We start from the raw sequence: 72,089 nt of genomic DNA, 5'->3' as shown, positions 1-72,089 counted from the left end.
TCCATGAGCAAACACAGGTAAGATTGTGATTGGTCAATGTCTATTGCCAGTGACCACTCTGGTGGTAGGTCTCCCTTATCCGTGTCTACCCCAGTGGTCAGCCTCTATCGCCATGACCACCTGAAGACTAGGGACTTTTCAAGCCCCATCTGATTGATCGGCTCTGTCTAGGTTGTGTGGCAACCCACTTCGGGGAAGCAGATGCCTCAATTCTAGGAGCTGAAATTTAGGCTTAGTCTTTCCAAGACCTGTCCTAGGCCTGTCATGGCTTTACCTTGGTTCCCTTTGCAACAAGCAAAGCTCTCATTACAGAAGCCAAATTTAGTGATCAGCTTAACAATTGATCAGTCAGCATCATTCTAACATCATTTATCCTATATCCTAATGACCATTACTCATCCAACCCTCTACTAACTGCTGTCTCTTAACATTTATATATGTATTTTAATTACCTTATTAGTAGTTACTCATTTAATGCCATCCCTTAATCTTAATCTCTATAATCCCTTAATATTATCTTTTAACACATATTTTGCCACTTTTATTCTCTTTATTGCTAAACATTCATTTATTATTTTTTTATTTTTTATAGTTTTGAATATGATTTCAAATACTTTTTTAATTTATTTATTTTTATTATTAATTATTTTGCATTATGTGACAGTTTCATAGGCTCTGGGAATCCCCCCACCCCTCCCCCTCCCCTCACCCCTGGTGGATTCCTCCACCTTGATGCAGTATTACAGTTCAAATTCAATCAAGATTCTTTCCTTGCAAACGTATACCAAGCATAGAGTCCAGCTACTTGTTGTCCAGATGGGTTGAACAGTTTCTTGGGGAGACCATTTCTGGTCCGAAGTTAGAGCTGGTAGAATATCATCCCAGTCAATTAAGAGTCCCAATATAACATCAACAGCAGTTTGCAACATTATGGAATTGATATGGTTGTGAGTAACCAGTATGTTTAAAAAAAAAAAAAAAAGCAAGTTCTTAACCACAACCTATGATTAGCTCATTGACATTTCAGTTTTAGTTTATATACAGCACCGGCTGCTATATACCTTAAAATGGCTATAAGGTACCATTCAGCTGTCTCGTGTCTATTTCATTTTAGTATTTAGCCATTTGTTGTGTTGAAGTATAATTTTGCTGATCTTGGCAGATTTTAGGGTAATCTAGACTGGCTTGTAACTCTAACAAGACATTTGTCGACAATTAAGGAGCAGAACATTTTTTTGGGGGGGGGGTGGTTGTGCAGGGAAATCCCCAACACCATGGTGAGGAGTGGCTAATCTTTGTGTCCCACCCAGCGAGGCATGAGCCAATCCACGCCAGCTCTTTCCTGTCAGATTCCAAGCTCTACTTTTTGTTGTTTGTCTATTTTAGGTTTTTTTAGTTTGTATGGATGTTTGTTTGCTATGAGGGGTTTTCGGAGCGATCCTGATGGTCATTGCGAGGGAAGGTGGGGGGTGAAGATTTGGAGCCAGGCTTGGACCAGAGAAAGCTCTCCTCCCTGGTCCCGAAGGACATTTATCGTTTTTCTGTTCCTGTGAACCGCTCAGGGCTTCTGGTTGTCTTTCCAATGATGTTGGTTTCTGCATGGTAGTGTCTGGACTTCTTCCATCCCCTGCGGAAGCTCCGGGTGGGGGTGGGTAACCTCAGAGTACTCGGCCTCCGAGGGCATCCAATTCCCTGAACATTCATTTATTATTGAACTATTTTTTAAAACATTTATTTTTTTTTTATTGCAAAGTCAGATATACAGAGAGGAGGAGAGACAGAGAGGAAGATCTTCCATCCGAAGATTCACTCCCCAAGTGACCGCAACGGCTGGTGCTGAACCATCCAAAGCCAGGAACCAGGAACCTCCTTCAGGTCTCCCATGTGGGTGCAAGAACCGAAGGCTTTGGGCCATCCTCGACTGCTTTTCCCAGGACTTTGGCCACTAGGCCACTGTGCCAGTCCCTATTAAACTATTTTTAATACTACTTCCTAATACTATTCCTCATTACTACCATCCTAGTACTATTTATTGATTAATACACTATTTTCTTAATTCATCTACCACTCAGCACATTTAGTACTGCTTAGTTCTTGTTTTAGTTCCACAGTCTCACAGACCAAGGAAAAGAAGCTGGTCCAACAGACCATCCACTGTTGCTGAATGATGCCTTCTTCCGGTTTTGTCCAAACCTCTCAGTGCACACAGGGCTCTTGCCCACTTGTTGGCTCCATCACTCTGCTGACTTCTGTTGAAATCTACCTCATCAGCCTGGATAGAAAAACCCATGCATCCCAGATGCCTTTAGAGGCATGGCTTCTCCATGGAATCTTCCAATGAGAAGCTTTCATGGAAGACACGGAGGAGGTTAGAGGCAGACACAGTACTGTTTGAGCAGCAGGCTAGAGGCTTCTGAAGCACCTCCTGTGCGTGGTGGACAGCTGGCACGATGGGCATTTGTCTCCTTGGAGTCTGCCTGGTTCTACCCATTGACACAACTGCACAGAGGCTGAGGACCCCTGCATCTCCTGATGAGCCCATGGCCTGGGTGAGGACATCTTGTCTCCATGTCAGCAGGCTGACCTTTGCTCAGGTGGGAGGACAGAACTCTCCCACAGCTGAAAAAGAACGCACCGCACACAGTGCAGGTCTACAGCGTGAGCCTCACCAGAAGTCACCACCGTGTCCTTGAGCTGACTCCTTCTCCATCCGTGCTCCAAGATTTACGTTAGAAATGGGGCTAAGCGATGAAGTCAGCTTCACTTCAACAGTCACAACCTAAAGGATCTGACTTTGCCAGGGGAAGGAGTGGTCAGAGGTAGAGGTCTTCTCTGATGCCTGAGAGAACTGTCTAGACACACGGGCTCGAGAAGGCTCAGAAAGGAGTTGGGTCAGAGCCCTGGTACTGTGGGTTTCTGAGGAAGGGGGAAGGACCTGTCAGAAGGGGCACAGTGCGTGTACGTGGCTGTATGCCACACAGCTCTCTGTCAGAGGGAGTCTCGTCAATCAAGTAGGCAATTGCTTCTCATGGGTCCAGTTCCTCACTTATAAATAATACCTGCTCTTTCTTCCCTATGCTCTGCCTCTCTATTAGGGCAAGAACCTGGAATAAAGATTAAGCTACTTGGGTCTACATTAAACCCTGGAGAAGCATGTTGGGCCTCTGCAGAAGGCACTTCTGGTTAGGTGGCCTCTGTTTCCCAGAAGTGTTCATGTGGCCACCAGATAGCCTTGATGGAATGCCAATAGGCAGGCAGCTAGGCAGTTAGGTCTTGAACAGCTGGAATCCTTGTGGCCTTGCAAAGTTTTATATCCTTACTTGTCAATAGAAAACACCTGCCTTCTCAAATTGCAGCTGTGCTCCATCCAGGGCCAAGAAGGGGGAGAGGCCATGTTCATATGATGTTAAATTCCACATGGAGGAGTTATAAAATTCCCAGAGGGCTTCACACTTGCTAAGGAGCCTCCCCTTCCCCAGAAATGAGGCTGAGGGTGAGACAGAGTTCTCTATTTGCCCCAGACCATGGTTGGAGGTGCACTTAAGCAACAGGCCAGCCCACTCGTGATGCATGTCTCTGTGCGGGGACGGCCCACAATCACAGGTGTGTGTGTTTTATCTTCCGTTGCTTTGTGTGCACCAGGGTGTCCCCACTTCGAGAGCATGTCTCTGTGGGAGGCCAGAGCCTGCGCCACAGGGGTTGACTCTTGGCCCACATCAGCAGGACCTGAAGAAGGGCACGAAGCTCCAAGGATGAGCTGAGAACTTGAGCAAGAGGAGTGCTGAGGTCTTTGCAAATGCAGTGTCCAGACTTGCTCTCTATCCCACAGAGCCAGACATGGGACTCACCTGCAAACAGTAGCTGATGGAAGAGCTATTTTGGACAAGATGGCACATTCTAGTCCATGATTTGCAACTCTAAGCAACTGCCTACTTTACATATGCAAGAGGGAGTAAGAACAGCATGGTAAATAAAGCAGATTAGCTGATAAACCAGCTGACAACTGCCTGAGATCTGATTTTATCTGTTGCATTCTCACACCTGACTCCATAGGCAGCCATCTCCCCAGAGTCAAGCCCTTACTAAATGACCTCTAAAGAGGAAGATGAATCCATAAACTGTAAAGAAATGAGGAGGTGCTGAGGACTGGAACAGAGCTTGCACCTTTGAGTTCTGCATTTTCAACATCCCCTCAGCTCAATCAAGTCCACTGGGGCAGGGGAGTTATCTGCCCCCTGCTGGGGCAGCTCCTGAGCCAGGGACCCTCAGGGCCAGAGTGTAAGCATCCCATAGCATTCTCACTTTCTTCCAGGGACCTGGGTCTGGGCCTCCAGTCACAAATCCTAAGAACCAAGGAGAAGGAGAGGTCTCTGGGAATGGGATTTTGCAGAAGTTATACAAAAATTAACTCAGATCAAATGTGTAAAAGTTGATTACACACAGGTCTTACATTGCTGCTGTATACACACACACACACACACACACACACAAAAAAAAAAAAACAAACTTTACCCACTGAAAAGAACCTCAAAAGAACCAATTCTTTGGAAAATCAGCAGTGTTTTATCTTTGCAAAGTGCTGGCCTTCCTTGATCTTTCAATGAGGTTTTGCACGTTTCATATACAGTTCTAGGAATTACAAGTTCATTTGTTCATTCAACACTGACTGAGCACCACAGATGAGCCAAGCTTTGTGGCAAATAATGTGACTCTAGAAGAGATAAAGAGGACATATGCCATACCCACAGGAGCCCCAAGTCCTTTCTTCATCTAGAACAAACAGAAACATCAAATCCCTTTGCTACAGTCAGAAGAACCTCTTGGGGTTCTGCCATTCCTGAACTTGTGACTACTGGTGTTGTCTGGGAGCTGTGGCATCTGACTTCTGAGACTGGGTCAAACTCAAGGATTCACAGCCCATCACCATCAGCCTAGCAGACTGACATCATTTCTAAGCAAATGGACAACTACATGGAAAAGGCCTCAGACCTCACCTGGTCCATGTCCAAGGCAGCCAAGCAACATCACAGGTGGATGAAGGTCTCTGCCTGTGGAGACCTGAGTGTTTGCTTTAACACGGTTCGGCAGCCATCCCTCCATTCACTCATTTCTCCCCGACTCTGCGAGTGTCTCTCAAGCTACGCTATGTCCCAGACGCGATGGAGAAGATGAGTCCACGGCTGCCATGTGTGAGGCATTCACAGCCAGTGGGACTGGCAGGGGTGAGATGCAGACACAGGTGGGTGGTATCATTGATGTTGAGATGGAGGATGGGGTGGAAACACAGAGGAGGATTCTCCACACCCGATGAAGGCCATCAGGACGGGAGTCCTGGAGACAGGGAGACAAGCAGAGTTCAGTTGTCTTGGCTTTGGCCACCATGCTAAGTTATCACAGGCTGGTGGCTGACACAGCAAGCGCTGATACCTCATGGACTTGTCAGAGCAAATCACTAGTGTGGCTGGGTTCTGGTGGGGGCTCTTCAAGATGTAGTTGGATAACAAATAAGGACTAGTCATTAGTTTTCTGGTCTCTTCGTATGGAGGCACAAAGCCCTCATTACTGAGGGCTCCACCTTCATGACCTAAACACCTGCTAGTTCTATCACACTGGGATTTGGAAGGAATACAAACTTGAATCCATGGCATTTTTCCATAAGGCAGACAAAAGGTTTGCTCCCTCCACATTTTCTTTCATCCATGCCCACAGCCCAACTGTGGGGCAGACAGCCTATTTTAACAGGCCTTATGTTTGGAAATGTGAATCAGTCAGAATGCATCATAGACACATCCAGAATAGCGTCCAGTCACATTGGTGCATTAAACTGGCCATCTGTGATTCAGAGCATAGGAAAAAGCAAATGAAGCATTGTCCAGGGCAAGACCTAGGATGGCTCTCTGTGGCTTCTCAGAAGGGATGCAAAGTTTGAACAAAGGTAATGCAGACAAGTGGGCAGAAATTGGCCCACATTCCTTCCATGCAGCCCAAATGTACACTACAATTTAAACATAATTATAAAAAGTGCTACCCCTGTCATCTGATGACCAATGAATATGAGCCATGGATGACTTCTAATGGGTGCGCCTTACCACTTTGGTTGGACCCTCACCAAAATGCTAAGAGCTTGTTCTGTGAGATCTGGGTTCCTGCCTATTCATATGCACTCAGTTTCTGTCCAACAAATGTCTAATGCCTGTGTCACCTGCATCCCCATCAAGGGCAGTCCAACTGCACCTCCTCCTTCCAGTATCACATTGTCAGCACTCTTTCAATCTACACTACGGGGTTAATCTGTGTCCCCATCAAGGACAGTCCCACTGCCCTTTCTCTATCAAGGACGTTGTCACCGCTCCTCCAATCTACACTACATGGTTATTCTTTGCTCCTGTCACCCTGGCTCAGTGACACCCTGCCACTCTAGTTGTTGGTTTTGTTGTCCCTCAGATTGTCATCAGCAGCTTTGTGACTCAGTATAAGCCCAGCCATGTTGGGAGAGGGACAGCATATAAGGAACAAGCAGTGGCTTTGGGGATGGACCCTGGATGGATACTGTCCCAGTGACATCAGCGGAGGCCAGGCAGCATCTGTTCAAATCCAACCGTCGTGTGGCAGCACATGTGTTTTCCTGGGGGACTTGTCAGGAGACGCATCCCCCTAGAAGATCCTTGGGAAAGCACCTTTGTCTTCCTCCCCACTCTTGTGCTAACTAAGGATGAGAATGTGGAGGAAACAAGTGACATGTCTACGAGTGTGTGTGAAGTTCCGGACCCATAGTTAAGCACTGAACTGGCATTTGGGCCTTGCGCTGAAGGAGTCACTGGTGCCTTAAATTAGTCAGCTTTCGTTACTACAGCAAATGCCTGCCGCAGCTATCTACCAAGAGGAAAGCCAGTTTGAGAGATTCAGACTCCCAGACTGGGTTTCCGCAGTGGCTTGGACTCAGTCTGGTGCCAGGAACTTTCGTTTTCTAACAACCAGGACCTCTCACCAGACAATTCCCTCTCCCTAGTGCCATCCTGGGGACCAGTATCTAACATAAAGACCTCTAGGGTACCCACATGTGTGCTCACTGCAACACAGCATCCCTCTAGCCATGACTCCGTACACTTGAGTACAGGTGAGAAAGGAGCAACGAAGATGCTCTCACTCGAAATCTCCTCCTAGGGCCGCTTAATTCTCATCCAAGCCAGGGGACAGTAAGACATTCCTTCCGGCAGGCCAGTGGCCACTCTGAGATAAAATTATTGACCAAAGTGGGGCATGCAAATTAGGCACACGCATCACACATAGGATCTTCACATGGACTAGCATGAGTTTACCACCTGCTTATGTATGACAGCGTGGCTTAGACACAGTTTTATTTCTCCCTTAAAGAATCACGTTCAAATCCATTACAAGAGTGTGGAAATGGGGGCTGGTGGGGGTGGTATAGCAGACAAACACCACACTTGTGGTGTTGGGATCCCACATTTGAGTACTGGCCACTCCACTTTCAATCCAACTGCCTGCTTATGGCCTGGGAAAGCAACAGAGAATAGCCAAAGGTCTTGGGTCTTTGCACCCATGTGGGACACTCAAAAGAAGTCTCTGGCTCCCAGCTTTCGGCTGACTTATTTCTGGCTGTTGCAGCCATTTGAGGAGTGAACCAGCAGATGGAATATCTCTCTTTATCTTTCTCTCAATTGTTCTACCTCCCTCTCTATATTTCTGTCTCCCTCCCACTCTGTTTTTCTATCAAGTAAAAAATAAAGTGTTTTTTAAAAAAATAGAGTGGGGTTGGATTTAGCCAAGCAAACATTAGACAGTTGATTTCACATCTGTGGGACAAAAGCCCATATATTACATTTGTTCCAAACTTTTGCATACATGGTGTGTATGGGAGCACCTTGCAATGCCACACTTGACTAACAAGGAAACCAAGGTATAAGAAAGTTGCACAGCTGTAGGGAGCAGAACCTGGCACAGAGCAAGCTTTGCAAACCTAAAAAGACACCTGCGGTTTGCATGCACTGAGACACCTCTGGGAGGAGCACGGGAGCCTGCAGGTATTGATGAATTTTTACTTTATTGAAAAACAAAAAACGTCAGTGTGGACAACATTTCTCACTTGTTGGATGGATGCTACTTTTCCTTTTCAAGAACAACTTCAAGGTGTTTTCCCACCAGATGGAGGCACTAGCTTCCTTTTTAATAGGTAAATTGGCAGTCAGGATCAAATCTTCAAGATAGGACCTTCTTCCTGTCAGAGCAGAGCTCAACAGAGGATAAAGATACATCCCTCACATGCTTGCAAGGACAAGGGTTTGAATCCTCACTCTAACACACATGGAGGAGTCAGAGAACAGGCATTTCTAAACCAGAGGCTCAGATTTCAACCCCAAACCTGAAAAGGGATGCCAGTGAAGCGATATCAAACTTGGCACCAAACACTGTGAGTTCAATTGCAACTGGGCAACATTGTTCATCTGGAGTGACAGGTAAGTGACCCCCATGCCCCTGTGACAGAGGAAAGACAGAATATGCCCTGAAGTTAGAAAAGCAACTCAGGGCCCGGCGCTGTGGCCTAGCAGCTAGAGTACTCTCCTTGAACAAGCCGAGATCCCATATGGGCACCAGTTCTAATCCTGGCAGTTCTACTTCCCATCCAGCTCCCTGCTTGTGGCCTGGGACCTGGAAGAAGTTCCTGGCTTCAGATCGGTGCAGCACCGGCCATCGTGGCCTCTTGGGGGAGTGAATCATTGGACGGAAGATCTTCCCCTCTGTCTCTCCTCCTCTCTGTATATCTGACTTTGTAATAAAAATAAAATAAATCTTTTTTTAAAAAAAGAAAGAAATGTTCATTAAAAAAAAAAAAAAGAAAAGGAACTCAGACATAAAACACCAGTACAATCATTTGGAGCCAAGACCAAAGTGAAGCCTGGAAGATTATCATTGACAATGTGTATAAAAAATAGCAATATGGCGCATGGCGGTGTGGCATAGTGGCTAAAGTCCTCGCCTTGAACGCGTCAGGATCCCAAATGGGCGCCGGTTCTAATCCCAGCAGCTCCACTTCCCATCCAGCTCCCTGCTTGTGGCCTGGCAAAGCAGTCGAGGATGGCCCAAAGCTTTGGGACCCTGCACCTGCGTGGGAGACCCGGAAGAGGTTCCTGGTTCCGGCATCGGATCGGCGCAGCACCGGCCGTTGCAGCTCACTCGGGGAGTGAAACATCAGATATAAGATCTTCCTCTCTGTTTCTCCTCCTCTCTGTATATCCTCCTCTCTGTATATCCGCCTTTCCAATAATAATAAATCTTTAAAAAAATAGCAATATGCATTATAACTAGATAAAATGGTTGTTAGCTTTTGCAATGCCGATATATGTGTGTGTGTATGCATGCAATTTAAGTGCTAATACATCAGCAATCTTTACATTAGTTTTTATATTGGCATTCTGAGAGAAACACCACATTGTCGTGGTGATCATCACCATGCATCACCTGTGAAGGTGTGTCTCTGGGAATGTGGGCTGTGTACACAGATACACTAATGAAAGCAGAAGTAATCCAGTGGGGATGCAATGGGGCTAGCTTGACCTTTAGCAAAGAAGGCATACAGATAATTATTGTTGCATCCAGTAGCTTCAACCCTTCAGCTCCAGCTTGGGAATGTGGAAGAGGAGAGGAGAAATTGGTACCCAGACCATTTAGTTAGGATGGGATGACCCGGGGAGTACATGACCCAGGAGCAGGAGTGCTAAGTCCATATCCATATCCCAACCTTGGTAACTTTAATCAGCTCAGATCTTGGTCTTATGTCTCTAGGTCTGTACCATAAAAGAAAGATTCAAACCTGAGGAAAAGGTGAAACTGAAAACCACCTGAAAAGCTTTTCTGAAAGACTTACTTAGTATATTTGAATGGCAGAGTTACAGAGAGTGGAAGAAGAGACAGAGGAGAAAGAGAGAATTCAGCCACTGGATGCCCTTCCAAATGGCCTCAAAGGCCAGGGCTGGGTCAGGTCAAGGTCACGAGCACAGAGCTCCAAATGATTCTCCTACAAGGGCATTGCAATACTTGGACCATCCTTGACCGCCTTCCCAGGTGCATTCAACAGGGAGCTAGATCAGAAGCAGAGCAGCTGGTAGGAGATGCTGATGTCACAGGCTGGAGCTTAACCTGCCATGTCATGCCACTTGCCATATCTGATGTTTTGAGATACCTAACCATAAGCCAGATATCAAAATGAGGGCTACTCCACTCACACAGATCACCTGAGAAGGTAGCACCTGCATCCCAAGGGGGAAATTAACACAGCCACCTGTGGACCACTCCCCAAGGCATTACTCTGAGGGTGAAGCACTGTGGGTTCAGCTCCGCAGGGCAGGTGGAATTGCTGTCCCTGTTCCTGGACAGCCATGTTACTAGTGGGAATCAGCTTGCCTTTTCTGAGATGCCACTGCACACAGTTCTGTGAAGACAGGAAGTGTCTTGTCTATCCCACACCCCACTTGGGGTCTGTGAACAGAAGGTGCTGTCCGACGTGCAGTCGGGTGAGTCACCTGGGTGCTGTAATCAGTGGCATGCCATCACTGCCTGCCCCTCCCACTTGGAAAAATATTTTCCTCATTCTGATCGGATCTTCTCCATTGGAAGAGTGGGAATAAAAACACGGGCCTTTTCCAGAACATGCTCTGTGCCAGGCATTCTTTAAAGGGCTTCGCATGTACTCGTTTAGCTTTCACAAGAACATACAGCAAAGGGCACTGTAAGAATTCCAATCTCACAATTGAGAAAATGGAGGAAGAGACTCCTCCTGTCACCTGCCAACAGAAGAGCATGTGACCAATAGGTGGCTGAGTCAAGAGCCATGTAGGAGGAAAGGTACAGCCTGTAGACCCTGAGAACACTCAGCCAGCCAGTGCTTGGACAAGGAAAGTGAGCCACGGGAAGGGGCAGGTCCGCACCCAGCCCCAGCTGCAGGTCCAGCAGAGTGAGCTGACAGACAGGTACATGTCTTGGAGGTAGGCTCGTGGCTCACACACAGGCAGGAAATTGTGAGCAAGGACTCTGAAGCTCCACTCCTGACTGCAGGTTCATGAGCACCTGGGCCCTGGATGACAAAATAAGCACTCACTCTTGGACAATGTGGCTTAGTTGGCCTGCCTCTAAACCCGAGATCTCATTAGTCTCAGGTTCAGGAGGCTGTGGAAGCTTCACTTGGCTTAAATCTAGAGTATGTCTGGCAACCAAAGGCTTGTCTGAGCTCTGTTTATGGGTTTCTGAAGCCTGCCCATGTTAATAAAGCTGTTGTCTTTTTGCTTCAACCATGTAACCCCAAACCCACCAAACTGTGAACAGTTTTGGTGTGGAGGGGCTTAGTGATATGGCATTGAGTTTTTTATTAACTATTCACAGACCAGACTGTTCTTGAATCAATGGCTTCGGCTTGCCTGGGAATGACCTGGATCCAACCCAGTCCTGCTGAGTCAGAAAACTCTGGGCCTGGGCCTGGGCCTGGGTCAATGACTTGGATGGGAGCAAGTCCAACAGGTGATTCTGATGAACCACCAAGAGTGAAACCCCATAGCTGGGACCATGAGTCAATGCTTGCCATCAGAGATGATGGGATGCAGCGCCAGCCCCATCAACGTATGACCTTGTGTGATACTGTCGCCATCATCTCCATTAAGCCCAAAGTCAGACAGCTCAAAGGGGACAGCTCAGGGCTCTCATGAACAGGCTCACCTTCTGCCATCAGAGAGCCACATGCTGGAGTCCACTGTAAGAGCAACTCAGGGCAGAAGGGTGCACCTTCAGAGTGACTGTGGGGAGTATCACTACAGGATGTGCTGAGGACTTGAGGACAGGGTTTTGTTTCATTTTATTTTTTTAAGATATATTTATTTGAAAGAGACAGAGACACAGAGATCTCCCTTCTGTTGGTGTACAACCCATATGCCTATCCACGTGGTAGACTCTGGTGAAGTTCCTGACTTTGTATAAACACATCTGTAACCCCAGCTGCTGTGCTCATTTGAGAAGTGAATTAATGGATGAAAACCCTCTCTCTGCCTCTCCCTCTCAATTACTCTGCCTCTCAAATAAATAAATACATAAATAAAACAAATCTTTTAAGATAAGGTATGGTGCATTTACCAGAGGATCTTTTTTATAACATAACACATGCAATTTTCATCACCAGTGTTTAATTTTCAAAATTAGAAATACCTTTACAATCCTCCTTTCATGTATTAGAAAACTATGGTACATGGAGGTTAAGTTTTCAGGGTCATATCTAGGAATTGGGCTTGAGTCTGAGGTCTTCTACTTGAGCCTGTCTGTCACTCAGGATACTCTGTGTAAATTATGAGATAAATCAAAAAACCAACATACAAAGCAAAACAAAGGGCCTGGCGTGATGGTGCAGTGGTTAAAATCCACACCTTGAACGCGCCGGCATCGCATATGGGCACTGCTTCTAATCTCAGGAGCCCAGCTTCCCATCCAGCTCCCTGCTTGTGGCCTGGGACAGCAATTGAGGACCGCCCAAATCCTTGGGACCCTGCACCCACGTGGGAGACCTGGAAGAGCTCCTGGCTCCTGGCTTTGGATTGGCTGAGCTCCAGCCATTACATGTACCATCGGTCGGAAGATCTTCTCTCTGTGTATCTGCCTTTCCAATAAAAACAAATAAATCTTAAAAAAAAAAAGATGGAGATAAATTATGGAATAGATGGTTGAGTGATTGAAAAATTGATAATTACCAATACATGATGAGAGTGATAAATAAAAGGATAGATGATTGTCAGATAATATAGACAAATGTTAAATAGGTAAAAACAATAAGAACAAATGGGTAAGTAGACAATAGGCTGGATGACATTTACAGGCAGATGAGAAATAGGTGGACAAAGGAAAAGCAGGCAGACATGTGTTGGGTGGATGACAAGGAGATATGATTAACATATCTATTGTTATAGACAGATAAGATAGTAGGTGATAGGATAAAGAGATGCTTAGTAATTGGTAGAGACATGTAGATATTTGATAGATAAAATACATGATAAAGGGCAATATACAAGCAGGTAGCATGTGGATATGATGTAGACAAATGATGAATTGAGAGATGATGGACAGAGGGTGTTGGTGATAAGTAGACAGATAACAGAGGGTTGGTGCTGATGCTTATAGACATACGGTTGATGGAATATTTGACTACTCATGGTCTCTTTATTGGCAATGGAACTTTCCCTAAGAGATGGTGTAAGAGAGCAAGTTACACACAAAGGCTTCTGGTGAATGTGCAGGAAAATGACACGTTCTTTGAAACACAGGAAGCTAAAATGAAAGCAGGAGAGACGGCACAAGCCGTGGCCTTACGAGCAGTCTCTGCATTTAAATCTCACATTTCTTCCCTCTCATGACCTGTGTGAATTTGGGAGAATCACTTAGCCTCTTTAGCTGTCAGATGGTGATAAACCTGGTCCCTGCCTCCTGGAGTTTTCTGAGGGCTCAGTGAGCCTATGCAGGGGCAGGCCATAGAACAGGGGCTGGCACGCAAGGAACCCTCCATACCTGCAGGTGGACCCAGATGAGCAGGAGGAAGGAAGACTCACTGGGCAAAGGGCACAGCCTCAGCGCATTGTTCCTGGGGCAGGCCTGACCACCTTCTCCTCTTAACATTTGCTAAATGGCTACAAGAGCCATGGTTGGACCAGACCAAAGCCAGGAGCCAGGAACTCCATCCTGGTCTCCCACATGGGTGCCAGGGGTCTAAGAACTTGGGCCATCTTCCTCTGCCTTTCCAGGTACATTAGGAGGAAGCTGGACTCTGAAATGGGATGCAGACATTGCAAGCAGTGACTTAACTGGCTGTGCCATCAGCTGGCCCTCTAAGGGGAACTTTAAAAAAAAAATACCATTCACTTATTCTAATGTGGTTCCTTTAGACTTTATAGTCACATTAATTGCTTTTAAAAATGTATCACCATGGACTTTCTCAGCCTCTTCATTAAAATTACATGGAAAATTAGCCTCCATTTGATTGTCCCAAACAGCTCTTCCTCTTCGGTTCCATAAATCCAGTTTCTGGTGAAAACCATACTGAATTGGCCAAGGAGAGTGAATCCCTGCAGGTATGAAGATGCACCACAAAGCTGCCTATAGCAGGCATGGATTTTCTTTGTCTTTTAACAATTCATGGTAGATTTCTCATGTCACTGCCTAATGTGTCTGTTTGTTTAATGTAAAAATAATGGTCCAAAATGCTTAGTGATTAGATGGAGTTCTTTCCTCTCCTCCTCCCAGCAACAAAATTTAAGCCTGTTGAACTTGTAAGAAGTTCCATGGTGGTCAAGCTGTATCTTAGACACATGAAAGTTGGTGGCAGCCATGTAGAAGTGACACAGACAGAGCAAACCACATGGGCACCCTGTGTTGCCCTCAGGACTCTATACCCCTGAAGCTCCACATAGCCTCACCTCCCATCTCATCCAGCTTCCCACATACCAGCTGAGCTAAGCTCCCAATACTCCCCTAAACATACACTTTCAGAGGGTGGCCCCCAGTGCTTCAATAGGACACAGCAACTCTACTGGGCACCATGCCTGAGTCACTGGGTGTTTGCAGTTCAGCTTGGCTGCAGCTGCTTCCCATCCCAATCAAGCCACTGTGGTGTGTGGCATGCTGTCCATGCACTAATAACCAACAGCTACTGACGTGTGCCCGCTGTGAGAGCACAGCCCACACAGGCTGTGCCTCTGTGAGCAATGCTAGATGAGATTCTCTGTTCCCATTCCTGTCCACCAGCCCCTGCGTCATCCAGCCCTTAGATTTACCCCATCCGTGCACATCCGAGCGTGTGAGTCGTCATCTGTCCATTTCATCAAAGCACTACCCATTCATCTTACGAAATCTGGAGTCCAAAACATGTCACAGGACCATCGCCCACACTGCCCAGGAGCCCCCAGTGAGAACATTTAGAGCTCTCGTTCTAGTCTTCTTTTCTCCACAAGAATTTCACTTAACTTCTATTGATAACAAGGCATGGATATTCTCCACACACACCCTTTTTCATACCACATTAGAACATTAGCATCTGTATGTGATAAAACCCTTAACAATTCCTGAGCATAAACAATAATTGCTACTTCATTTCCAAGTTCCATATGAACATGATAAATGTTAAAACTGTTTTGCTCCCTGGCCAAGCCAACATAGAAGAGAGTTCTTTGCGGCATACCCCCTCCTCCACCTTCAAGAAGGGCTTCCTGGAAAAGGCCGCGTGGGCACTGAGGTGATTCTGTGGCCTGATGGCCACTAGCAGCGACTCCTGCAGGGAGCCGTGATCAGCTGGTCCATTCTCCCCACAGGCTGCTGGCCGGCGTGCAGCTCCAGTCCTGGACCTTGTTCTGAGTCCTTGACCGTGGACGTGCGTGGGTGGCTGCAGCTGCAGAGGCTCTCAGTGGACCACACTACTCCCAGGCCATGCTCCCCACTCACCCTGGACACATACAGCAAGTCCCAATAGCGGAGATGACCAACTGTGTGCAGCTGCTGGACTCAGCTCAGGGACGCCCACAGAGCTGGTCAGACATCATTCTAGTGTGTCTGTGAGGGTGTCTCTACAAATCATCAGCGAGTGACCTGTTGGACTGAGCAAAGATTTGCCCTCACTGGTGAGGGTGGGCAGTGTAAGCCACCGAGGGCCTGGCAGAGCAAAAAGGGGAGGCAGTGGAATTATCTCTTCCCCTTGTACTTGGCCAGCCACCATCTCCTGTCCAAACAGCTCCTGGGTCCCAGGCCTTGAACTCCAGGATGTACACACTTGCCTTCCACCCCAAGATTTTAGGCTTTGATCTCAGATTGGGAGCTGCATCACTAGATCCCTGGTTCTCAGGAAGTCAGACCTGGACTGAATAACTCTGCTGCTTGGGCCCCCGACACCTATGTGGGAGACCAAGATGGAGGTCCTGGCTCTCAACTTTGGCCTGTCCCAGCCTAGCTGGTGCAGTAATGTGGGAAGTAAATTAGTGAATCACAAATTTCTCTCTGCCTCAGGCATGAGTCACATTCTTAGGCCAGCATGGGGATGCTCTGTCATTCCTGTCTTTAAGACTTTATTCTTTGTATTGAGCCATGGTCAATGATGGTCACAGCATGACCTTGTCAGATACAGATGTTTTCTGATATTGCTGGGGTTCAACAGGGAGGCACCCAGGCTAGCTCTCAGTATGGCTGGTTTTTCATTCTAACCTGATGAAGTGGACACTGTTGTTATATTTATACTGGGATGCAAATAGGCCTAGGTTTAAATGGGCTTAGAGTTTCCTCAAGACTCCAATGCTAGAAAATGAGTAACCCTCTCTGTCAAAGCTCAAATACAAAATGAGACACCATGGAAGGTGCCTGCATTCCATGTCACAGTGTCTGGGACCCGCACCCAGTTCTGGCTCCTGACCCTGGCTACCTGCACTCTGGGAGGCATCACTGACAACTACCTGGGTTCCTGCCACTCATGGGGAGATCTAGACAGAGTTCCCAGTTCGCAGATTCAGCCCACCCCAGTCCTAGCTGTTGCATGCATTTAGAGAGCGAACCAACAGATGGCTTCTCTCTCTCTCTCTCTCTTTCCTTCTTTCTTCCTCTCCCTCTTCACCCTTCCCACTTCCTCTTCTCTCTCTTTGTTTCCTCTCCCTCCCTCTCTTCACCCTCTCTCCCATTCAAATATGTAAAAAAATAACAAAATTTAGGAATCGTTATCAAGAATCTTCTTGTAAATTAGCATTTCTAAATCAATTTTTTTTCTAGATGTATTAGATGAACATTAACTATATCTGTCTATTCACAGTGTTTTAGCCTGAAGGCAGATTGTTACAGTATAACTTATCATACAAGAAACTCATCTGTCTGATCTTTTCCCCCGATTTTCAATCAACTCTACATCAAATTCAACCTCGTGATAGTTCAGGCCTCCCTAAAACTCAGTTTACTCCTCCATGAAATGGAGATAACATTATTAGCTTCCCACTATTTTATAAACACTTAGAATTACACACGAATATAAATATACAGAATAGCATGTATTATGTAGATACACACTATATGTCATGCATATACACTAATACATACACACACACATATCTATAGTGGCAATATAATTAATATACATCATTTTATCAATGAAAGGTAATTAGCCTGATCTACTGGTTTAATGCAGTTATCCATTTGTAAAAAAGAAACTTTATGTATTTTTCTAACAAATGAATGAGTACCAAACCCCAACCCTAAACAAGTGCTTGTATGTATATATTGTTGTCTGATAATTTCCCTATCAAAAGCAGGTTTTCTTTTCAATCTCTCTTAAAGGTTCCAAAAATACAGAATGTAGCATAAAATTTTCAATTCAAAAACTCCTTACTGGAGCCAGTATTGTGGCACATGAGTTAAGTTGTTGCATGTAACACCAGCATTTCATATGAGCACCCAGTCAAGTCAGAGCTATTCCAATTTTGATCCAGTTCCTTGCTAATGTACCAGGGAAAGTAGCAGGAGATGGAACAAATCCTTGGGATTCTGTACCAAATAGGATATCACAATGGAGTTCTAGTCTCCTGGTTTCACCTGACCCAGTCCAAGGTTTTGTACCAGCGAGTGAACTAACAGAAGAAGATCTCACTGTCTCTCTCACTCTCATTCTCCCTGTAGCTCCTTTCAAATAAATAAATAAACAAATCCTTTTAAAAATACATTTACCAGTTCCAATGTTGTGACTTAGTAGGTAAAGCCAGGACCCAGAATATCATATGGATATCCCATATGAATACCAGTTTTAGTCCCAGTTGCTCCAATTCTAATCCAGCTCCCTGCTAGGGGATCTGGGAAAGCAGTGGAAGATGATTCAAGCGCTTGATGCCCTTCACTTACCTGGGAGACCTGTATGGAGCTCTTGGCTTTGGACCAGCCCAGTCTTAAAGGCTGTTGCTGTGGCATATTAGGCTAAGGCTCTACCTGTAGTGCTATCATCCCATGCAAATGCTGGTTCATGTCCTGGCTGCTTTAGTTTCCACCTAACTCTATGCTTGTGGCCTAGGAAAGCAGTGGAGGACAACCCAAGTACTTGATTCCAAGAACCCACATGGTAGACCTGGATGGAGCCCCTGGCTCCTGGATGTGCCCTAGCCTGGACCTGGATCTTACGGCCATCTGGGAGAGTGAACCAGAAAAAGGGAGATCTCTGTTACTCTCTCTCTCTCTCTCCCTCTCTCTCTCTCTCTTTTTCTCCAACTTTGACTTTCAAGCAAAATTTTAAAAATAATAGTAAATTTTAAAAATAGTCACTTAACTGCCAACTATGTGTTCCTTGCTGGAGCTGACCTGGATAAATCAGACCTCAAGCAGCCCAAGGAGCTCCCAGAGTGAGACAGAAATGTGGAATGTCCAGTGCAGGCTAGCATCATATTGTCCCATGGACTGCTCACTCCAAGACAGAGAATCAACCAGCAAACTGAGAGCCTTAGAGGCAGGAGCCCAAACCCTGAGAAAAGTGGACAATTGACATTAGCTGAGACCTACTGCCATGTAGGATGCTGGTACACAAGACTATCTGTGCCTTGATGATCTTCTTCTCCTAGGGAAAAATCAGAACAACCCATCAGGGTTTTGTGTCTAGTATCAATTGCCCATCACAGTCATCTAACACAAGAGGCAAGGTGGAACTCAGTATCCCAGTGCCAATCACGTTAGATGAAGTCAACAGAAGTGAACAGCTGAAGGATCCAGAGCCAGTTAATGACCAAGCTTGCCCTTGGACACAGGTGTCCTGGCTCCTGCCGCTCCCTCTAGCTCACTGTAGGAGGACAATGGCACCAAGAGCATGAGAGGGTGATGCCCAAGTCATTTACCAGAATCCCTATTGCAGTGCTCAGCCTATAGTAGCAGCTCTGTGGGAAGCCAGGAATATTTGCTAGCAGCACAACCAAGTAGTGAACAGGTGTGCTTGGAGTAGGCCTCTTCCCTTCACACCCAATTCCTTCTTGTTGAAGTCCTCTTCCGAGACTAACAGTTACTCACTGAAAGCCTCACAGGCATAGATAGCATCCATAGCACGTGCAGTTTTAAGAGCATAGGCCGTGATCCAGTACCACTATCAAGAGTTTTTCAATTCTTATCTCAATTTTATCTGCTGGCTTAACAGAGGGATCAGCAGGCTGAAGTTCATGGCTGGGCCTCTCTATGCATGCCTGTGCAAGGACATACTGCCTGAAGATGCCCTGGTATAGCAATGGAAGGGCTGATCAGGGGCTATGTGGCCCACAATGCCTGAAACGTTTACCCTTCAATTCTTGAAAAAAAAAAAAAAGTCACGGTTACCAATAGTTCCGTGGTCTGTGTGATTAGAGTAGTGAATTTCCCAATAAGGAGACGTTTACTGTTTCTAGGGAAACTTCTCTTCCTGGGCATTCTAATAGAATCTTCCTTCCAAGTTCTCCAGGTTCACAAAGTGTTGGTGTGACGTGGTGATCAGGCGCTGGGTGTAAGTGGTCCACCTCACTTTCCTGGTATGTCTTCACATTCTTCCCCAGCCCCATCTGCCCCAGCCCAATCGTCACCACCTCTCTGAAACTACCTGTTTTTCTACCTTTCCCTAAAGCCCTATTCTCTACAAACTCTTTCCAGTTAGCTATCCATACGCTCAAAGCACACATCACTTCAGATCCATCCCTGGCTGTCTTTAGCTGACTTCTCCCCACCTGGAGCTGGCCTCCTCGTTGTTGACCCTCATAAGCCCCAGCAGGTACACCTGCCTGTCCCTCCTGTTCCTTACTCGTCCTGTTCCTTACTCCTCCTGACCACTACTCCTCCTGTCCCTTACTCCTCCTGTCCCTTACTCCTCCTGTCCCTTACTCCTCCTGTCCCTTACACCTCCTGACCCCTACTCCTCCTGTCCTTTACTCATCCAGTCAACCTTGAGGAAATCATTCAGTAATCTTGAGGAATTCATTCAGTAATCTTGAGGAAATCATTCAGTAATCTTGAGGAATTCATTCAGTAATCTTGAGGAATTCATTCAGTAATCTTGAGGAAATCATTCAGTAATCTTGAGGAATTCATTCAGTAATCTTGAGGAATTCATTCAGTAATCTTGAGGAAATCATTCAGTAATCTTGAGGTGCATTAACTTATGAAAGGACGAGACAGAAGACCAGTGCAATTACACACTGACCCAGATAGAGTGTTGAATGACACAAGAGTCATCAAGATGTGTTCTTAAGTACCCAGCACTCCAAATCTGTGCTATTCAGCTTCAGCCAATGATTGCCAGTCAGGAATGGAGGGCCAGTGCTGCCAAATCTTCACCTGCTTCTAGGGGACTTTTCCTTTGTGCATGAAATGCCCCTTTCAAATGTTGATGAGGATATAAACAATTGTGAGTAAAAGAAAACCTTCCTGTGAGCCTGCTCTAGAAACTCAGTGACCTGGGCTTGAGGGCCACTGCGAAAGGACCTCTAATCTAAGACTTGACTGGACTGGAGAAGTGCAGTCAAAAATAAAAGCCATTGATCTCAAAACAGTTCCAGGCTTTTGAGAAGAGAGGCATAGAGTACAACTTAGTACAATAAAAATATGCGGCAGCCAAGTGCAGCACAGAAAAGGGTTAAATGACCTCTAAGCAGGAACAGAATAGGTTACACTGGGAAGCAACACATAGGAGTGTTATCTGAGTTTGAGGGAGGTGCAAGAATTCTCTTAGGCTGATGCGCAACCCAGGAAATAATGTTTCAACAGGAGGGAAGGGGCATCTCCCAGGGTACCTTTAAAACTCCACAGAATGAGTTTATTTTGGTGTAAAATATCTTAAAATCCATGCACATGTTTTTCAGAATTACACTTTCCAAGTCTTAAGATTTTGTGCCCCTTGAGTTTTTGCACTAAAATAAACCCATCTTTCAGTTTTATTTCCCATGAACTTGTTGCAGTATCCTCAGATAATAACACCGCATCTTTAGATGGCTCATAGAAGTGAATAAGATTTGGTGTTAATGAATCATAACATCAAAGAGGGGGAGAAGTGGGAACAACAGCAGGGAATGAAACAAAGGGGTTCAGGGAAAGAAACTGGTAGTGCCAAACTGTATCTTGACTTAAAACAAGCACTGAATGAGCTAGTGATGAATAACACTATGGAAATACAGTGGAGGAACTTGGACCAGCGGGGTAGATGGTACAGCTGACAAGGCGTAAGGAGGACTCAGAGACAGCAAGGGAACTGAGACAGGAAAGGTGGGCACACAGACAACAAATGTCCCCAGCTGCTCCAGGAGGCATGGCCGTCCTCAAGGAAATGGGTGTGATACTGTGTAGTGCTGACAGGTGCAAGCAACCTGAACTGTGGAAAATTAATGTGGAATGAAACAAGTCTCAAATCACTACCTAGTAACAGATAGCTTTTTGAGGTAGTTGAATTTTAATAAGCCTACATAGATACGCATCTATTTGAAGAGACTATGTGCTAAAAGAAAAAGGAGTGATAGATGTGAATCTGAAAGAATGTCTTTTTGGAAGGAAGCTTGGGGGAAAAGATGCTAAGGAGGATTAAATGATCCGTTTAATATTCCATTTCCTCTATTGGGTACCCAAGTCATGAGTTTATCAAAATTTAGACCAGTATATTGATACAGTCCTTTGAGGGTTCATCAAGACACTACCTATTCTGTTTATTTTGGTTTTCCGTAAATAACAGTTCTGAGAAAGTAGATGTATGAATGTCTTAGGGATAGTGTGTGATTGGAATCATTTCGTTTTGACACCCTTAAGCTGGTTTTGGATGAACTCCTGGGAAGGCAGCAAGGAAGCATCTTCACAGTGTGGTGCCCACCTGCTTCTCCCTCCCGCACTCTCTCCCCTCCCCTTGGCCAAGGTCTCCTGAGTAAGGAGAATGTGGCGCCTCCACTCAGCAGTGCGGGATGGGGAAGCGGCCAAGGTTCTAAACGGCTTCCAGGGGACAGACCAAGGGACCAGGCTCCTGAGGAGGCCGGAGGAGAGGTGCGGGGCCAGACCCCCAAACCAGAGGGAGCCTCCTGCGGCGTTGTCTGGCGCCGCCCCCGGACACAGCCAGGCCACTGGCCACTGAGTCTCCCCTCAGGAAGCCGCCTTCTCTGCCGCCTCCTCGCCCGCGGCCAGCGCGGCTGTGAGTGTGCCCACCTCCTCCGCCACCGGCCCCTCTGCCCACTCGCTGCCCGCGGCCGTGTCACAGCAGACAGCCTCCCTGCCCTCGGAGAGGTGAGTTCCCTTCCCGGGAGGGCACGGGGACAGCGCCATCCCTCTGCTGCCTTTCCTCAGCCAGGCTGGAGGCGGGAGGGCGCCTTTCTCTCCTTCTGGCTGTGACACCCAGGCCACGTGCTCCAGCCTTGCCTCAGGGTGCGAGCCCAGCAGGGTGTCAGATCTGAAGCAGTGAGGGTGTTCCCTTGATCCCAGGAAAGGATGGAGGTCCCCAGGCAAAGAAAGTGAATGGACCCCAGCACGGAGTTTGAAGGGGAAAAAATACTTTGGCTTTTCTCAGGCTCTTTCAGGGCTTGAGCAGGCTGAGGTGTGACTTGGGGAGAGGAATGAGAGGCTCCAAGTGCTGTGGCCCTGGAGGGTCAGGGAAAGGGAAGAGGAAGTGCTGGAGAAAGGCCAGAAAAGCTGAAGAAATCAGAGGGAGACAGTCCCTTGGAGGGGAAAATTCACCCTCCTGGGGTGTAGAGGAGGGCTGGGCAAGGAATTGGGGAAGGGAGGAGCGAATGCTTGAGGTTTAAGGTAGGATTGCCTTGGATTTTAAGAGTGTAGATGTTGGCGAAGTGGGCTGTGCTGGGGTGAAAAAAATGTCCAAGTTTGGTGGAAGCACAGAGTTCTCCAATCACTTTGGAGAGTTTTCTTTGGCTGTTTAAGGTTGTGACCTAGTCAAGCAAGATTTAGGGACAGGTATTTAAAATTCAAGACTCTATTTCCATAATTTGGGGGGGGGGTGTGAAAAACCAGTTTAGAATGGTAGAGATGGATTTTAAAAACTTTCTAATCAGGGAAGAAAACTGCTACTTATATCCAAAGTATAACTAAGAATTTTTACAAAAATAATTCTAACACTACTCTTTATAACTACACCATTACATTTGGCAATGAAGCCCTAGTGAAGATAATGAAGGAGTAAGGGAAGAAATATTGGGATCCTTTGACTGCTGGCTTTCATGTGAAATAAGACTTCTGAAATGTTATTTGGAAGCAGTTATTTTTTTTTTGGGGGGGGGTATGCTGTAAAGTCCCTCTACATTTTTGCTATATATTCCTACTTAAAATGCTAGTTTTCTGTTTTTAAGATTTATCTGTTTTATTTGAAAGTCAGGGTTCCAAAGAGAGTGAAAGAAACACATACACACAGAAAGAGAGAGAGAGAGAAAGAGAGAGAGAGAAAGAGAGAGAAACAGAGACCTTTCATCCATTGGGTCACTTCCCAAATGGCCACAACAATCCAGTCGGGGCCAGGCCAGGGCTCAGCCCGAAGCCAGGAGCCATGAGCTCCATGTGGTCTCCTACATGATTTGCAGGGGCCCACTCACTTAGCTTTGCAGAGTTCCCTGGAACATCAGCAGGAAGCTGGTACTTGAACTGGCACTGTGAAGTGGCATGCTGGTGTCACAATGAATCCACGCTCTGTTGTAGATGTGTTCGGCCTATCTTAGGAGAAGCTCCGCCTTGGGAGCAGGAATGACTTTGTCCTCATTTCCTGTTTGGCTTCTAATGAAACAGATTTCCTCTGAGATTCAGTGTGTGATTACACGTGCATTTTTCCTTCACTTTATTGCAAATTCCATTCCTTCTCAGTTGCCATCTTTTTAAGGATTAAAAAACTTGTATTTTTATTAGAATACAAAACCAGGTTTTCACTTATACATATAGTACTAAGACTATAATGATACATCCCTCTCTTCGTATCTCCCTCGAGGTTAAAAAGGATGAAGATTAATTACATCAAATGTTCTTCAAATGCTCTCAAGCTGTTTTGGGATTTGTTTTGTAGGGTTTTTTTGTTGTTGTTGCTACTTATTAATTTTCATCTGTTTGAAAGGCAAAAGAGAGAGAAATCTTACATCCAGTGGTGCAGTTTGCAAGTGCCTGCAAACAGCTGGGGCTGGGCCAGGCCAGGACCAGTAGCCAGGAACTCAGTTTGCATCTCCCACGTGAGTGACAGGGGTATAAGCACTTGGACCATCATCTGTTCTCCCCAGGCGCTTTAGTTGGAAGGTAGAGCTGGCGTAGCTGGGACTGGAACTGGCACTCTGATGTGGGGCGCAGCTATCCCAAGCAGCAGCTCAGCAGCTTAACTTGCTGTGAAATATACTTTTCCCTGTTTTTTGTTTTGTGTTGCTTTTTCATATTGTGTCGTATGAGATGGATCTTGATCTCACAGATATTAAAATGGCAAATAGACACCTTAGAATTGATGAAAAACAGCAGAGAGCTTGGGAATGAAGAAATTATGGAATATTACTACTGGTTATTTTAATTTAAATCTACACGTTGCATAAACAGTATGTTTCAGAGCAGAAGATCAATGCTATGCAGCTGGACAAGAGGATAATAAACAAACCAGGAGGTGACACAGGGCAGCAAGAGCAGGTGCTGAGGTCTCAGTAATGCATAGCAGGCAGTCAGGTCAACACATTCTCCAGCTAAAACATGACTGACAAACATCATGAAGCTAATTTGTTGTTGATTTTAACCCCAGGGGGAACTCATTGGAAACAGCACTTGTTGTGTGTGGTATGGATTTATGCTTCATTTCTTCCTCCTCAATTTCTTTTTCTTTTGTTCAGCCCAATGAAAAGGCAATTTCATATTTTGTTTTAAAATGAATCTGTATGATGCCACTTCCGTGGGCTGTGTGTGTTGATCAGAGGAAGTCTTCAGTGATGTTGATCTGCATTCATGAACATTATTACTCTGGGTGATAGGGTTTGGGGCAACTGATAAGCTTGTTTCTTTGTGTTCTAATGTGTGAATTATTTGTAATGCTTACTCATGGTAAGTTTTCATTCTCAAGAAAGACCAGAAACAGATATGCCATGATATTGACCACAGTTAATCTAGCACAAATGATCATTTTACTTGTGGTCTAATTTTCAAAGTTGTTTCTGAAAACAAATGGCCTATTGCCCTTTGTCAAAAGAAGATAAGAGAATGAAAGCATCGTTAGTGTGCATCCTTGTTCCTCTACTGCCTGATCTCCAAGCATAGCCAGTGGGAATTAAGGTATCCCTTCCTAGGTGAAAGGAAGCTTCTGTAGGAGCCCTGCTTTTCTGGTTCCCACTTCCCTAGGCTGATTTTTCCTGTTATCTGAGTGGGAACTGCCACTTGCTGCCTGGGGCCCATGGCTTCTGGTAGGAGCCCTGCTTTTCTGGTTCCCACTTCCCTAGGCTGATTTTTCCTGTTATCTGAGTGGGAACTGCCACTTGCTGCCTGGGGCCCATGGCCCATGGTATCTCTAGGGGAAGGTGGGTTCTTTAAGAGAGCCCTCTGGGTAGGTTCAAGAGTCTGAGTGAGGAGGCACATCACCTGCCCAGTCGTTCTGTGTTGTACAGATGGCACGTGGGAGGAGGCACTCTAAATCACCACACAGCCGTTTGGGATTGGGAAAGTGGCATATATGATACTGATGCGGATTTACAAACCATGATGATCTCTGGCATTGTTTCCCTTTCAGCATTTCAGGGTACAAGTCAGAGACAGAGAAATCAAAGTTAACATCTTTGACATGGCCAGACATCCCTTCTTCTATGAGGTAAGAAAGCCTTTTTGAAAAAATTTGTTTCTAATGTTGTCAGGTTTGAAAAAAGATCCTAAATAGTCAGTATCCAAAGTGTAACAGCAAATGTGGGCAAATGTAATTCATATCTGGGTCACATGAAATTCAGCCACCATTGTGACACTGGCATCCCATACTGGAGTGGCAGTTGAGTCCACCTCAACCAGAGACAGATCCCTCTCTGTCTCTTCTCTGTGACATTCCGTCTTTCACATAGACAAAGTCGCTACCCATTGATCTATCCTGCTGCCCTCTTCAGTAGGGGAGATTTCATCGCTAATGCTTTAGACACTTTGTGTGACATTTTGACTCTCAGAAGACTTCAACCTTTAGTCCAGCATGAGGGAGGATGATTACATTCACACTTGGACTTAAGAGAGCTCAGTGATGTGGCTTCCTTCACAGCAGGGGGCTAGAGACCCCTCTGTCCTTACAACAACCTCCCTCAGTTCCCTCCCTTTAAGCTGTCATCCTGGTAGTCTCCAGATGGGTCTCATGGCTGTTCTCTTTGCATTTCCTTCCTTTGGGCTTTTTCATTTTTCCTAGAGTGGCTCTTCTGCTTACCTTAGGGCCTGGGGACTTGCGTGCTATGCTGTTGGTCCAGGCCTGGAATCTCACACATTCTTGGGTCCCAGGCTGATGTAGGGGTAAGGTCCCAGGTCAGCGCATATGCCAAAGGATATGGTCTGAGGACTCTTAATTGCACTTGCTTCCCTGGGTGGGTGGACCTAGCTCCAGGCCAGCATAACACCCCACCAGAAGATGGCTTGGGAAGACCGGGCTGGGGAACATATGTGCTCTTGGGTGTGGGGATTGTGGATTACTCAGGGAAGTGGGTATGGGGATGTGGGGGAGGGAAAACCACTGAGGGAGTGTGTTGCAGGTGGTGAATGACTTCTGGGGGACTTCCACCAACAAGGTCACTGTACTTGCAGGAAAGTGAGGAGGCTGAGACCAAGCAGTTTGGAGGAGGGCAGCTGGAGGATCTTTTTGGGTGTGACCTTGCACCTGTCCACCCAGGAAACCTAGGCTGGGCTAGTTATCATTGGCCACGACTGACCATTACCACACACTAAAGCTAGTGAGGCTCTCCCCTGGTAGGCTTTAGCTCCTGTTAGTGAACATGTGATTCAGTGCTGCGTGTGGGCCAGGTTGGGCAAGGCTGCTTCACTTATTGGCACATGGAGCCTGGCTTGGTGCGGGGTGGACCAGTTATGTCCAGCCAATGCTCAGCACACTGGCATGTGCAAGAGTCAGGAAGGGGTACAGACCCTGCTGGGCTGGGCTGTGCTTCCACAACTCCTGGTTTGCATGAAAGCCAGGAATGGGGCACTCCACAGGGCTAGGCTGTAGCAACCACCAGCAAGAGTTAGCACAGGAGGCTGGCTGGGTATGTGCAGGCTGTAGCATCTGATGGCAAAGGCCAAGAAAGGGAGTGGCCACGCCAGGCTGAGTCAGAGCAAGCAGTGGCACATGCAAGGTGTGTGGCTGGGAGAAAACCTCGTGAGCGAGCTAGGGTGATGTACCAGCTGGGATACAGGCTCCACTGGTGAGCATGAGAGCAAGAATGGGGGCAGCAAACTGGGCCGGATATGGCTGCAGTATCCCTCAGCATGGGTGTAGACAGGTCTGGGTTGTGCCAGACTGGGCTAGTGTCCATCATCCACTGGTGCTCACAAGAGCCAAAGTGGCTGTCGGCAGGCTGGGCTAGGTCTGAAGACCTGCTGAACCACATGAGAGCTGAGTCTGGGGGTGGGTGAGGCAGGGATGGGCTGTAGTATGCAAAAGTAAAAGCCGGAGTGGGTGTGGACCAATCAAGGAAGGCCACTGTCCTGGCCAGGACAGGAGGTGGGTCAAGTCAGTCTGGGTTAAGAACCCACTAGTGTAGTTTCAGCAGTGACGTGCTTGGAAGTTCTCCATGCCCTGCCGTGCCTCGTCTGGGTGGTCAGAGCAGCACTGGAACTGATGGCGATGACTTTTAAGTGTGTGGGCTGGTGGGACCCAGGGAGCACATGACACCCAGTGCAGTTTCCAGTGGTGCACACTGTGAGTGTGCAGAGTGACTCTGTCTTGTGGAGTTGCGGGCTGGTTCATCAGAGTGGAGGAGTCAACATCCGTAGCTTCTTCATGGAGGTTGTGCTTCTTTGACTCTCTGTGTTTTAGGAAGCAAATGGGCCAACTCTGCGCATCTGCAGTGAAGCCTCTCCAGGGCTCCTGAGTCTGCTCTTCACCAATTAGAGCATATTTTATTCCTGTCACAGCCAGAGCTGTTGGCATTCTAAGTTACTAGTATGGGGTTGAGAGCCAAATTCAACATTTCAGATTCTTTCTCAGCAGTGAAAAACAATGCCTCTGCTACTGTGTTTCAGTACACATGAGGCAACCTACCATTGCAGTATTTTTTTAAAGCTTATAAAAATAGAAGTGTACTTAATAGAAGCTCTTTGAACTTACCCTTCAGTGAGATAATCTTGACTTTTTTTCCCCAAGTATTTGCTGTTGTGCTTAAACCCTCCTTTTTGTCAAGGCAAAGCCGTCAGCATCCTCTAAGCTCCACGTTGCAACCTGGCACACACCTGGTAAGGAGCCACAGCCCTTCCCATACTCCCTGCTTCCTCTGGTTATCGGTGCCTCCTCCATCAGAGTTTCACCTGTCACCAAATCTCTGCAGAGGCTGGGCAGAGTGCTGAGTGTGTGAGACAGCAACCTCAGGGCAAATGTCAGGAGGACTGAGGGGAAAGGCCTGTCTGTAACCACAGGGACACTCAATGCACTTTAGGCTCAGGGTCTCTTGGGAACATGTGACTAATGGTTTTCTCCAGCCTACAAGCTGGTTTGCTTAAAGAAATGATCCTTATTCCCTTAACATCCCATTTGGAAAAACTTTGGATATGGCAAGTCTACCAGGATTACTGTCAGAAAGCTCTAGAATAATTGGTCCAGAATTATAAGGAATCACTGAGACATCTACTTTAACCTTCCTTTTTTGTCATAGCATAAGCAACCAGGGATCAAGAGTCTGTAGTAAAACCAGATTTGAACTTGCCCATTTTCAGAAAGCCCCTGCCTGATGTGTTTAGGAAGGAGGCTGCACAGCTGCAGACCCAGCGTAACTGAGCAGATGCCAGGATTTGTTTGTGAAAGGACAGTTGATGTGGTGGTCACGCCCCTCCCCCCTCATCTATCAAGGCTGCTCCTCACCCTCCAGCACCCAGCCTCTTGTGGACTCTGCCAGGCTACCATGCTCTGTGCTCCATGGCTGCTGCTCCCTGGAACTCTGAATAGATCGCAGAGGGGAGTCACCATTTCTAGAGAAACAGCAAAGACATGTGGAGAGTGAAGGCAAGGGAGAAAGGGAGGCAAGGCTGGTACACAGTGTATTCCAGACAGCACCCTAAGCGCTTTGTCTTTCTTATACTGCTCAATCCCCTCATGGTGACCCTGTGGGGTGAGTTGTGTTGTCCCCACCTGGAAGATGGGGAAACTGAGATGCAGAGAGGTCACTGACTTGGCCCCACTCACACGACGAGCAAGTGTGAGCCCACATCCATGTGACCCTGGGGCCAATGCTCATTGGTGCTCTGTTCCACTGAGGCTTTGAGTGTGGGGCTGGGCATATAGTGTGCAGACACAGGGGCCAAAGAAGCTGTGCTCAAATGTGCTAACTGTGTGTGAGTGGCTGTACCCACTGCTGCCACCTGCGTCATCTTTGCTGTTGGTTCTTTCTGCTTGTTTTCTCACTTTATTAATTCTTCCCAAGAAGAACTTCATGTAATGATTCTTTCACAGTTTCCTGATGGATTGTCCATGGGCAGTGGGACTGGAGATGAGGATTGGTGGGAGAGGAGCTCATTGTTTCTAGCCATAAGTCTTTTCATCCGAATAAATTTCTTTTTTATTAGGTTACTCATTTTGCTAAAAGTTCTCTAGAGACCAGTATGCAATGACATACAATGACTACTGTGATCATTCTTAGGAAAGAATGGCTTTGCTAAGCTAGTGAACTGCAATACTCATTATTAGAAAACCACACAACCTACACCTCATGCATCTGTCCTTTTTGTCTGAAGGCTCAGAATGCGTTTTACAGGGACACACAGGATGTGATCTTGACCTGTGATGCTGAGGTGAAGGCTGCTTTGATGTCCTTGATGGCGTGGCTGGCAGAAATGAAGAGAGCTTGGCCCTCATGGAAATATGGAGGGTGTATTTGTATGTGCACCAACAAGGTAACCCCTTTGACAATGATATATGTCCCATCCTGAGAGAAGACTCAATTTCTGAATGTGGGAGAAAAAAATAAAATGCAGTGTTCCTTACTCTGTAGTATAAAAATCAGCCAGCATTTATTTCTCTCTTTTTTTTTCAATAATCTTATATATTTGATTAGGGTAGAAAGAGTCAAACGCTATAGGAAAGTGGGTAAGACCATGTTATGCTTATGCAGGATTTTCAAAAACTAACAAGAAAGTTATTTTAAATCTTGCATGATATATTTTTAAGTCATAATAAACTTGTGTTTGATTCCATTTGTATGAACTCTTTGAAGTGTATGCATATGTAGATATTGATGAAAGTCAGAGTATATAATAAACAAAGAAGAGTAAATTTTGTATGAAACTTCATTTTCATACCTGTTCTGTGATGCAATATTATCCACTCTCTTTCTCATGAATGCTATTTTACCTGAATATCCCACAAGGGATAGTTTAGACATAAATTACTGATCAGTGTTTATTTGAAAAGTGTATCAGGGAAAATTGTGTAAGAAGTCACAAGATGGACTAAAGTGAATATTAAAGTACCAATAATTGATGTCCACAATCATTTAAACCAAAACAATTCTACAGCACACACTGATAGATTAAGTATAAAGAAATGCCTTTATTATGCTTGTTCACATTCCTCTGAATATTCCCTGGAAACTGATACAAATCTTAATAGAATAGATATTTAAATCATTACAGCCAAATAGAGAACAGAAAAGAACGTTAGCAAGGGAAAGGTGGTAGAATAGGGTGAGGAAGGTTTAAACAGATGGAGAATCATTCATTAGTCATGGTGAGGCAGAGAGGGCACACTCTTAGGAAAGAAGAGGGAACAGTCTGATGGCAGAGGAACACCTGGAGCCCCCGTGGACATGGGTAAGCAGTGCAGACAGTGGAGCGGTGTTGCAATGACCAGATACCCCAGCGGCAGTTGGATATTAGTGATGAGAGCCATCAATGCCCAGGGGTGTGATTTTGGGTGTGTGATTTTGTAGGTGCAGGCCACAGGCCATTGCCCAGAGTGTACACATAACCCAGTCCAGCTGATGACTTAGATTGTCATTGGGATATGAAAGACAAGTGGAAGAACAGTGGATTTCCTTTGGAGTGCTCTTATCATGCCAGATTTACTATGCTAAAGTGACTATTAACTATTACATTGGCTATTAACTATTACATTGTTAGTGTGAGCCAAAGCATAGCCAGGACACTTTTGAATGAAGGACTTTTCATCATACCTTTAGAGGAAATCTAATCATTTAGAGCTGTATCACAAACAATAAGACACAGTGAATGTGAGTGAACAGGTACTCACAATGTATGAGAACACACACTTCATGAAAAGATGGTACAAAAACATAAATAGGCATGATGAAGGGATTGGTTTATTCTGTCATTCTTCTATATCTTAATATCTGTAATTATAGCTGCCAATCTGAATATAATAATATTTTCAAGTAATACCCACAGAGCATAACACTAAAATCCTCATTTAGACTGATACATTTATGTGTTTTTATATATCATCATCCTCTTCAGCTTCCAGGAAAATGTCAGGCCTAAGGCATACACCAAGCTACAGCTGTCATAACACATGATTTTACATAATACAAACCAGAACATAACACTACAAGCATCATTAAGGTGTTTATATTCTTCCTCAAAAGCTAGATCATCATCATCTTCAACATCCAGGGAAAATGTACCTCCAAGGCCTACAATAGCCATAGCTGTCCCAACGTGGATTTCTGTGAGTACAGAAATATAGATGTGGGCCTTGTTTCTTTTTCTTTCTAGGTAGGTTTTTCTCTTTGCCTATTTTAAAGACAGCCGATGACTATTAATCCATAAGTACTCTTTTGTCAGGAGTAAAACAGTACTAAAATGACAAGAAGTGTTTTACTTGAAATCAGTCACTGAAGGAATTTCTGTTCTTGTTGCAGAATAAGATACAACATTTTAAAAAAGATACTAACTTCAAATCAAGTGTTTCTAATGCAGAGCAAGTATCTTTACTTCAGAAACCAAAAAGATGTTCTGTTTACTAAGGGAATCTGAGAGGAATGATGAAACAAATCACTTGGTGTTGGAGATATGCCATAGAAGGTGAAGTTCCTGCCAGCATGCTGGCTCTCAGCCTGGGTGCCGGTTTGTGTCTTGGGAACTCCATGACTGATCAAGTGTTTTCCCTCCCCAGTCCCTCTCTCTACCCACCTATCCTCCCTCTAGCTATTTCCCAGCTCTCCAGTCTGCTCATCGCCCTTCTCCTTTTTCTCTTCATCTTTCTCCCTGTCTCTCTTCTTCCTATCCATGTCCCTCCACCCCTTTGTGTCTCTGAAATTCTGACTCCTTGAAATACCTAAATAAATCCTGAAATAAGCAGCTTTCACTACAGAGTGAGCTTGTCATCTTTGGTCATGTGAGAGAGCATAATGTTTACAGGAATACATCTGTTGCAAAGATTGCTTGTTTAATTGATAGATTGAACTGAAACTCAAATTAGTGGTGGTAAGGAGTGAGGCTCCTCTCCAAACTTGGCTCCCTGTGTGGCCACCATAGCGAGCATTGGGCCAGGCAAATCCAGAAGCCAGGAGCTTCCTTCACATTTACAACATGGACACAATATCAGAAGTGTTCAGAACATTATCTGTTTTCTGCAGTTTGTTAACAAGGAGCTGGTCTTTGAAGGAGCTTACCTATATGGATGAGGCTATTGCATTACAAACAATGCAGCCAGAGGTTTAACCCTTTGTAACACAACGCTGTGACTCTAAGACCGGTTTTTAGTGTTGTGTTCAAGAGTGTCAAATTTCCTCATGTTGGAAAGAGATAATGGCAAAAAAAAAAAAAAAAAAAAAAAAAAAGCCAGCAACTCAACGTGATGATACTCAGATGCTAGGTCCCTACTGATAGCCTAAGTCATCAGAGTAGCAAAGTGCAATGTTTGTGGAGGGACACTAGTATTGTTGAGAGGTCTTGGTGTTTATGGCTTGTTTTCTATAGCACCTGGATGGTTTTCTGTATGTTCTGATGAGGAAAATACTCTCAAGGAGTCTGATTTTATTTCTTGTGTTAATAGCCTCTAAGGACCACTGTGAGAATGGAAAGATCAGAGACAACAGCCAATGTATTCTCCTAAGGTTTCAACGGAAGCCACAGATGTTACACAAGAGTAATGGTTTTGGCAAAGTCACATAGCCCCTTGATGGCAAAGCCAAAGGTAAAATGAAGTCTGCAGACTCCTGGTGCAGTACTTTGTCCCAATTATGTACAGAGTTGCTCCCATAGTGCTCGCTTCAGGCTGCAAAAATCGACTGGAAAGCATTCAGGGTTTTGTCCCTTACCTGTCACGGTAGAGAAGAGCAAATATCAACTGCAGCCAAGGATATTAGGGAGATGATACCAGAGGATGCCTGGATAGCTAGTGCCAAAGAGCACATGTATCCAGTATGGAGGTCACTGGTCATTGTTGACTGGTCACTGGGCCTTGGGCACTGCTCACTGGACTCTTGTCTAATGCAGCAAGTTGAATAACAGGCAGTTCCATGGATGCTCCAAGATCATGCCTGGATGTAACAGTTTGGGTGACAGAGTGATGTGACAAGCAGGCAGTTTCAAGGCCTGTGAGAGCCTCCAGGGAGGGCCAGCTGCCCAAGGAGACTAGCAGAGTCAGTGGAGGCAGTCTTGGACAGTTGTCCTGGCATGTTCAACAGAGCTGAACAGTTGTAGTTCAGACCTCAATCAGCCAGTCGTTAGAGTAGGAGGAGTTTGGTAGTTTCTCTCGCATTTTGTCACTAATGTAATCAATTAAAAGTTTCATGGGCATGTGTGCATTCTATTGAATAGCCCATCCTGTTATTTACACTTAACTTTTACTTGTCTTGGCAAGAATGATGTAGACTTCAGATGGAGCAATTACAATTCTGCTGAAAACTTTTATTTGATCTGCATAGAGAATGCCTTGTGACTTTTCTTTTTTTCTTTTCTTTTCTTTTTTTTTTTTTATTGGAAAGCCGGATATACAGAGAGGAGGAGAGACAGAGAGGAAGATCTTCCATCTGATGATTCACTCCCCAAGTGAGCCGCAAAGGGCCGGTATGTGCCAATCCGAAGCCGGGAACCAGGAACCTCTTCCGGGTCTCCCACGCAGGTGCAGTGTTCCAAAGCTTTGGGCTTTCCTCGACTGCTTTCCCAGGCCACAAGCAAAGAGCTGGATGGGAAGTGGAGCTGCCGGGATTAGAACCGGCACCCATGTGGGATCCCGGGGCGTTCAAGGCGAGGACTTTAGCCGCTAGGCCATGCCGCCGGGCCCCCTTGTGACTTTTCAAAAGCCCACAAGGCAACTAATATTTCTTTTTGTAACTGGATTGAAAAGTAGAGTTGCATTTGTTGGGTGTCCCATGCAGGGAATAATGGGGTCTGGTGCTGTTCCCTTGCAGTTTCTCTCCACGTGTCCTAGCTGCTTTGGCTGGGATGCAGCAAGCTGTGTTTTGCGTCTTCCATTTGCTCTCTCTTCCATTTCTTGTAGTCATTGTTCCTGGGACAGGACTTGCGCTGATGTTCTTTGTGTCTTGCCTTTGTTTATTTCCTATATCATTGGATTTTGTTGGTTTTAATTCTTACATATAAAATTGGAAATGCTTTACTGATTCTATACATGGAAACACCAATGTGCAATTGGAGAATTCAGCAGTTATACTCAGTTGCACTAGCAACACTGTGAAGAGCTAAACTGTGTAACAACAGTGTATCTTTAAACACACAAACATCGTCTTCATCCCAACTTATTTTTTAAAGCATTGTAGAAGGGCTTGCTTGCTATGCTTTTCAAAATTACTCAGTAAATTAAATCATGTTCTTGCTTGAGGGAGAGACTTAACCTTCCATCCACTGGCTCATTCCCTAATGCCCACATTGGCTTGGATCCCAACACTGGGAGGTAGGAATTCAATTTCAGTCTTACATGTGGGTTGCAGGTACCCAGGCAATCCTGCAATCACCTTTTCCTCCAGGGCCCACACAAGCAGGCCTCTAGGCAATGCCAATCAAAAGCCCAGCAACATTCTTCTCAGAAATAAAGATGCCAAAGTTCATCTGGAAACACAAGAGACACCACAGATAGTGAGAGCTATCCTGAATCAAAAAGATCAAGCTGAAGGAATCTCAATTCCAGGCCTCCAACATATTACAGGGTAGTGGCCATCAATACAATCTGGTTCTGGTACTGGAACAAACACGGAGAAGAACATCAATGGAACGGAGTAGAAGCACTTGAATGAGGTCCACATGTGTCCAACCAGCTAGACATTGAGAAGGCAAGCGAAGACAATCCAGGGATAAATCCCAGCGTCTTATACAATTGCTCTTGGGACAATTGGGTAGCATCCTGCAGAGGCACTTCTCATGAGCTGCACCTGTCACCTTATATACCAAAATCAGCTCTAAATAGTTCAATGACCTTAATCCACCACCAACTACCATCACACAATGAGAGCAAAATGTAGGAAGACTCTGCAAGATACATGAATAAGGAAAGACTATTAAAAACAGAGACCAAAAGCACAGGCAGTCAAAGCCAAAATAAACAAATGGGACTACATCAAGCTAAGAAGCTGCTCTACAGCAAAGGAAGCCAACTGTCAAGAACAGATTCACATGGCGTTTTCACATGACATATGAAAGAAATGCTCAGGCTCCCCAGTGTCAGAGAGATACAAATGAAAACCATAATGGGGTTCCACATTACCCCAGTGAGAGTGGCCTACATTTAGAACTCTGCTAACAACATCTGCTGACATGGTTGTGGGAAGATGGTCACATCCTTTGCTGATGTGTGTTCTGGTAGACCAATGATTGAGATCTGCAAGGAGAGTGTTAGCAGAATTGATAATAGTTCTGTTGCATGACAGTTATCCCATTGCTTGGGATGTATCCAAAATAAATGAGATCTGCACATGAGGAAGTGAGCTGTAGCCCTCCCTATACAGCAGCACACTCTACAAGAGCAAAGACCTGGAAACAAACCAGATGTCCATCCAAAGAGGAGTGGATCAAGAAAGGGTTGTACATCTACTCTTAGGAAAACTACTCAGCCATGAAACAGAATGACATTCTACCATTTGCAAGCAACTGGTCCCAACTAGAGATCATTATCCTCAATGAAATCAGCCAATCCCCAAAGCACAAACATCATATCTTGTCTCTGATACAAGGCAACCTTTATGCAAAATGCGAGATTGTTAGGCCTTTCAAGGATGCTTTTGCCACTGATGTTCTTACACTCACAGGTGTTCCCTGCTGTCCACTACTGGAAGCAGGGATCTCCTTTAAGAATCCAACACTAAAGAGCGGGAAGCTCAGTGGACTGCCTGCCCCCTTTCCTCACCATTAGCTGTGACAGATTGCCCTGGCCTGTCCTCGCTCTTTCCCTGGGCCATGCAGACTTGCTAGCATCCTGTCCCTCCATGTGTGAGAGGTATTTAGGATACATTTCCCTCTTTCAATCAGGCTCATCCAGTGTGGCAGTTATCGGATCCAGCCCTCACCAGCCCCATAACATTGTCAGTACAAGGTCTTGGCCTTCCACAATCATTTAACCTTGCCCAGCCCTATCTTTTGCCAGACATTTTGTGAGTGAGCCAGTGAATGGAAGAACCTTTGCATTTTCCCCTCTGTATCTCTCCCTTTCTCTGTTGCGCTGCCTTGTATGTAAGTTGAAAACCAGTGAACACTTAATCAAGTAACATTTGTACTTTATACAACTAGTGCACAAATCAGAGCTCCATTGGAAAATCAGAACGTGGGTGCACACAGTGGCATATTTCAAAACTTCCCAATCAGTTCAGTCTCTCTGATTCCGTCCTTAGATGGATTTATCATGAATCTTAGTGATTATTTGACAAATGTACTAGTGGAGGAGAGATCTCTCTGTCTCTCCTTCTCTCTGTAGAGACTGCCTTTCAAATAAGAATAGGCAAATTTAAAAAAAAATTAGCAACATATAGCTGCAGAGTATTGAAACTGCCATGAATTCTGCACACGATTTACCCGTATTATTTTATGTCATCTACCTCATGTGCATTTAAATGTTTTCTGCTTGATCCTATCACACTTAAAAGGTCATATTTTAAATATTTATTTGAAAGTCAGAGGGACAGAGAGTTAGAAAGTGGAAGAGGGAGGGAGTGAGAATGCACACATGTGAGATAGTTTGCATGCTGTAGATGCACAGCTCGGAGCTTCTGCATTTCCCATGTGGGTGCAGGGTCCCAGGGACTTGCCTGCAGAGTTTCAGGCCATGAGATGAGAGATGCATCAGAAGTGGATCAGCTAGGCTACAAAATGAACCCATATGGTAGGCAGGTGCTTGCAAGCAGGGGAAGATGTCATTGGGCCACTATACAGGACCCCACATGCATAATTCAATATCACATCCTAGTTGACACATTCACACATTGACTTGTCTTGGCTAAGGAGGAGAGAGACTTTCTGGTTGAGCCATTGAAATTCTACTGAAACCATTTAGTTGATCTGACTAGGAAACACCCTGGAACATTTAAAGACTCAAAAAGGGAAGAAATAGTTCTTTTTTTGTTGTTGTTAACTAGAGTGAAGAGTTGAGTGAAGTTTGTTTGTTGAGGGTACTTTCTAGGGAATGGTGTGGTCTGATGATTTTTGCCTTGCAGTGTCTCTGCATGATTGCTAACTTGCTTGGCCTTGGCTGGGCTGTGCTGGGCTGGTATTACTTGTTGTTTGTCCCATATGTCTGACCAGAATTTCTGAGAGAGGACTTGCTTTTGTGTTCTTGCACTCACGGGTGTTTACCTGGTGTCCACTGCTGGAAGCAGAAATTGGAAGCCAACCCTGGAGAGCAAGAAGACGCCGAAGACTGCCAGCCTTCCCTCTCCTAGCCACTGGTTGTGAGTGTTTTGTGCATTGTTTGTCCCCTGTGGTTCCCTGGGCCACGCAGATCTGCCGCCATCCCATTCATTCCCATGTGAGAAGCATTTGGGCTATGCTCTGCCTTCTCAAACAGGGTCATGCAGTGTGGCTGTTACAGTGGTGAGTGAACACATGAGACTCTGGGACCTCCGGGCAACTCTCTGTCTGCCACGCGTGGGTGCAAGGAGGAACATAATTATAACACAACAGTAGTGAAGGTAGGGTATAGTTGGGTGGAGGGGATAGAAGAAAAGGGATTCCTGTGCATTTTTTGTGGTTTCTGTAGAAAGTAACGTGACATACTATGTCTGTATTTTGTATTAGGTGACTAGAGAATTCATTAAGTGTTTCCTGCATCAGACCACCACTGCACGCGTTGTGGGACTCTGGGCTAAGGCACTCAATGGAAGAATGCTATCTCCAATATCAGAGTTGGGTCCAGTCCTGCTGCCTCTGTTTCCATTCCTGCTGCTTGCTAACACATCGTGGTGAGTATCAGCTATGAGTCAATTGTTTGGATCCCTGCCCCTTGGCTGGGAGACCTGGAAGGAGTTCTGTCCTGCTGGCTTGAGCCTGGCCCAGCCCTAGTGGTTGTAGGTATTTAGGGAGTGAGCCAGCAGATGGAAGCTCTCTCTGTATATTTCTGTCTCTCTTTCTTGTTCTACCCTTTGAGTGAAAACAAAATGAACCTTAGAAGGTGTATACCATGTATAACGTTGTGCACTAATAAACTCAGTGTTGAAAAAGAAGAAAATGTAACTCTGGAGAAACTGCCATGGATTCTGTTCTGAGGGGATAATGCTAGACGCATTTTGCCCTATCACTTTCTGTCAATATCTGATTAGGGCACCCAATGTAATAGCTGTAGAATAGAAATTGCATGGAAATTCTCTGAGTTTTCTACTTTTCCTTTTGCCTTGTTCTGTTATAAATGATTCAACATTGTAAGGAATATTCCATGTTCTATTCTACCTTTAATAATTATTTAAAGTTGGAGCAGAGAGATGGGGAAGAAGGGAGGGAGTGAGGCAGGCAGAGAGAGTGAGAGAGTGATTGTGAGAGAGAGAGAGGGAGAGACTGAGAGAGGCAGAGAGTGAGAGTGAGAGAGGGAGGGAGGGAGAGATTGAGAATGGAAGAGAGGAAGAAAGGGAGAGAGTGAGAGAGTGAGAGAGGGAGAGAGAGAGAAAAAGAGAGGCAGAGAGGGAGAGAGTGAGACAGGGAGGGAGTGAGCAAGACCAGGAAGGCTTCCATGTTCTTGTTCACCTTGCAGTGACTACATGAGCCAAGTCTGGATCAGGTGCCCCATGGATGGCAGGCCCCAAGACTAGGCCATGTCCATCTTTGAGGTGCATGAGCATGAAGCTGGACAGGGAGTGGGGCAGCCAGGACTTGACTTTGCCCTCAAGCAAGAGAGACTGTCTTTGTAGACACTAACTTGCTCCAGGCTGCCACAAAGTCTTGTTTTGCTTTCTTTTCCTCTGCTTTCTTAGGTATTGCAGCCTTTTGTCTGTTTTCACAGCAGAGTGCTATGCAGTGATGGCTGGGAAGAGTGTATACACATGATAATAAAGAGAAATTGTGAAGCTATGTGAAGTGAGAGCATTTAGAAACTTGAGGTCAGATTCTCTATGGTTTCATTTCCTAGATTTTAAGATTTATTGATTGTTGTTGAAAGATAGATTTGCAGAGAGAAAGAGAGACTGAAAGTTAGATGTTCCAACAGCTGGCTCAGGCCCCACATAGGCAGGCCCTCCATAACTGAGGCGATGCTAAGTCAGCAACTAGGAACTTCTTCTGGGTGTCCCATAGACATGCTGGGCAGCAAGACTTTGCGTCGTCCTGCACTGTTCTCCCAGGCCATGACCTGGTATTTAAATCAGAGGTGGAGGACCAAGAAAAGAACTGGTGCCCTGAAAGGTTGCTAGCACTCGCAGGACGAGGAATACCCAGCTTAGGTATAATGCTAGCCTTTTAGTTCAATTTGTGTACACTGAAGGCAAATTCTTAAGATATTTGTGGTGGTGTATAGGGAGTACGGAATGCAGATTGATTTGTCCAAATCTAAAGTCTCTTCCAGAGATGAAAGTGCTGTGGATGAGAAAATGGTAATGGTCCTGGGGCTTCACATTGCTAGGGAGGTGGCACCCATGGATACCACTCTGCAAGCACAGGGCTGAGCTTGGCGTCCTGACTTAGGGACACACTCACAGATGAGCTGTGGCAGGCAAGGGCCCTGATGCAGAGGTATCAGACAGAACCACCTTGGTCTGCTACACTGGGCAGTCCAGGAGCTGACTGTGCCACCTGGTGTGTTTTAGGCAGGCCTCACCCATGGTGTGCCACCATGCTGGACAGGGAGGAGGAACACAGGGTCCTGGTTGGGGTTGTGTATTTGGTGGCATTACACCTGCAGTGCATCTCCCTAAGGGCAGGATCCTCACTGGGGTTGTGGGCCACTGATGTAGCTTTGTGTGGAAATGGAGGCTGTGATTTCATGTGCAGTTGGTCTTAGATGCAAAGGGCTCTGTGATCTCAGAGATCAGAACTCAGGGCTGTGTGTTCTGTTGACACTGCATATGTTGAAGCACCTCCTATGCTGAGTCTTTCTAAGGGAGAGATTCCAGCCCAGGTGCAAGTGAATTAGGAGTCAGCCTACTCCTGTGAACTGTTCAGAGACCTCAGATGTCACCTCAAGAAACAAACAGGGGACACTGACTGCTGAGGGTGCTGATGACGTTGCAGGAGACAGAGGCTTTGGGCCCCGCCGCAATGTCCCCAGCCTATGTAATGGGCACATTAGATGAGCTAGGGAGGGGTTGAGAATCCTGGGACATGCATGACCTATTTCCCCGATGTGCAGGATGTAGCTAAATGAGAAGAGATGGATCTACATTCTTCTGTAATCCATGATCATAAGGATAGGAAAGCTCTGCAGAGGGCAGGAAATGGGACTGGCAGGAAGCTAGCTTAACGTCACCCATGGAATGCCAATCCTCCTGCAGCCTAGGCACTACTGTCTAAGTGTCTATTAGATGACCTTTCCACACAGGGAGATGGAGTGCCACACTCCCTGGACCTGAGGATGGCATCGTGGACTCATTCCCCTTTCCAGGCTGCTGAGAACCAGGGAATGGTGCTCCCTCATTGCACACACCCGAGATGGAAGTAGGACCATCTCTCTCCAAGCTTTCCTCTTGTTGTCCCCACTGTTCCTGTAGATGAATACAAAGGTCTGGGACCCCTGTCCACTGCCTCCATAGAAAACATTCAGTAGAATGAGAAGGTTCACCTTGTGGTGTTGCAGATGTTATCTGAGGTAGAGTGTCATGTTAGTGTGGTACATAGGAGTTGGTCCTTTGTGTCTCATATATGGTGAGAAATGACTGTTTTGTGTTTTCATCAACGGCTTCACTTGGACTGGTGCAGCCACTATAATATACTAGGCTTCAGTAGTAGATAGGATGGCATGCAGACATCCATTGTAGGTCAAGTGTTGAGTGTGCATGTCCCATTTGATAGCTAACAGCAGATCTATCGTGTGTAACCCTGTGTGCCTGTGAAACAAGGCTCTAGGGTCTCAGCTATGGACCTTTGATGATACCACCTTGTAAACTCCCCTTCCTCTGTCCTAGAGCCGCACACCACCACCCACCTCTGCTCCCTTCCCTCCTCCTGCCTTAGGTGCTCTGTGGGTTTGTAGTGTGATTGAGAAACTGGGGTAAAGGGCCTTTGTGTTTGGGGGACAGAAGGAGCAGTACCTCTGAGGGAGTTGCCTACTTCCCCTGCTGGTCGGCACTCTTGAGTCCAGGTGTCAGTGCATTCTGCTTCCCTGATGTTTCTGAGCGCATCATTGTGTGTGTGTGTGGGAGGGGGGTGGTGGTGGGCTCGTGGACGTTTAGTTTTCACCTATACCAGTCCCTGTCCGGGAGGCCTCTGCCACTGCACTTCACTCAACTCCCTGAGGAAAGCTGTGAACTTTGGCCACTGCCCTGATGTGGGACCCTGCATTGTTTCACATGCCTTTCCCTGATATGATAATGTGGCATGTTTGCTACAGATGTGGCCTGAATCTTGTGAATGGCCTGTGTGAGAGGAGGGCATGGGCCAGAGCCCATTTGTTAAGAGCTCTCTTGACCATTCTTCTGCCATTGTCAGATTTATACAGATTGTACCTCCTTTTCCCTTTTTGGTCTTAGCATCGGATTCAGTTTCTTACTACTGCCATTTCCTCATAGCTGAACTCTTAAGCCCATAAAGTCTCTCTCCTTTAGCATTTCTAATTAGGTTCCCCACCCCTTCTCCTTCCTCAGTTCTCAAGCTGTTTTCTCCTATTTGTTCAGTGACTTTTGAGTTGGTTCATTCTAATGCAGATGTTTAGCCACCAAGACATCCACCTAAACAACAACAGCCACCCAAAGCTAAACAAAAACCCCACAATTAACAGCATCACAAAATGCAAAACACTTACTTATTGCCTAGTCCCATTGTCTAATCCTCTCATGCTAAATGCTACCAACTCTACTGTAGTTAATTGTATTACCTTAATAATGTTGAATGATTGAACTGTTAGAAAGAAACAGAGAAATTGGTATCTACCTATAGGTATGCATGCATGTGGAACCAAAGTGGTCCTAGGATTCGAAGCAGCTCTTGGTTACATAACCATAGTAAAGAGAGATATCCATCTCTTTTTCCCTCTCAATGAAGTATTGGAACTTTCCACAAGAGGTGTATTTGGCAGCTTCCTCACGCTCTAGTTGAGCCCTCCTCTTCATAGCCTCACGCTCTGGCCTCTGCTCTGCAGTGATGGGAGTTGACACTAAAGGGCCAATCATCTCAGGTTTCCTCCATGGTCTTGGTTGTTGGCTGAAATCGTGGATGAGAAAAGGGTTTTGAGGCATGGGTGGTGGCTTGGGCAGAGCAGTGGAACTAGGCTGTGGCTTGACTGAAGTGTAAGATGCTGTGTGGTGAGGCACAGGCCTAGACACCACTGATGGAGGGATAGTAGGCTGGGGAGGGTTTCTCAAAGCTGGTCGGGTTGCATTGGTTGAAGTGGGCTGAGCTGGTGTAACAGAAGCTACGGGTGATGCACCAGCAGCAGTTGGTGGAGCCGGAGTGACAGCAGTCTGTTGAGCTGGGTTAGTGGACTCAGGCTGGGCATGGTCATGGGTAGCCCCTATGGGCTTATGGGAGGAAAGAGACTGTGGCTTTTGCTGAACAGGTCGAGGCCTCGGCCTAGGCCTCTGCCTCTCAACAGTGGTGGGGAAAGGCAGAGGAATCAACTTGACTTTTCCTGGTGGTGGCAGCTCATAGACAGATGGGGACGTGTGGCCTTTCTCAACGTCATCGTCCAGGTTCTGGTCTTTGGCTGGAGCTTTCTCAGGACCTTTGCCCTCCTGGGCTGTTTTCAGCCATGGCTTTGTAGCTGAGGATTTACGGGGGTCTTTGTTGTGGCTGGAACTTGCCAGCATCCTGGTTGGAGAGTGGCCCATTTTCTTCTCTGTCTTCTTGCCCAGTGCGTGAAACACCTGCACAGACTCCATCATGTGCATGCCGAGGCGGCTGCGAGGTTTTTGGAAGGTCTCCTGTGGAAGTGCTGGTGGGTTTCTCTTCCTCGATGTCTTGGGGATGGGTGGCTTGTCTTGGGCCTTGCCTTTGTCGCCTGAGTGCTTGCTGTGCTCAGGTCTCTTGGTGTTATGTCCTTTGTTGGTCGTGTCCTTTACCTGCCGCTGGCTCTTGGTTGTCCTGGATCTACTGGATGCAGGTTTCTGAGGCTTGTTGCTAGCTTGCTGGGCCTCTTTGACAGGACTGCTGTGACTGGCTTCATTGCTGCAATCAACCACTTCTCCCTCTTCTATGAGGTGCTCTGGGGTCTTTGGTGGGATCTTGGCCCTGGGTGCACTGTGGAGAGGCTCTGTGGCTTTGTGCTTATTCTTCCTGCTGTGCTGAGTGGAAGGAGCCTGTATGTCTGTGATACTGTCCTGCACCTCATCTGCTTTGGTGGCTGCAGGCTCCGTGGCATTCATTTCCATCTCACCTTTGGGTTGGTCCGGATCTATCAAGGGACTGAAGATTCTGGGCAGGCAGATGTTCTTCAGCGGCAGCGCAGGAATGTCTGCAAAGCCATTGCTAGCTGGAGTGTCACCTTCTGATCTGTGTTGGCCATCGCGAGTTGGGCTGCTGTTTGGGAGGTCAGCAATGGTGGGGCCAGGCTGTTGCTCTTGGCTAGGAGAAGCATCACTGCAAGCCAGAAGATGATGACTGTCTGGGATTTCCCAAGGCAGCAGTGGAGGAACTTGGATTTGTCCTGGGCTCTGGACAGTATGCAGAGGTTGTGGAAGCTGAGTTTCAGTCTCTGGCAGATTAGCATTGTCTGTTTGTTCCTTGCTTAGGCCTGGTGGCAACGTCCAAAATTGAGTGGGGCTATGTGTGGGAGCTCTGTTGGAAATGTGTCCTAGCTCAGGTGGTAGGTCAGTGTCCACTAAGCGGATCATTTTGCTCCTGCAGGACCTGGAAGCTTCTGCCGTTTGGGGCACACAAAGGGTCTGCCTTGAAGGTTGCACTCCCTGAGAAGTCTGCGTCCCCAGGGAGCTTTCCATCACTGTAAAGGAACCAAGACATCAGTGTGTGGTATGTGACATACTCCCACCCCACAGCCATGTAGCATTCAGGTAACGTCCAGAAACAGGTCAAGCTTTTCAGCTCACTTTCTCTAAGGACTATGGACTGATCTCTGGGCATTCAGTGTTGTATTTGTCCCTGTTGTGATTATGGGCTTGATTATTCTCCACACAGTGTGGTTAATAGCAAGTACAAGGAAAATGTTTGCAAAAGGTTGAAATGTTTTCTAGAACCTACCATTCTCATAAGTATGTTTTCATTTCTCACCTCCCTCCTGAGGGAAGAACACCTCCTGACGTTGGCTAAGAGAGGCTGGAGCTATTCCTCATGAACTACCTAAACAAGGGCAGAGTGTGGACCTGTGTTGTTTGGACAGGCTCTCTGAACACAAGCTATTACATCTGGTTCCAGTTAAGGACACACAAACAGTCACTAACACATGAACAACTCTGAAGTTCTTAACAAGAGGCTAAAGCAAGGCAGATTGGGAAGGCCTGGGATATTTGGGAGGTTGATGAGCTGTGGCCCTGGCAAATTTCTTATCTGTCACGTGCCCTGTTTGGATTTATTTGTAGTTATTTCTGATCAGTCCCATCGCTATTAGGTGTTCTTCCATAGAGGTTGAACTGGAGAGCCCTGAAGGCTGGTCTCTGGCACAGCAGGTGGATCAACATGAGCATCAGGATGTGCTCCACTGAGGATCCAGCTCCCTGCTAATGCCCTGGGAAAGCAGCCACCAGTGTCCCCAGTTCTTGGACTCCACACTCTGAAGTGAGCCTCAGAAGAAGTCCCAGACTCCTGATTTCAAGGACTGAACTAGCTCTAACTGTCATTTCCTTTTAGCGTGATAAAGCAGTGCGTCACTAATCTCTCTCTGTCTCTCTCCCTCTACTTCTCTCTCCTTCTCTCTGTAGTTCTGCTTGTAATAAGGATAAGTACATGTTTTAAAGCAACAGAAAAAGAGAAAGCAGAGCCTGAGCTAGGTGATGGTTGCTGACCTGTCCCTCTGAAATGCAGATTTGATCCTCTTGGGATGTTCTTCCTTTGCTACCATTTTGTTTCCACTCACCTTGAAATGTTGTTCCTGTGATGGGTTGTGAAGAGCCAGAGTAGTAGCTTGCAGAGGTTGAGACTGGTGGTGTGTCATGAGTTGGCTGAATCTGCCTTAGCACCATCACCATTTCTGGGTAAGGTGCAGAGGCCACAGTTGCTGTGTGTGTCACAGGGCCATAGGTTTGCAGGCATGGGCCAGGTTGTGCCGAGAGTAGAGAGCCTACTGTGGCTTGATGATGGTCATGGATCTGGCTTGCTTGCAGGTATGGAAGTGACAAGCCATGTCCCTGACTAGGAATCTGAGCTGCCATGCCCGGAATGAGTGATGGAAAGAGAGGGACCGTGGCATTGGCACCTGTGGTTTGGTGAGATGGGGCTGTCATCAGTGTGCAAGGAACAGCTGTGTTGTGGTTGGTGCGAGTGCCCTGAGTGAAGTCCTCGAGTGCTGAGGGGTTCTGTGCAGTGCCTGCTGTGAGCTGCCATTGTAGAGCAGCTGGGTAGGAGGCAGCAGACATGGAGGTCTGGCTCTGGGCAGGCACTGCAGAGGGCATTGTTGTGGCTGAATGTTGTTGGTAAAGGTAGGCACTGCCCATGAGTGGCTGGAAAGAGGTGGCAGCTGCTGATGACAGTAGCCATGCTGAGCCGACCGTTGGGGCAGACACTGTGGAGAAGTTGGTGAGGCTTCCTGTTAGGGGAGCTGCACTGCTCCCTGCGGGGATGGAGAGCGGCAGGGCAGTTGCAGTCCCGAGGAAAGGTGGATTTGGGGGATTCTCTGTAGGAAGCAAGAGGCAGATGAGAAAACATGGATGAGCTGAGCAAGTCTTACCATGATCCACACAGTATTGCAATTGGAAAGCAACTAAGCCCAGTACTCCCTCAGGCTCCAAGAATCAGTTTGTGTTTGGCTGTAAGTGTGCCAGCAGGTTGGTTGCCTTCTGATAGGCTTGCTTGATTCTTGCCTTGTGCACAACATGGAAGACACTCAAGTTATACTTTGCCATGTAGACTAGAAGCAAACCTGGTCCTTCTTTGTTTTTCCCTGGAGCCTGCCTTTCTGTTGGCTCGTAAAGATTGCTGGTGCTGAAGCCTTATACAACTGGAAGGGCTCTACATAGCTTCTGACATTCTCAGTACAGAGGTGAGAGAAACGAGTCTCAGAGAGGTCAGGCTGGCTAGCTCAAGGACTTGTATGCTGTGATCATCTCTACCAGCTGACAGCGCATTCTCCCTCCCCAGGACCCTGGTCTGTATGGACACTAGAGACAGAGAGAGGTCCAACTGTGGATCTTGGCATCCTTGTGTCCCTTTACATTTAGTCCCTTATAAAATAGCACAGCACTGACCAAGTTCATCTTTAGCGTGTGAGCTTGTTTGTGCAGGCCTCATTGCAATATTTGCTTGAATTCTCCCTAGAAACTAGCCCTGTGCTCAGTCCAAGGGTCCTTCTGTGTCCTCTTCAAGCCTGACTTCTGATCCTGGGTTACATGATCTGCTAAGATAGCATTTAATCACAACTATGATGTCTGGCACATGAGTAAATGCCTGGGTTTGTAAAAGCTATTTCTCAAGTAGTCTCTCATGTTCATTTTGAATGTGAATATCCTCTGGGATTCAACATCACAGAATAAGGGCAGCACAGAGAATGACCAGTCTACTCTTCTAATGTGTCATATGGGGACCAAGGTTACATAAGAGTATGACTATATTCAGTCACACGGTAGCCATTCAATCTCAAAACTAAGTCTGAGATTCAGTCTCCACATTTCTTACACTGATACATTCTTCATTATTCCAAGCTGTTTTAACTCTACTACTCATTCTGACCAATTATCAAAATAACCAGAAATGTTGGTGAGATCCTTGACAGTTTCTTCCCTTACCTGACATGGTCAGAGAAGAGGATACGTTGACTGTAGGTAAAACCGCTGAGGAGGCGATACCAGAGGACGTTTGGGTAGCCGGTGCTGAAGAGCGCATTTGTCCAATACGAGGTCGCTGGTCACTGGCAACTGACCACTGGTCACTTGCCACTGGTGATGATCCAAAGTTGTTTACCAACAACTCCATGGAAACCCAAGATTCCATGAGGTGGGGGGGGGCAGTTTAGCCTGTAGAATGATGTCACTGGAGAGGCAGGTGAAAGGTCAGAGATAGCCAATAGGAAGGCAAAATTCCAGGGAGAGGAGAAGATTGGCTGGAGGGAGGTGGGTAGAGCTGAGGAATGAGGAAGTGGACATCCATAGGGAGCAATTGGAGCTCTTCAGCAATCATTTTGTTTGTCTGACTAGTGAAATCCGTGCAGCTTGTAAAGACCAAAGGAAAGACTCCAAGAATTCTTGTTGTCATGAGGTTGAAAGGTAGAGTGAAGTGTGATGGGTATACCTTGTAGGGAGTGATGGGGTCTGGCACTCTTGTGCTGCAGTTTCCCTGCTTGAGTCCGAGCTTGCTTGGGCTGGGTGGGCCCAGCTGGTGGGGCATTGTTTTTCTGCTCTCCCTGTCCCTTTGCTCTTAGCCATTTCTTTGGGGACAACACTTCCTCTTGCTTTCTTGCGCTAGGGTGTTCCCTGCTGTCCCCTTCTGGAAGCAGACATCCTCTTTGGGAAGTACACGGTGGAGAGGAAAGAGATCCAGGTGCCAGCCAGCTGAGCTTCTCCCGGCCACTGGTGGTGATCCTTTGCCCATCATTTGTTAACACTGGCATGCTTGGATGTGCAGACGTGCCACCATCCTTCTTCGGTAATAGAGTTATTTAAGCTACTCTCCCTCCCCTCATCATGTTCGTGCAGTGTGGCAGTTTCTTTAGTCTCTGCCTCTTGTAAACAGTCTCTGTAGTTTGTGGAACTCTGAGATTCTCTACATCAGCCATGGCAGGGGTTAGAGCCAGACAACGTGAATAGCTGAGTGTTAGCGAAGCACCATATCATGGCATTAGCACACACTTCAGAGAGTAAGAGGAAAAGATGTCTAAGCATATTTGTTGTTTTCTTTTGCAGCAAGTGGCACATTGATGTCCCTTGGTTGTGTGATGTGTTAGGAGAACAGATAAGTCAACCATTTAAAAATACTGTTGCAAGTGGAGGGCTATGATAGAGTATATTAAGACACTGACTACAAGATGTACCTCCCTCTCAGAGGATTGGTTTAAGTTCTAGCACCTCTGCTTCCTGTAATGTAGCAGGTAATGATGACAGTACCTGTGCCCTGCCACTCGTATGGGAGACCTGACCTGGAAGGAGTTTTGTGCTCCTGGCATCAGCCTGGCTCACTCATGGCCTTTGCTGTCATTTGTGGATTGGAAGTTCCCTTGTATTCTTCTCCCTGTTTCTCTCTCTTCCTCTACCTATCTGCCTGTCTCCCTATGTCTCTATGTGTGTATTGCTATGCCTTTAAGTGAAATGAAAATGTAGTTAGCCTTAGACAGTTGATAATGTATGACTAGTTTCCCTGTGAAACTCACCTTTAAAAATTAGAAAAAGTGGCTGTTTAGAAGCTCTCATGTGTTCTTTTCCATGAAGAGCGTGACTTTAGTATGTTTGCCCAGCATCATTTTGTCGTCTACAAGTGCGTTTGTGGTGTGTAGATTGTTACTCAAAGTTCTAATTTTTTTACTTGACCTTTTTTGTTTCTTGCTTAATTTGTCTTCAGTTTCCAGGCTACAACACATATCAGCCTTTTTAACCTCATTTCAAATATTGATTTATTTTATTTATGCAAAATAATGTGACAGAGTGTAACAGTGGGAAGAGACAGTGAGTCACTTCTATCCTTTTATTTGCTGCCCAGAGTGTTGCAAATGCCATGGCCTTGAGCTGGTTGCAGTATGGGGTAGCTCAATGCCATGTCCACGCTTTTTCTCTCTCATGATGAGGAAACCCTCTCAAGGAATCTGATGTTATTTCCTATCCTAATAGCCTCTTAAGTTCACTTTGAGAAAGGAAAGGGATCAGAGACAACAGCCAATGTTTTCTCCTATGTCTTCGAAGGAAGCCACAGATTTTGCATGAGAGTAATGGCTTTGGAAAACACACATAGCCCATGAATTTCAAAGCCAAAGGTAAAATGAAGTCTCAAGATCTATGATGCACAACTTTGTATCATCACTTTCAGGGTTGTGACTCTAGTACTCACTTTAGATGCAAGGTATCTCATTGAAAGATTCACAGTTTTGTTCCTTATCTTTCATTGTAGAGAAGAATAAACATCAACTGCAGCTAAGGCTAATGAGGAGAGGATACCAGAGGATGTCTGGATAGCTAGTGCCAAAGAGCACATGTGTCCAGTATGAAGGTCACTGGCCATTGTTGACTGGTCACTGGGCCTTGGGCACTGCTCACTGGACTCTTGTCTAATGCAGCAGGTTGAATAACAGGCAGTTCCATGGATGCTACAAGGTTATGCCTGGATGTAACAGTTTGGGTGGCAGAGTGATGTGACAAGCAGGCGGTTTCAAGACCTGTGAGAGCCTCCAGGGAGGGCCAGCTGCCCAAGGAGACTAGCAGAGTCAGTGGAGGGAGTCTTGGAGAGGCGTCATGGCATGTTCAACAGAGCTGAACAGTTGTAGTTCAGACCTGGGGAAGTGGGAAGTAAAGACAGACTTCCCCAACCACCCAGCAGTTACAGTAGGGAGATTATCACGGTTCATCTCACATTTTGTCACAAATATAATGAATAAATTATGTGATGCAAATGTGTGCATTCAGTGTAATAATAGCACACCATACTATTTACACTTATACTTGTCTTTGCAAGAATGTACAAATCACTTCTTTGTCTTTTTGTTAAGATCAAGTGAAAAAAGAGCAGCGATGACCATTGTCATTTTTGGTGTGTGAATTTGTTGGTGCAGTGCCCAGAGTGTACGTACAGCCCAGTCCAGCTGATGATTTACATTGTCATTGGGTTATGGAAGACATGTAAAAGAACAGAGAATTTACTTTGGAGTTCTTGTACACTGCTACATTTTTAGTGAAGACTGTGAGTCAAAACATACCCAGATCACTTTTGAATGAATGACTTTTAATCAGTGCATTAGAGGACATCTGTTCATTTAGAGCTGTATAACAAACAGCAACACTAGTGGATGTGAGTGCACAGGTACTCACAGTTTATGAGAACAAACATATCATGGAAAATGGTGCTGGCTAACCCGCTTCAGACAGGATTCCAAGCCATGTGAACACTGCCCCACTCTTCTGTACAGGGCATATTTGACCCTACATCCTCAGAAGCACACTCTGATTTGTCACCTGCACAGCCTCCCCGGGTCGCCCCAAGTCTGGGGAGCAACCATTGCTAGGAAAAGAGTGTGTCTCTAATTTGGTGTGTGCATCTGGGTTCTGGTGATTTCCTTAAGACTTTCACCATGCTGGATCCCAGCCCCGCCCCCTGCTCCCACCCTTGTCCTTGTCTGTGGCCTCAGGGAGCCTGTGGGGCACCCAGGACTTTTGTGCCAAAGGAAGCAATAGAGCTACACGGTGTTCTGTTGGAGTCTAACACACTCTGTGGAATGTGTAGGCAGCCCCCGGCCTTGACCACAGGAGTGCTGTGATGATGTGTAGCAGGCGGCAGTCCAAATTTGTGAAGACAGTGATGAGTGAGCCCTTGTCCGAAGCTTGCTTCCTCTTGCTGTGGCTGTGTTTTTCTCCAGACAGCGAGCTCTTGCTTGCCAGGAGGGTCAGGTTGTGCCCGCTCTCCTGCGCTCCCATGTGTCTCACCTCCGGGTGCTGGCCCCAACCTTCAAGTCCTGAGAGGGGTGGCTGCAGCCCAGCAAGCATCAAGCAGCTGATAGTCTCCGTGCTGTGGGGGAATCCTCGTAGCTGCCCTGACCTCCCCACAGCACAGCCACGTGGGTCTTGTTGCGATGGCCTTATTCCCACCTCCTTCTCCCCGCACTCCCCTCCTGTTCCTGCTCCCAGGTTTGCTTCTCGCCCAGCCGAGAGGGGACCTCGAAACTCCTGAATGGGGGGCCACATTGCTGTCCCCCTGCCAGCTGTGTAAGATGGACATTGCTGTGTGGCTGGGGTGGGCTGCTCCTGCTCCTGGGAAATCCCTGCCTCTTGTAGATCCAGTCTTAATCTTCTCGTGACACCCTAGTACTAGCAGATCCTGCACAAAGTGGATTCAGAGTTACTACTGTGAGGAGACAAAACCATGAGAATAGTTTTACCAAAGTTAATGAAATACCACGTTATTGTCTGCATTTTACAACTGAGTTGTGTGCATCCTTAGAAAATTGAATGTAACAAACAACCAGGACATTTTTTTGGAAATTGTATGCTTCTAGCAACTTTGTGTGAATTTTTATACAAGCACTGTTTTATGAGCTCTATAACATGTTATAAAAATGGAAAAAAAAGAAAGATGGTGCAAAACACATAAATAGGTATGATGAAAGTGTTGCTTTATGTGTTATTCCTCTATGCCTTAATATCCCCGATTATAGATACCAGTCTGAATCATGGTAATATTTCTATTATTACAGCCAGAGCATAACAGTCAAAGCATAATTAATGTTACATATAGATTGGTCATCATCTTCAACATCCAGAAAATTTTCATCGCCAAGACCTTCAAAAGTCATAGTTGTCCCAACATGGTTGAGGTGATTTGGGCATCTCTGCCCATCTCCCTTGCCCCATCCCTCTTCCTCTTTCTCCCTGTCTCCATCCTCATTCTCCCTTTCTTTGTCTCTCTGTCATTTTGCCTTTTTGAAATACCAGAAGAATTCTTTAAAGAAGCACCTTTCCCCTGCACAGTGACACTGTGAGCCTTAGTCATGTGAGGGAACAGTTAGGGATGGCATGGTCCAGATGAAAGAAGATGCCCATGATTCTTCACTGTCAGAGCCTGCATAAACTTTACTGCTGAGCTCCCTGTCCTGGGATGCACTGAGGATAGGCAGAGAAGCCTCCATTCTGAACTCTGAGAGCCAAGCAGGAATCCCAAGTGACCAAAGTTGTGCCAATTAAGTGACTGTTTTCACTTATTATATATTCTTGTATTACTAAGGATTCAGCTGTCAAAATGGGATTGTCGTGTTATTTCCAGGAGATTCGAGCATGATGAAACCGGTTCCTTACATCATGCAAGTCAAGATATGCCTTACTGATAGAGGAGCAAATTGAAGCAGATGTCAGCCTTTGGAACATGCACAAAACCAGAGACACATGACATTGGTGCTGAGCGGTAACAGCTGAAGACTAAGGTGTGGCATGGACAGAAGTTCTGGAGTCTGACTTGATAGGTCAATAAGCCCTGCTCCTGCACCTATCCAGGACAAATATCTCTCTGACACTTCTCATGAAAGATATGGGGTAGAAATTGATGCAGAGTTTAAAAAAAAAAAACCAGAACACTGAAAACTCCATTTTTCACCTTATTAGAGTCAAATAGTTTGTTTAAAGCAAATATCCTTTCAACCTGATGCCTAAGAGAGTAAAAATAGTCAAATGGTTTCTGTAATTTTGGAAAGTCAGATTAATGGTGGTAAGGAATGGAAGAAGAGAGAGTATTGATATTTTGTCTACTGCTTCACTCCCCAGGTGGCCACCATGGGCAGAGATCCAGGAGCCAGGAGCTGAATCCATGTCTCCCAATGCACACAGTGACAGAAGGGTTCACAACATGTTCCTTGGCTTTTTGAGATTCATGGACAGGGAACTGAGATTTGAATCATCACTGGTATCAATTCCTGGAAGAATCCAGCAGCTTGACCCTCCATGCCATCAGGTTGGCCTCTAAGATCAATTTTTAGTGTTGTTTTCAAGACTGCTAAGGTTCATTCTTACTGATAGAGGTAATACAAAAAACAAAAACAAAACGAAAAAACCAAGACAATGCGAGGTTTTTAGGATGGTACATCCTTAGTGGCAATCCATGTTATCATGAATTTTTCCTTGCATGAATTAAAATGAAGTAACTGAATTTTATGTGAGAGAGATGATTGTGGCAGTCACATAGCCAATGAATGTCAAATCCAAAGATGAAATGAATTATCCACATTTCTGCTTCCATACTTTCTCCCAGAACTAGTAGTTTTGGCTCTACTACTTACTTTAGGCTGAAAAATATCTAGTAAAAAATTTTACATCTTTGTCCCTTACTTGATGTGATTGAGAAAGGCAAGGTCACATCAACTGAGGAGATGATACCAGAGGATGTCTGAGTAGCCAGTACTAAAGAGCAGCTATATCCCGTATGAAGGTCACTGGCCAATTGGTAGACTGGTCACTGGACCTTGGGCACTGCTCACTGGACTTGTGTCTAATGATCCAGATTAATTCATAGATGGTTCCATGACAACCACAAGATTCTGCCAGGTGGTACCAGTTTTGATGGCTGAATGATGTCACAAAGCTGGCAGTTTGAAGGTCTAAAATGGCCAACAGGCAGACCATCTTCCCAGTGAGACGAGGAGACTGAGTGGAGAGCGAGTCTGGAGTGCTGTAAGAGCTTCTTCAAGAGCGCTGGTGCTATTCACTTCTGGGGAAGTGGATTCCTGTAAAGACAGACTTCTCCAACCAACCAGCACTTACGGTAGGGAGATCTCCTCAGCCTATCTCAACTGTCGTCACTAATATAACCAATGAAGAGTTTTAGATAGATTTGTATGATATTTAAAAGCACATCATACACATTGATACATTGACCTGTGTTGGCGAAAATGCCATAGGTTTCCAATGGAGCCATCCCAGGTCCACTGAAACCATTTAGGTGATCTGTCTAGTGAACCTCTGCAACTTTGAAAGGGCCCAAAATGAACCTAATAGTTCTTTTTGTAGCTGAACTGTTGAGTCGAGTGGAGGTCACTGAGTATCCCATGCAGGGCATCATGTGGTCACATGGCTTTCCCTTGCAGTTTCTCTGCATGTGTCCCTCCTCCCTTTGGCTGAGATGCTGCAAGCTGGTGTGTTTATCCCTCTCTCTCCCTTTATTCATCCAGAATGCTCCAAGGCTAAGAGCCAAGTAGAGTAAAAAGTTTCTTTTAATTGTGCTTATTCACTTTCCTCGGCATATGCCCCATCATGTGCCTGACATCCGCACTAACGGAAATGCATATTTTCATGTGTGCAGCCATAAAAGCCAGAGAACGCCACTAAAAGTGCCTTGAATAATTTTAAATTTATACTCAAAGTCAAGAACATCTGTAATTTCATCATTTAGGAAAATGTCATCCCCCCAAATTTTATATAAATCAATTCTAGGAAAATTTCTTGATAAATATAAAATTGTAGATGTGAATCTTTGTCACTTGTTTTCTTTTTCAGTTCAGTCATTCTCAGGCGTGATTCTCAAAGCAGCTGGTAGGTGTCCAGCAGCAAGCGCTCTTTCACGAAGAAAGAAATCCTCAAGCTGACAGGTAATTGTGGATTGACAACTGTCCCACAACAGAACTGATCCTCATCTTGCAGAGTAGTTTACCTCGTTTTGAACAAAGAATCTTTTCATGCAAAAAATTTTCAGGCAAATCCGTGTACCCTGAGTAGACACCCTGAACAAATCACCACCACTGGAACTGAAACAAATTTATGAACAAGATATTGTTTTTGACATTAAATATGATGATGTATCCAGGTACAGCTAGGAAAATTTGGTCTATTACTCAATCCTTTATTTATTAAGATTTGAAGGTTTTCTTTTGCAAGGAAATGCTACAGAGGGAAAAGTAGGAGAGACAGGGAGAAAAATCTTTCATCCCCAAGTCACCACAATGTCCAGAGCTAAGTAGGTCCAGAGCCAGGAGCCAGGAGTTTCTTCTGGGTCTCTCTTGTAGGTTCAGGGGCCCCAGAGCTTGTGTGGACCATCCTCTAATGCTTTCACAGGCCACAGGTAGGGAGCTGTAATAAAAGTGGAGTTGCTGAAACACAAACTGTAGGCCAAGGTGGTGACAGTTCTAACAGGCAGTGTACTCCTTCACATCAGTCCTCTTTGTTTTTTTTAAAGATTTATTTTATTTTTATTGCAAAGTCAGATATACTGAGAGGAGGAGAGACAGAGAGGAAGTTTTCTGTGTGATGATTCACTCCCCAGTGATGGTAACAGATGGTGCTGCGCTGAGCAGATTACAGTAAAGGAGCCAGGAACCTCCTCCAGCTCTCCCATGCAGGTGCAGAGTCCCAAGGTTTCAGGTCCATCCTCAACTACTTTCCCAGGTCACAATAATTGTACTAAAGACAAGTATGAATCACATGTAGGCATTGAACGGTTACACGTGAAATTACCCATAAAATGTGTCTGGAGCTCATTTTGCACAAAAGATGGGTAGAACAAAAGAAATGGACACATGTAAAATCCATTAAAATAGGCTCTTTGCTGCTGTGAATATGTTTTATCAGACCACCTTCTTCCCCTGCATTGTCCTCGCAGCAATATCTGCATTATGCTGACGGATGATCCAGATCCTGCCAAAATCGAGTCTCTGTGTTTGTGTATTTAGAAGGCAGAATGTCAGGGATGGAGATGTGAGAAGACTTGCAGAAAGAAGACTAAGGCCTCTTCACTTCTCCTTTGGTAATAATGCTGGCTTTGGGAAAGTAAAGGTATTCAGCTTGTAGCAATATATATATTAATTTATTAATGCCATTGATTCTCAGGGTCACAATAAATGTATGATCTCCTTACTGTGCAGTTCTCAGCAGTTTGTCATGCTAATGTGGTATGAATGCAAAGGAACAGATTCAACGTAGTTCATAGAACTCCAAGAATACAATGATGCGCCCCTTCCCTTCTTTTCCCTTCCACTTTTTTCTTCCTTCATGTCTATTTTCTTTCTGTTCTCTTTCTTAATTTCTTCCTTCCTTCTTTCCTTCATTTTTGTGATAACCATTTTTTTCAATTTACATTATAGGGAAATGCTCCACTAAATAAAGTTTGGCAAGTGTAAAATAGAAGAATCCTAGTTCAACAGAAATATAGGCAAGGCCTGTAAGCAATAATCAAATGAAAATATGACCATTTCATTCATACACAGTATGCTTTAAAACAGTCCCAGACCATTAGCATTCAGTGTATACAGATGTACAATCTCTATTTTTTTTTCTTCAGCACATAATGTCTATTTTAAAACTCCATTCATTTTAGCTGCTATTCTGTGTGGTCTTTCCCCCATGGTTGGAGATAACCTACTTGGTCACAGACCAGGCCCTGTGATGCGTTGTATTTGGAGAGAGGAAAGAGCTGCTCTGCACAGATGGGCTGCCAGTGTCCTTTCCCCGTTTGCTCGGGGGCGTGCATTGTGGTTTCCTGAGACCCAGCAGATTGGATCACTTACCGCAGAGACCTTCAGGTCTAACTGTCTCACTGACCAGGTCAGACCATAGGAATTAGTTCATGTTCATCCAAAAGTGCTAATTCCACAGAATGAACTGTGTATGTAAAGTCCATCAAAATAGGGAAGATTATGCTTAAGTGTTCCCTAAGCCCCCAAGATGAATGTTAAAAACCTAGAAACTCAAATGCATCTAAGCCATGAATGTGATGTTACAGTAGAGCCAGTGTATAAAGGTTCCTGAAAAGGCCATGCATGTTATAACAAATCTGTATATGACTTTCTCATTTTGCACCACAGTACACTCTAAAATGTGTATCAATGCATGGATTTTTTTAAATATATATTTTTATTATACTGTTTATGTATCTGAGGTAAAGAGGGATGTTGAGGGAGAATCCCCACCCAGTCTCCCACCCGCCCAAAGTCCCGGATGTGGGGCAATAATGCATGGATTTTGAATTTCTTTGCACCAACATTGAATTCCATTTTTCCCTGAACTGTTTTGAAAAAAAATTCTTATATGATAGGATTGTTTGATAAGATAATGTATCTAGAGGTTTTATCAAACATCTGAGACAGTGATTCATGCAGGAAGACAAAAATGAAAAGGAATGATTTACATATGGTTTTTATGAAAGAGCTAAATACACATTTCCTTATTTGTGTTTTTTAGAGAAACATTTATTTTTATTAGAAAACCAGTTCTACAGAAAGGGGAGAGAGCAAGATCTTCAATCTGCTGGTTCACTCCCCAGATGTCTGCAACAGCCAGAGCTGTTAGGAATACAAGACTGTGTTTCCTATTAATGAAAAACAAGTAAAATTCTAAAAGGTGGGATCTTTATAATCAAATGGTTTAAATCTGTTACATAGAATCTACATGATCCCACCACCCAAAAGAAGATTCTACATGATCCCATCAGAAAAGCTTGATCTGCTTATATTTCTTTCTAGATAATGCTTTTGGAATTAAGAAAAATTGTACATTGGAAAAATCAAAACTATTACTTTACATGGAATGTCCACATACTCTGTGGCACAGTGCCAATGGGATGCCATGTACAGATACAAAAAGATTTGTCTTAGGTGTGGTTTGTAGGGTCCAAATACTTAGTGGGTGCAAAATCTGATGCTGAAGAAGACTGGGTGTGAGAGACAAGAGACTCCATCAGAAGTTGGCATCTGGTGGCAAACCAGGAAAAGTCAATGTCTGGAAAGACATCCAAAGACCATTTTCTTTTAGAACTCCTCCTACTCAGAGGTCAGCCTTGATGTATTCAGGCTTTGAAGGATTATAGGACACCTGCTCACACCTAGGAAGCCAGTTCACTTTGCTGCAAGCTCACTGCTGAATGTAAATACAGTCTTTGTTCAAAAGTCATGTTTGCCCATATAACTGGGTACCATGATTTAGCCAAATTAACTCATGAGGCTGATAATCAGGATGGGCATTTTTAGCATGTGAGTTAAGATATCCTTATCTGAGTACCTGGCCTCGAATTCTGACTGACTTGTAGCTCCATCTCTCTACAAACACTGTCCCTGGAGGGCAGCTAGGATGGCACAAATGGATTTCTGTTATCAGTTGTCCCCACTGGTGAGCCTGTCACTCCTACCAGTACAGGAGACACTGGCTTTATTCTTACCTGCTGGATTCAGTCTAGCAGCTGTATATACTTGTGGTCTGAACTAATAAGTACAGTATTTAGCCCTCCAGAATTCTGATAAGAAAGACAGGATGTGCTTGCTGAAAGCTAAATGAATTGAAATTTACCCAATCTTCTGGATAATTCAGTCTTTGTTTCAGATTGTTTCGTTCCTGTTTCTCAGCTTTTCCATTTTAAGAGCTTTGATCATCAAGGTCCGCTGCTGGCTTTGTGGACTAGTGGGTTAAACCATTGTTTGACATGCCTGTAACCCATATCAGAGTGCCCGATTTGAATCCTGGCTCCTCTGCTTCCCAGTCAGCTTCTTGCTAACATGCCTGTCTTTCAAATATCATTTAAAAATGTTGTTGTTATTATTTTCGATGAGACACTTTGTAGGTGTAGGAACTCTCTTTTCCCCCTACCCTTGCTCCCTCCCCACTCCCCTCTTCCACCAATTTGTCCCATACTATCATGGTATTATGGTCCTTTAGTAACAACTACAAATTTAACATTCTTCCACATAGGGTATAGGCAAAGATAGAAAATGCAGTATCATATTTTCAAGGTAAATTTAACTGATCCACTGAGAATTCTTTTATTCAGGAGTAGAGATGCATATTGCAACATAGCTTTCCTTTTCAGTATGCTTGTCTTCATCATACAGTCCATCTATGTGTATATATGTATATACTTGCTCACCTATATTTCTGTCATTTATTTTGCAACAAGCTTGTCTTCTATCACAGAGAACATATGATATTTGTCCAAGTGTCATCATGTTGGGTCCATAAAGTGCAAGCTGAGGTCCAGAGCCCACCCAAGATCACCCAACTCTCAGGTTCAGTAGCTGTAAAGAAAGGCTCTTCTCCCCAGCTCTCTCTCTCTTTTTTTTTTTTATTACGTTGCTTTATGTGACGCATTTTCATAGGCTCTGGGATTCTCCCAACCCCTCCCCTTGCCCTCCCCCCATGATGTATTCCTCCACCTTGTTGTAGTATTACAGTTCAAATCAAGTCAAGATTCTTTCGTTGCAAACATATACCAAGCATAGAGCCCAGCATCTTATTGTCCAGATACATACATTTCTTGGGGAGATCATGTCTGGTCTGAAGGTAGAGCTGGCGGAATATCATCCCGATCAATTCAAAGCCCCAGCACAACATCAACAAGAATTTACAGCATTATGGAATTAATTGACATGGTAGTGAGTAATCAATAGGTTAAAACGATGCAAGTTCTTATCCACATCCTGTGACTACTTCATTGACACTCCAATTTTTGTTTGTACACAGAACCGGCTGCTATACACCTGAAAGTGGCTATAGGGTACTATTCAGCTGTCTTGCGTCTAGTTTTATTTTAGTATTTAGCAGTTTATTGTGTTGACACATAATTTTGCTGAACTTGGCAGGTTTTAGGATAGTCTAAACTGGCTTATAAATATAACAAGGCATTTGTCAACCGTTGAGGTGCTAGAACCGTTTCAGGAGGGGTGTGCAGAAAAATCTTCGATACCCTAGTGAGGAGTAATTAATCTTTGTGTCCCACCTAGTAAGGTATAAGTGAATCCACGCTGACCGTTTCCTGATTCTAAGCTTTCCTTGTTGTTCTCTGTCTATCTTGACTTTACAAAACTTGCATGAGATTTTCAAAATTACAGGATGCTTAGGTTGGAGGACAGAAGCAAGTAGCGAGCTTTTGGCCCCTTACTACATTACTCTGGAGAAAAAAACTAATCGCAAGTCCATGCAAATATGTGCTGCATAACTTAGGCTCGGTTCTAGGGAAGCTACAGACGCCTTGCCTTCCAGGAGTTTAGTCCTCATCATAGCTCCTCTCAATCACCACACTGATTTGGTAAGACAGTCTAGACAAAGTTTCTTCTCGTTTTCCTCTATCACTGACTTTGATGTAAGGGAAATCTTGCCCAGAACACCAGGAGATCCTTACCACAGGAGCTTTCCCTTCTAGCTCTGTGGCAAACCACACCTCTCTGGGCTGTTCCCTCTGGGGCACTCATGAGTGCTGCACGCACCTACAGACTGGAGTCAGTGCACTGAAAACAAACTTCTTGAGGGTGTGACTGTTAACAACCTGTGTCTCTGATCCCTTGAAACTAGTCCAACGTCTGAGGATTTCTCAGGTGGAGGATTAGCCTACCATGCCACTACATCAGAGCCCATTTTACTACTTTTAAAGGTGAGTTTATCAGTGAACCAACTCATGTACACTATGAGTGCTACAGGTCCTGTTGAAGATAACATTGTAGCTTTCCACCATTGCCTCCACCAATCTTCTCACACTGGAAACCTCAACGCCCTGTTGGCTATCCCATAACTTTAAACCGGCTGCTTTATGACATCATTCTACCACCCACCTTGCCACTGCATGATAGCACCTTGTGGGTGTCCATGGAGCTGTCTGTCAACAAAGTTGGACCATGTCACATGACCAGGGACCTTCATACTGGACACATGGGCGCTTGGTCACCAGTCTCCCAGCCATCCTCAGGAATCATCTACTCACCCTTTCTACCTATACTTGGTGGTTCCTTGTCTCTGACCATCTCAGTAAAGGGAGGAAACCATCCATGTTCTTTATCAGATGGATTGTTTCCGCATAAACGTAATCATAGTGTCCATACACCACTACTAATGGGAGGAAACACTGAATCAGGAAGCTGAAGACTTAATTACTGATTTGGCTTTGACACTGAATGCCCACTTTGAACAAATCAGCACTCTCACACAAAATCTGTGGCTTCATTTGACACCTTAGGAAACAGATTGAATACTGTCTCTGACACCTCTCTCCATCTTTTTCTCATATTGAACCTTAGAGGGTATTCACACAGAAAATGAAATCAGAAACTCCTTGAGAATGTGTTTTTCAACAGAAAGAGAGAAAAAAATCCCTGATAATATAGAAAAACTGGCGCTATCTATTTGGTTGATGAAACTCTATTGTTGGCTTTCCTTTACATATATTTCCAGTTTGTGTTACAAACTGGATGCTGTTCAAACAGTGACAGTGATATATTTTGGGGTTTTCTGTTTCATCTCAATTCAATGAGAATGCCTGGGCTGTATGGGGCAGATATGTAAGGAAGGAAGTTTGGGACAACAGGAACTGAGAGGAAGGAGAAAGGATAGAAATACTGGGGGGGAACATATCATAATTACAGAGATGGGGCTCACAGTCTTCTCAAGGCAAGAAGAGTTGTTTTGGCATGAATGTGGACGGGTGGACTCAGGATGTAGAAATTAAAGCTGAGAGGACAGGTTGAACATTACTTAGAGGAATGACAACCTTTCACTACATGAACTAGGAAGAAAACCAGGGCCAGAATTGGATAGCACTAGGATCATAACTGTTTGGCCAAGTCACGTTCAGTTACTTGGTTTTGATTTTTCCCATTCCATCTTTGAACATGAAGACACCTGACAAATTTTTAAAAGCTTATTTGTGGACAGTGAACAAATTTCCTGCATTTCACACTGCAGATGTAGGAGCAGGGTGATCCTTCCCACCATGCGCTCCCATCTGTCTGCATTCCCAGACATCCTTTCCTCCTTTCTTATTCAAGTTTTATTTTATTTTTTAAATTACTACTAGGGGTATAATTTCATTTCATTGAACAGTCATGGCTTAATATTCCGCTGGGTAAAATTTAAATACCAAATAGGGAAATGTCACTTTTTTGTTGTTGGACAATGTCTGGGAACATTTTATTTTCCAATTTGAATTACAGTATTTTTGCCACAGAACACAGCACTAGTGCATGTATTACTCTAGACATACTCTAAGAACAAAAGAAAAAATTACTGCAAAACCACATGTCACCAATGTGGAACACACTCCAATTTGTACAAAAGTACTGAACTAATATCCCAAAAAGAGGTATATGTAAACAGCAAAACTACTTTTTAATAACTGGTGTTATCGTGGAAATATTTAAGCTTTATTCAACATTTAGCTGAGTTCAGGATTTGGGAGTTGATACTCCAGTGATCCATGGTCTTTCCTCAAGGCACAGATTTTCTTTAATAAGTCATCTATTACAGGGCCAATAACATATATTCATGGGAAAGCAATAGCAGGAAACCTAAAACCAAAAATAAGCTTTAGTGTGGATTCTCCGTGTTAATATTTTCCTTTGGTATTCAGAAGCCAATAGAGGCAGATTGTTATCTGTGTTCAAGATTCTTGTCTCAGCTCTAATGGCTTGTTACTCTAGGTATTCTCCCTGGACAGGACAACAAAGTGTTTCCTTAGACAGGTTGATGTGCGTATGATTAAACTTTGCAATCCAGTAAAAAAAAAAAAAGAAGGAGACAGAGTGGAAATGACATGTAAATGTCAGCATCAGACAGGTGAAGGAAATGTCACTTTGTATCTGAAAAAGTATAGACACAGGAGGTAAAGGATACTCATAATCGAGGATGTCAGTTTCACTTCTAATGAAATTTGACTTGAGTATTGTGCAGGTGCTCCACGGATCATTCCTCTGCTGTGAATGCCAGCATCTCATATGAGCATTGATTTGAGTCATAGCTCCTCCATTTCCAATCCAAGGTGGAAATGAAACATGGCTCATGCCCTTGGGACCCTGACTCCATGAACCCACATGGGCCACCCAGTGGGAGCTTTTGTCTTGCTTTTAGTTCAGCTGAGCTCCAGCTCCAAATATTTGTTTGTGGAGTGAAACAGTGTAAGGCGTGTGTGTGTATCAGTCTGTTTCTCTCTCATTCACTCTATAAGTCTGCCTTTCAAATAAAATAAATCTTTTAAAAACAAATTTTAAAAACATGTATTACTTCTTTAGGGCTGGTGCCATGGACAACAGGCTAATCCTCCACTTTGTCACACCAGCATCCGATATGGGCACCAGATCTTGTCCTGGCTGTTCTGCTTCCAATCCCATTCTCTGCTGATGGCCTGTTCAAGTCCATCGGACTCTGCACCAATGTGGCAGCCCCAGAAACTCTGGATTCTTGTTATATTGCTGATCTTGCTGTTTGTTATACAGCTCTACATTGATAATAAATGTTTTTATATGGACTAGTTAAGATTCATTCAAAGATGTTCTGTTGTGGGCCATGTTTTGGGTAACAGTATTCACTGAAACACAGTAGATAATATTCCTATGTACATTATGACAGGCATGAGAATAGAACTTCAAAATAAGTTTATTATTCTTTGATGTATGTTACATATCCCCATTCTCAGTAGTATTTACAGAATGGTTCACAACAAACATCTCATGGAGATAAAAAGGTCAGTTTATTTTGGTGGTAGAATTTGATAACTATGAAAATTGTTAATGTTATACATTGATTGTTTTAATTTATTCTGTTATTTCGTGATACAGTTCCATGGGCCCTGGGGTTTTCCTTTTTTCCTCCTCAAATTCCTACCCCACCCCATTGGTTTCCCCTATATCATTACAGTATTGTATAGTCCCTCAGAAACAGTTGTAAGTACATTGTTGTGCTATTACAGTGTATCCTGATATTGTAGATATGGACAATATCATAATATATTTAACAGTTTTATTGGGAGTCCAGCTTTGACTTACAAGCAGAGATGCATAGCTTCACATCTGAATGTGACAGTCTCTACTACACAGTTAATGTACATCCCCTGAAATAAAAAGCCAATTTCACATGAGTTTGAGAATGCATTATATAAATTCCAAATCCTTTGCAGCAAACTAAATTTATCATTTCACCCCAAATCCATGAACTTTTGCAGAACACTTGTATTTTTTGGAGTTCTGACACATTGTGTGTTTGTCAGAATATTTGATTTTTAGATTTTCTGAAACTCACTCTATTTTTTCCAAATACATCACATGAAACAAATGTCATGTATTAATTATTTTATTCGCTATCACAATGGTAAGGAAGTTGTCTTGAATAAAGAATGGAACCCAGGCTTCAAGTGCACAGATGACCCTTAGAATTAATACTTGGATTGGCTTATAGATTGATTTAATGAGTGCTATATGGCCTGACACTCCCCACCAAAATGACAATGATCGATACTTTTAATACTTTTAAAGAGGAAGATTTAAAATGACCTGAAAATGCCAATATTCACAGTCCTAGCTCTCTCACCTCCGGTTTTGAAAGCTTATTTGGGACTAGAGAATATTGGTGTTAAAAACCTTGAGATTTCAGTGTTGAGACAATAACACTTCCTCAGGCTCATCCATTTTCTTTTCTCCCTCTTGTTTCTAGAGAGAATTTCCCAAGTCCACATTTACTTGGGGCTTCCATGACCCTGAAGCTTTCTGTTCCCACAGTCAACGGTCAATCTCCTTCAAAGGAAGCATTGTCTACTTCCCCAGTGTCTGCCCCTACCTGTCAGCTCAGCATGGGTCCTGCCATCAGCCGCAGGCATCTTGATCCAGCCACTCATGTGCTAACATTCATGTGTAATGATGCTCTCTGGAGTTACTGACCGGAGCCAGCCCTCCAGGTCTGCTGCCTCATAACCAGCTCTTCTGGGATGGGATATCACAGAAAGCACTAGAAGAAAATCTTCATCATTCAGAGACTTCACTCGGGTAAATCTCACCCAGGAGAACACAGCAAGGACAGTATGCATGACCAGATGACAGATGCTGATGCCATTGTCCCTCTCTTCCCATCCTCATTCCAGGGATGGTAACTCAGATGTTTACTCAGGGATGTAGCCTGTCACTGCCATACCAGGAAGCAAGCCAGAGCTATTACTCTAATCAAGATAAGCCCAGAATCTGTCCGTGCTCATACAATTCATGAGGAAGTGCTCCACCTACTCAACCTTCATGCTGTCAAATGAACTTACTCCTCTATGGGAGAGGAGACAAGGCCCAATGGGAAACTGCTTCCCTATACTTAACATTTGTTGTTGTTACACTGCATTCATTGTTTTGTACTTTTTTTTTCTTCTTCTTCTCATTGTATTATCCTCTGAAGTAAAAACCAAGAAAGGAGTTTGAAGATGGTGGAATGGGGAAGACAGGATTAAACAGATGAAATTCATTAGCAAATCTGAAGCAAAACAGGCACAATCCAAGGAAATAGGAGAGTAAGGGCAATGATGGAAGGACATCTGGACACCTGTGGACACAGGGAAGCAGCAGAGACAGCAGAGTGGGGCTGTGTGAATAGATATCCCAGAAGGATCTGAGCTCCACGAGGAGCCAACGGGAAAGAGTTCATTGAGAACTTGGAGGTGAACCCAGCCATAGGAGTATAATGATTTGGAAGATGTTGAAACCAAGCTGGCAGAGGCTCTGGATTCTCCCCAGTCCCAGGAGAAAAATCAGGATTCTGCACTGTTAAGTTTGGAAATAACTGATATTCATCATTTCTGGATTGCAGTTCATTGTTTTTAAATTGTTTTGGCTTTGAGAATCCTGTGGCTGAGGTGGAGCAGCCTGGCTTCACCAATGACAATCTGGGGAAAATGCTCTTGAGTTTTGACACTCAAGGGGGATTTGAAGATAACACTGAGGCTATTAGTAGCTTTGCATACACTTCTACACTGGTGAAGGATATTTGTCTTCCACTGATTACTTCAGCCACTTGAATGAATAAACCAAGAAGTCCCAACAGTTCCTAAAGTGATACAGGATAGTGCAAGTAACAAACAGGATTTCTCCAACCAGACCAGGAAGGAAAAAACAAAATCTTGAGCATGTCTGTGGTGTGCTCAAGGCCAAAATCCAGGCAAAGGACTTACAGGTCCTGATGGAGGGAGAAGTCACTCATGTCAATGTTATAGCCAGTGAGTATAACGGATCTGGTCAGTATGTCCCTCAATTCCAATGAGAAACTTCAGAATGTTTTATCATGTAATCCTTGGGAACCAAGATCCATGGGCTAAAAAGGGCGAAAGAACTCAAGAAAATCTGTAAAGTAGCTGCAGAAAGCAAGCAGTCAACAAATAAAACCAAGGCCATCAGCCTCTGGAAATTCTTCCCAGGCATGATGTATGGACCATGCCAACCTTTACCAACATTCCAGCACAGTGACACTGTCTGCAGTTACTGGTGCGAACCAGATTTCCATGTCTGCTGCCTCCTACCCTGCTCTTCGAAAATGAGGTATGACAGGAAGCACTGTAAAGAAGTCGTTACCACAAGAGGACTGCACTGGAAGAACTCTCACAGTCCAAGAACACAGTGTTTCTTCCACAACGATGGTAGCCTGTAATGACCAAACTGTAGATGTCAATGCCATGGTCGCTCTCTTTCCATCACTCATTCAGAGGATGACATCTCCAATTCCTCCCATACCACAAGCCACCTAGATCCTATACTATAAGCAAGGCATGTATGTGTCGTTACCAGCCTCGACTCCTGAAATCTGCAGCCCTACATCTGCACAACCCAACACAAGAACAAGTATTCAAGGGGAGTGCAAATTAAAAGCTTCAAAGAAGTATGATGCAAAGAGGATCGCTGAATGTGGAGCATCCTTGTATGTAGTTGCAACTCTGTCCAAAACACTTCACACAGAAGATATGTCTGTGTCATAGGAGCCAAGGAGGAGTCAACACTTTTCGTGACAAATGAGTCTCCCTAAAATCAAATGGCATCCTTTTCTCACCTGGTTTTGCAGTTCATAGAGCATCTCAGAATTCTTACTGTGGTAGTACTCATAGACTTGAGCGTGAATCACTGCCTAATCCAAGAAGCATTTCAATGACAGCTCAGTTGCATAATTTGTGTCTTGGCACAGCCTCTAGCTCAAGATACGAACAAATGCAGAAGGGTAATAATTTGAACAAGAATAAAAGCAAGTTTGTAGAGCCTGCACTGATCCCTGTGAAAATCCCTCATGTTCATCATCTTATGCACTGATCCTCCTTCTGGCTAGGATAAGCAGCCTGGTCCCACAAATGCCAGTCGAGAAAAGATCAGCCTGAATCTTGAAGGCCCAAGCAGATTTGAAGAAAGGGTTGAGGATTGCAACAGCTTTGCATCCATTGCTACACTGGTGGAGGGCATTTGCTTTCCATACATCTTCAGTCCCTTGAAAGATCTGCACCAATGCAAAGGTCCTGTGGAACTCAGTGCCATGGATCCTGGAGCTATCAAAAGGATCAGATAAAGGACAGTGCAAGTGACAATCAGGGTAACTGCAATCAGATCAGGAGGAAGAAAATATAATGCAGTTGAGCCAGGCCATGGAGCATCCAGTGTCAAAACGCAGCAAAAAAACAAACAAACAAACAAATAAAAAAACACAGAGGACCTGTTGCAAGGAGAAATCATTGACCCCACTGGATTCATGGCAGGTGAAAGCCAACTTTATTACTATTACAACGGACAGGAGGAACCTCTACTTTCTGGAGAACTTGGTCCCTGCCTGAACCCTGTGATTCTGTGGCATGCTCAGGAATTTTGGCCTCTGCCCCTTATCCAGAAATGGTGATGGTGCTAAAGAAGATTCAGCACAGTCTTATTTCATCACTAGTCTCAACGTCTGATATTTCTTACTGCAAGCAAAAAGCTGGGAAGGAATGAGATCAATACATAATCCAACCATCAAGCAGAGGATCTTCAAAAGTTACACTTGCTAAGAGTCCTCTGTTTTCATACTCCAGCTAAGAACACCTGATACAGATGAGACGTCTCTATAATATGAATACAGTGCATGAGCATTTTGAGGGATACTGCACCTTCCACTGCCCTAGCCATTCAATTTCCTGCACCAAAACATTACTTTCTCTTCTTGAAATTCAGAGTTTGTTTTGAGATAATGACATAGTTTACTGGGGACAGTTTTAGTTTCCTTAACTGGCACCATCTTAAAGCTCTTGTGTTCAGACCCCATGTCTAAAAGAATGAGGCACGGAGTATGGGCTTGCATAATAGTGCAAGAGAAAGAACTCTACTGACTCGGAGTCCATCATGTGTTCTTGTTCTCTCAGGGAGTGGAATGACCTAATACGAGAATGCTATGCATTATAAATAAAATAGCAGGCTGTTAAATCCACTTTTGCTATTTCACCTAACAGTCCTATGCAGGGAAAAACAACAGCAATAAAAATCTCACCAGTGACAACTACAAACAATCACGGCCTATCTATTCAGGATTCTTAGGATGAATTGCTAGAAATTCTTGGCTCACATGGAAAGCACTTGAGCACTGCATCAGTTTGTAGTCAGAGCATCTCACTTACAGGGAGTGATTTTTTTATTGCTTTGAAATCATGGGTCAATCCTTGGAAATACAGAATTTTTGGTCATACAACCTCTAACCAAGATTATATTTTTCTGCCACAAACTGCAGAATCATTGTCCCAGTCCTACACAAGTCCTATCATCACTTGAATGTGAACCACCATGTGTGTCAGAAACACTTCATGATAGATCTAGGCCTGAGTCCTGCAACGTTTTTGGCATTGAAGCCAGGTACAAGCAAGGTGCAAACAGAATCATAATATACAAGAGATGAAAACCAAATTTTCAGACCTGCTATTTGCTCTTCAGAGCACAGAGAGAAGATCCTCCAGTTCTCCCTTTGGAAATGATTGATATTCACCATACTACAGGAGTGTTGATGCTTCTCTGGCCAACAGGAACAGCATGAAACCACAAATGCAGATCTAAAAAAGAACTGTTCAAGTCTTGAGCAATCTGAGTGATTTGACAATGGGACAGGAGAACAGTGGCTTTGTAGACATTGCTATACTGCTGGAAGGTGTTTGTCTTCTTCAGATATTCAGGCCCCTGCTAGATGTTGACCAGCCCATAGGTTCCAGAGAATCCAGTGCTACACATGAGATGCTGGAGCCATCAAAGTCCATAAGGTGCAGGTCCGTGTGAGGAACGTACATGCTCCCACCAATCAGGTCAGGAAGAAGAAGCATAAAACTGCTGAGCTTGTCAGTAACAGGCCAAACCAACAAGTGAGCTAAGAACCAGAGACAATGATAGAAACAGAAGTGCGTGATTGCAGGGCTGTAGTCAGTCACAACAGTCCTGTGAATGTGGATATAAAGGTTCCCTCATTATTACGTGAAGAAGAAGCATAAAACTGCTGAGCCTGTCCATGATTGGCCAAACCAACAAGTGAGCTAAGAACCAGAGACAATGATAGAGGCAGAAGTGGGTGATTGAAGGGCTCTAGTCACAACAGTCCTGTGAATGTGGATATAAAGGTTCCCTCATTATTACATCAAGAAGAAGCATAGGAGACAGAAAAAATGGCCGACCTGAGAGGACAGGCATAGAAAGGGAAGCGCTGAAAGTGAGACAGGGTGCAGCTGGAGAGAGATCTGCGGACCAAAGAACCACAGGAAGGAGTGCCAGAAGCTCCCTGGACATCAAGCATCCAAGAAGAATCACATAACTCGGAAGAAATCCAGAGAAGGAACGCAGGAAACACAAAAACCCGGTTAAAACGTGGTGAGTCATCCCGGGAAAGGGGCGCATCAGCTGGAAGCTCAGAGGACCCAGGGCGGCTGGAGACAGCAGGACGGGTTGCCTTTTGCGAAGGCCCCTACCAGCAGCAGCGACCGCTCCCCTCCTGGCGGAACTTTCAGCAACCAAAGCTGTGAGACTGCATGGCGCTCTAAGCAACACGGGCCCCTAGAGGCACCTGGCTTAGCAGCTTTGTTGTGGAGTGGGCACCTGTGACTCCGGGACGCACAGGAACCCAGAGAGGTGGAGTACCCCAGGGGCGAAAAAGAAAAAATTTTCGGGCTTTTCGCTCCCTGAGAGAACCATACTGAGACTGACCCTGCTCAGTGCCCCCTCTCCCCCGGAATTCTCCCAGTCCAAAGCTGTTGGAGAACTGAACACTCCAACTTGTGTGGGAGCTGGGGCGTAGGGCTCCTACGGGGCGCCCCAGTGGTGCAGCGCAGGAGACTTGCGCAGCTTGGCTTTCTCTACCATCTCGGGGGCGTTGCCCCACTGAGGACTTCCTCCTCCATGTGGGCCTCTGCTGCTCGAGCCTTGGGATCCCCGGCCCCGGGCTGTGTTGGAGAGTTCCGCAGGCCTCAGTACCAGACTGCTCTCCAGAATTCCCACTCGGGAGTGCTGCTCCGGAATTCCCTCTCAGGTGCTGCTCTGCTGAAAGGGGCGGCGGCGCCTCCAGCTACCACAAGCAGACTCTTCTGGGCAGGCCTCCAGCTGGAAGAACCAGTCTCACCTATTCAGCTGAGTCGGCTCTGGTTTGGCCTCTCCCACTGGACCCAGCAGGGGATTCTGCCTGAGAGAGGCTACTTTCTCAATTGCACTCTCTCAACCATGGAAGCAGAGTCCTGGGGGGCGCAGGGCTGTGGGGAGCCACGCCCCTTCTGGCTTGTTCTTCTGCCCAGGTCGTGGGGTTGTGCTGAGTGTTGTCCGGCCTCTGAAGCTCAGGCTACGCCCAGCGGTAAGAGCCAGTGGATGCTCTAGCAGCCACTCCACTGTTCAGAGCTGGTGTAGGGACTTCTGAGCCCCAGTCCACGGCCCTGCTGCGGTTCCCTCTGCACTCTCTTGGAGCTACTGAGGAGTGGGGAGGCGCTTCAGGGGACTGAGGGCAACAGCTGTGGACAAAAAAGATGCTAAAATCCCAAAACAACAGGAGGCAAAAAACAATGAGGAGAAGTATCAGAAAAAGCAATGACCCAGAAGAAAGATCAAGCACTCCCTCCCAATACAACCAAAAACTAATCTCAATATCTGAGATGCAAGATGAAGATATAGAGGAAATACCAGAGAAGGACTTTAAGAAACTAGTGATGAAATTCATCAGAGACAGTGAGAAGCGCTGGGAAGAGTCCAAGGTATTTGAAAACCATATCACTGCAGAAATAAACCAAGTCAAAAAGGGACTCCTCGATATAGAGCACAAAATTGAAAGCCTAACCAACAGAATGAACACAGCAGAGGACAGAATATCAGAATTAGAAGACAATCAGAATGAAAGGCAGCAGCTCATCAAGCAGTTGGAGACAAATCTAGAGAAAGCCAATAGGTCCATACAGGAAATGAAAGACAACCTCAAAACATCAAATATTAGAATAATAGGCCTTCCCGAAGGAGTGGAAAAGGAGACAGGCTTGCAACGGGTGCTCAATGAGATAATACAGGAGAACTTCCAGAACACTGGAAATATAAATCCAGCACAAATCCAGGAAGGACAAAGGACCCCCAGTAGATATGATCCAAACAGGTCGTCACCCAGACATGTGGTCCTCAAGCTACCCTCAAGTGAACATAAGGAAACTATTCTAAGACAAGTAAGAAAAAAGGATAAGATTACTTTCAGGGGAAGGAAAATCAGAATCACGGCCGACCTATCAGAAGAAACGCTCCAAGCAAGGAGAGAATGGGGTAAAACCTATCAAATCCTGAAACAAAACAACTGCCAACCAAGAATAATGTACCCAGCAAAGCTCTCATTTGTATTTGAGAATGAAATCAAATACTTCAACAGTAAAGAGAAACTTGAAGAATACATCAACACGAAACCAGC

The 72,089-nt window shown here is 45.1% G+C and overlaps 1 protein-coding gene across 1 annotated transcript; it reads right to left on the bottom strand.

Moving 5' to 3' along the window:
- Positions 1–42,642: 42,642 nt before the first annotated feature.
- Positions 42,643–46,016, bottom strand: LOC131481427 (uncharacterized protein C2orf78-like). Its single transcript, XM_058670399.1, has 2 exons — positions 45,722–46,016; positions 42,643–44,632 (listed from the first exon to the last, which is right to left on the bottom strand). Exons 1-2 carry the CDS (start codon positions 46,014–46,016, stop codon positions 42,663–42,665), a joined length of 2,265 nt encoding a protein of 754 aa, XP_058526382.1. The 3' UTR covers positions 42,643–42,662.
- Between the last annotated feature and the right edge of the window lie 26,073 nt (positions 46,017–72,089).

Source organism: Ochotona princeps, chromosome 1 (assembly GCF_030435755.1).
Source record: "Ochotona princeps isolate mOchPri1 chromosome 1, mOchPri1.hap1, whole genome shotgun sequence".
NCBI lineage: Eukaryota > Metazoa > Chordata > Mammalia > Lagomorpha > Ochotonidae > Ochotona > Ochotona princeps.
This window is presented reverse-complemented; position numbering and strand designations above follow the sequence as displayed.

Bases quoted from the DNA above. Each gene is read 5' to 3' on its own strand.
- LOC131481427 (XM_058670399.1), bottom strand. From the start codon at position 46,016: ATGGCAGCTCAGATTCCTAGTCAGGGACATGGCTTGTCACTTCCATAC. The intron at 44,633-45,721 runs GTGAGTGGAAAC...GTTCCTTTACAG, and splicing joins CACAGGAACAACATTTCAAG to TGATGGAAAGCTCCCTGGGG.